This window comes from Malus sylvestris, chromosome 7 (assembly GCF_916048215.2).
Source record: "Malus sylvestris chromosome 7, drMalSylv7.2, whole genome shotgun sequence".
In the NCBI taxonomy this organism is placed as follows: domain Eukaryota; kingdom Viridiplantae; phylum Streptophyta; class Magnoliopsida; order Rosales; family Rosaceae; genus Malus; species Malus sylvestris.
Window position 1 is genome coordinate 13,185,109 of NC_062266.1, and position 72,089 is coordinate 13,257,197.

At 40.2% G+C, this 72,089-nt stretch overlaps 4 protein-coding genes and 1 pseudogene across 4 annotated transcripts; 1 reads left to right on the forward strand and 4 right to left on the reverse strand.

Annotated features, from left to right (window-relative positions):
• Positions 1–6,035: 6,035 nt before the first annotated feature.
• LOC126630009 (zinc finger protein ZAT9-like) lies at positions 6,036–7,582 on the forward strand. The gene has a single exon (XM_050300187.1). It carries the CDS (start codon positions 6,379–6,381, stop codon positions 7,537–7,539), a length of 1,161 nt encoding a protein of 386 aa, XP_050156144.1. The 5' UTR covers positions 6,036–6,378; the 3' UTR covers positions 7,540–7,582.
• Positions 7,583–19,544: 11,962 nt separating this feature from the next.
• On the reverse strand, positions 19,545–20,818 carry LOC126630102 (uncharacterized). Its single transcript, XM_050300254.1, has 2 exons — positions 20,746–20,818; positions 19,545–20,332 (listed from the first exon to the last, which is right to left on the reverse strand). The coding sequence occupies exons 1-2, from the start codon at positions 20,816–20,818 to the stop codon at positions 19,545–19,547; spliced, it is 861 nt and encodes a 286-aa protein (XP_050156211.1).
• Positions 20,819–28,775: 7,957 nt separating this feature from the next.
• Positions 28,776–29,370, reverse strand: LOC126630041 (non-specific lipid transfer protein GPI-anchored 31-like). The gene has a single exon (XM_050300213.1). It carries the CDS (start codon positions 29,122–29,124, stop codon positions 28,804–28,806), a length of 321 nt encoding a protein of 106 aa, XP_050156170.1. The 5' UTR covers positions 29,125–29,370; the 3' UTR covers positions 28,776–28,803.
• On the reverse strand, positions 29,178–29,828 carry LOC126630103 (uncharacterized; annotated as a pseudogene).
• Positions 29,829–46,957: 17,129 nt separating this feature from the next.
• Positions 46,958–47,587, reverse strand: LOC126630104 (uncharacterized). The gene is made up of 2 exons (XM_050300255.1): positions 47,341–47,587; positions 46,958–47,175 (listed from the first exon to the last, which is right to left on the reverse strand). Exons 1-2 carry the CDS (start codon positions 47,585–47,587, stop codon positions 46,958–46,960), a joined length of 465 nt encoding a protein of 154 aa, XP_050156212.1.
• Between the last annotated feature and the right edge of the window lie 24,502 nt (positions 47,588–72,089).

Consider the following 72,089-nt stretch of genomic DNA (forward strand, 5'->3'; position numbering starts at 1 on the left):
CAATCTGCAAATGTATAGTTTCCTTCTTGGTGTATGATATTTTTTCTACTTCTCCAAGCATTTTCCTCTTTTGCGTACTTTTGGCTATTATCGATATAACTTTGACACTAGTTCTTGTTGAGTTTGGCACTAGTATAGTTATCTTAAGTGAAGCCATCTGCTAATATAGTTTTATTAGAATGCAACTTGTACTTAAGGAAATATAAATCAATAGGAGTACACATTGTTTCTGAAAGTAACAAAAAAATGAAGCACTGTATTTGTAATTGTAAAACATTATATCACTGGATAAATGTTTATTTTTTTTTCTATAATTGAAATAGAGTACACATTATGCATAAATAATGTTAAAATCACTATATTTTTATACTAAACAACACAATGAAGCTATTTTTGTGAACAATTTCTGAAAGTGGAGTAGAATAATACAATGTTTCTGCAACTGAAAAATGCAAAAGTTGTAATTCATAATCACTGTCAAACATGCTCTAACTAGATTTTGGACATTTCTTTTCTCAATTCAACACTTTTTCAACCAAATGGAAAACATATTTTCTAGATCTTTAACATTTAATGTCAATTAAGAAAATTTTGGGGCATCAATTTTTCATGAGCATTGTATAAGTCTTTTTTTTTTTAATTACAGATGAATAATTTTGATTAATTCCATGCAAGTTATTTTGTATACACTTCATTCAAGTAGATCTAACTTATGTATACAATGAAATGATATTCTTAAATTATTTGAGAAAATTTGTAAGAATTTATTACCTCCGTTTGTTTCAACGTATTTTTCGAAGTGAAGTCCCTCACCAGAGTTGAAAATTGTACGATTTTCTGAAATCGAAGAATGAGAATGGATGACTTTTTCTCAAGGAAGTTGAAAAGTGTGGGGATTTTCAGGTTTTGCAAGCGTGAAAATGGTCCATTTTCATTCTTATGTTAGAATGATCTAAGTCGTGGCCTAATATTAGTGTTATACTTTTCATTTTTTTGGGTTTGTTAATGATAATTTGACCAATTTTTCTAGAAAACAAACACTTCTTCCAAAAACAGTGTATATTATTAGTGTTATAGTTTAAAAAAAAGTGAACTCTGTTCTAGAAATAGTGTATGTTTTTTATATAGGGTGTGATATCCACACACATCTTTTTACTTCTCACACACTCCTCATTAATTTCTATCCTTTGATCTTCTTCAATTCATTCGATCTAACGGCCAAAAATTAAAAGGGTGTGTGGATAGCACACCCCTTTTATATAAACGTAATTAAAACAAGTTTCAAAAATAGTGTTGGTTCCAGAAACAGTGTATGTTCCAAAAACAGTGAATTCTGGTTTTCTATGATCTTTATATTCTTTTTTGTAATAGATGTAGCAAAATTACAAGGAAATTGATTTTTGGGAGGTTTAGGAAATAAACTAGAATATATAACTTGGAATTTAATAAGTTCATATCACTCAGTCATTACAATGAAATATGGTCATCATCATCATCTCCTAAAAGTTCATCAATATAATCATATTTCCTAGCAACCCTTTTTCCTTCAAGCAACCTTTTCAGTTCATTTGGATAAATGTGTGGATGATTCACCAATATAGTTGCAAATGAAGCTCTCTTCATAAATACATCTTCCTTGTGAAAAGTGGATTCTATTGGTTTGCCCTCTTGAAGTTGGTTTGCAAAGTGAATGACAAATAAGCCGCAATCCAATCTACATTTTTTTACAAAACAAAGAAGTATGATAGATAAGGAGATAAATTTATAACATTAGATGATAGATAAGGAGTGAAAAAAATGGTCTACATTTCTGACACTGTTTCACGAAAAGAAAGCTAAAAAAAAAAAAAGGAACACATGTAGGGAATTGAAGAAACAATTAAAGGTCAAATATCACACTGTTTATGGATTAAAAAGAAAAATAAACACAATGTTTCTAATTTTTTAAGCAAAACAAGCAACACATATAATATTGTCTTTGGATCCAAAGCAAAATAGGCACACTTTTTATGAAAAAGAAAAACGATAAAGTGTTGTCTAGTTGTTTACACATAACTTACTGCCTCTGGATCCAAATCAAAATAGGCACAATGTTTATGAAAAAGAACCCAAATAATGACATGAAACTATTTTTTGTACTTACGAGTCTTCTCTTTGTTGTGCACAAGCATCTTTCAATCTCTATTTTGAGGGTTTGGTCAGCCTTGAAATCCTTGTACAATGCTTTTATTTTCTTTCAATGGAGGTTTTGGTAAGTTTTCACCACTTTTTCACTGGTTTCTGCCATTGAACTTCCTTGAACTTGTTTCAGCGGCTTTGTTCCGATGAATACTTCATTTTTTAACTTTGATTTGGTTGTTTTTGAAATAGGGGAATTCGATTTGATAGGAAGACAAAGAGTTATTATAGCGATTTCGTGCTGGGTTGAGGTTGGTGAAGAGTCAAGACAATATCGAATCATTTAGGGGTATTTACAGAAGTGTAGATTTGTAGCAGATTGGGCCCATGGACAATAGTTTTGGATGGGTTTGTATTAAACTTTGAGCCATTTTGAGATGGTTTTTGGTTAAATATTTTTTGGCCCAAGCTCTTTTCTTTAAAGCTCCCAAATTTAAAAGAAAAACTAGCGAAAAATTCTCAAAAACTTCAGTTTTAATGAAAATGACAAAATAAAGGTGAAGTGAATAGTACCAAGAGTAATTTTTCAAGGTAAAAATGTCATTTTCGTTAAAAGTGAACAGTACCGGGAGTGTTTCATTAAGATTCCCAAATTTAAACGGCAAGGGAAAATTTGGCCATAAATAAAAGTTTAGAGGGATAATTGACTGAAATTGAAGTTAAGGGGGTAAATTGGCACTAGGTTACAAGTTTAGGGGGGTTTCGACAAATACCTCTAACTTTTTTTTATAGCTATTCTTAGGTAAGGCCTCCATTTGTTGTCATTCCAAGCCACCAAATTGTTATTTTTTTAGGGGCTTTGAGATCCAGGTCCAAAAACATAGAGTGTTTTTAGGAGTGACTCCAATTATCTAATTATATGTTTTTATTTCTTTTATACTCCTTTTATATTTTCTAAAAATATTAAAAATGAATTAAAATCTTTTAATATTATGCATTTTTCAACTCCAAAATATCTAATTAATATCTTATAAACAAAAAAAAAATTAATATACTAACATAAATCTATCTGCAAAACATTCTACCTCCAACTCAAGTAGCAAATATATGAATGTATATTATACCTATAAGTGAGATATGAAACCTAACTAAAAGGTAGAAAAAAAAACATAATATACCTACAAGCAAGACACATTAATCTGTGACAGGTTGACTATGAAAAGAATCTGTCATATAGGTAGATAAATACAATTAACCTGTGATATAGGTTGATTATAAAAATTTAAAAAAATCTATAAATGGGTTAAAGTGGGAGGAAGAACAAGAAATAACAAAAATAAAAAATAAAAATAAATAATCAAAGAGATAATTAGGAAGAAATTTGATTTTTAATTTCTTTTAAGAGATAATTATTGATAATTAAATAATTAAATTTAAAGAATTGAACTTATTTTAATAAACTGGACTATTCCTACTATTGGCTCAAAAAATTGGAGTTATATCAAGTTTCCCTTTTGTTTTTTTCAAAATAGAAAACTTCATTTTAATTCTTGGCAAAGATGATTTTTAGATTAAAACCATGTGTAAGATTAAAATCTAATTTTAGTCCCTTAAAACATTAATAACTTCATTCCAAATTATTATTATTTTTAAATAGAAAACTTCATTTTAATTCTTGGCAAAGATGATTTTTAGATTAAAACCATGTGTAAGATTAAAATCTAATTTTAGTCCCTTAATATATTAATAACCTCATTTATTAATTATATTTTTATTTTTTAATTATTTCTCTTTTTTCTTCCTAATTTTTAATGTATTAATTTTATTTCATTATAATTATAATTTTCATTTCATTTATCGTAATATATTTTGTTGTAAACATTATGATAAATTAATTTTTGTCATACAATATATTTCGATGTACTTTGTCTTCTTCATTTAGGTACATTAAATTCATTATAATACATTTTAGTACATATTTTTAGGTACACACATTTCGGTACATACATTTTGATACAAACATTTAGGTACATTAATTCAATATAATATATTTCGGTGCATACATTTCGGTGCACACATTTAGGTATATTAATTTAATATAATACATTTCGGTGCATATATTTCGGTACATACATTTCGGTACTAACATTTAAATACATTACTTCAATATAATATATTTCGGTACTAACATTTAGGTACATTAATTGAGTCTTTCAAGTTTGAAGAATGTTAAATAAAATTAATAAATTAAATGGGACACATTTAATAAAATGCATATTAATTATTTTGAATTAAGGACACATCAAGGGATTATAATCAATATGTAATCTAACACCAAATTTATTTTAAATTTCAATCTTTTTAAAGGATTAAAGTTAAAAAAAAAAACCCATTTTTTAAATCTCATCGGAGGAATCGAATTATGAACCTACTCTACTTCTTATCCTAATCCTTGCATGATATGATAGCCAGAGTTACGCAATGAATTTTTGGTTATACCAGTTTCATTAGTTTTAACGCTAACCATAAAGTACTTGCCAAGTTCATAATGCTATCAGATTACCCTTAATTGGCCTTTGGACACTGTATACTTGTTTTAATAGTTTTATCGTCATTGTTTCCATCTAGAACATTTTCTTTACCACTTCATTGTTTTCCTCTAGTACTTGCCAAGTCTCCGCATGCATAATATAAGTATGAAAATCGACAACATTAAACTACGTCAATACTTCAACAAGTTACAAGAGAATTGCCCCTTGGAAATCTCTCAAATTATTACTTTTTGCAGTTGTCACAATGTCAATTCCAATTGCTTATCTTCCTTGCACGCGAGAATTGCTATCCAATTTCATGTTCCTTGCTCAACTTGTGTTATGTTATTATATGCCCTTGGAGAAAGACTTTGTTAGAACTCAAAATGTGGGGAGCACATAGGAGGACCGGGTCTACAAATCCCCCTAACAAAACGACATTTACTCACTCACTCCCCATACAAAACTCCCTTCTCAAAAGGAGGTTAGTTTCCTACTCATTTTCCCACCCTTCATTTTTCATCAGACATTTCAACTAAAGATCCAAATTTAAAGGAAATTAAACTAATACCAATTAACACTAACAAATTTTTTTTTTTTAAAAAAGAAAAACACCAACAAATTACTTTCTTTCTTTTTCGATAAACACCAACAAATTAGTTATGCTTCAATTCAATTTGTTTTTATTTTGTTTTCAATTTATTTCATTAATTTTATTTAAGGGGAAAACATGAGTAAATAAATAAATAAGGGACCAACCGGCATGCTAAGGGTTGGCCCAAACGTCACTGCCATTAAGTAAAAGGCTACAGAATCTTAAAATAAAATAAATCCTGTTCAGTTTTCTCCTTTCTAGTAACTGTACTTAAGATGATTAATGAAATAATTATCACATATTATTTTTCGCTTCCAACTCATTTCTCTTTAATTAAATACATTGTTTTCGATTAATCTATTTTAATCAACGGCAAGAAATAAAAACGAGTGTCGATATTAATTCGTGTAGGACCGATCATAAAAAGATCACGTCTGATGACGACATGTGGACGTTTTGCGTTTGTTATTGTTGCTTCATCACCGCTCGGTGAGTTAAACAAATGTGGTCGTTTTTTTTCCTTCGGAGGACACCACGGTGTTTTATTCAGCTTCGTCGTTACAACAAACCCAGCAGTTTCCTTGACTTGGACAAGGAAGCCACCGGTTTATTCTGGTACCTAGTACCCAAAATCCCAGAACTACCCTTCTGGAGCACAAAAATGAAAATCCAATTTCCTTGGCTCTTAAATGTTGGACTGAGAAGGGCATTTTGGGAAACAAAAAGAAGTTGTGTAAATAAAGGACAGAAGGTGCGGGGGAAAGAGGAATAAACACAGAAACGGGCAATCTTCGCATGTTACATGTCCCCTCCATCAAGTTTCAACCTTCATGGATACGCTTTCAATTAATTAAATTTTAATTTATTGTAAACTTTTGCAGTTTTTAATAGACCAAAAAAAATTAAAAACCCAAAAGAACCCATCTTTTTTTTTTCTGTTAATTATTTATTAAAAAATTAATTTTTTTTTTTGTAGGTTTGTATATATCTCTTTTGGAGGAATGCTTGTCACCTACTCTTTTTTTAGCTTCGTTCCACTATCCTCTTTCCAAGAAAGAAAGGAGAGCTCTGAATTTCTCCGTTTTTTTCTGTGTTTTGATTCATTAAAATTTTATGGTTTTTGAGTAAACTGCAATGGAGAAGCATGAGTGTAAGATTTGCATGAGGAGTTTCCCCAATGGCAGAGCCTTGGGGGGTCATATGAGGTCTCACGTGAGGAACCATCCTATTCCTCCGAAACCAGGAGAAGAAGAATCGAATCGAGAACAAACCCAGTTCACCATGGATGAGGTAGACAATTCAGCTTCAGCTTCGTCTTCGTCAGAGGATGATGGCGAAGAAGAAGACGATGATATGATTTATGGCCTTAGAGAGAATCCAAAGAGAAGCATAAAGCTAGTGGATCCTGAGGATTCTTTTGCCGCGCATGCTGGGTCTGTTGTTCTTCAAGATAGAGAGAGTGAGACAGAGTCGTCAAAGAACCCAACTCGGAGACGATCCAAAAGAACACGAAAATCCTCTGTGATGGAGCTTCATCATCATCACAATCATATTCAGTACCACCATCATCAAAAGCTCGAAGCTTTGAAGAAAATTAAGCTCAAGAACAAAGTGGTCAGCAGCAAGGATTCTTTCGAGCCTGAACCGGTTAGTTCAATTTCTGATGCCACTAGAGAGGAAGACGTCGCCTTCTGCCTCATGATGCTATCTAGAGACAAATGGAGAAAACAAGACCACAACCACCAACATGAGCAAGAACAGGAACAAGAACAAGCCGATGAAGCAGAAAGATCAATGGAGGACACGGAAGATTCTGAGGAGCATCTGATCAAGTTCCCCAGAATTAGAACTGCTCGAAGGAAATACAAATGTGAAACGTGCAACAAAGTTTTTAAATCTTATCAGGCTCTAGGTGGTCACAGAGCAAGCCATAAGAAGATTAAGGCTTCGAATCTGAACCCCATTTACGAGCCCGAATTGGAGCAAGAAAATCTCAATGCAGCAGGAAATTCTTCCTCTGTGGCTGAAAGAAAAATTCATGAATGCCCAGTTTGTTTTAGAGTTTTTTCATCTGGTCAAGCGCTTGGAGGGCACAAAAGATCTCATGTGATGACTGGTTCTGCAGCAGCAGCAGCAAGCAATAGCAGTCCTCCATTTCCATGGAAGAGTTTAAGTAGGCTTGGTGATAGTTTGATAGATCTTAATCTGCCTGCTCCTGTTGACGATGATGAAATCAGTCAAATCGAGCTCTCTGCAGTTTCTGATGCAGAGTTTGTGAACCACGTTAGAAGATGAAGTTATAAATTGCCATTGAAATTTTTATTTCTCTTCACACACAGATCAATGACATAGCTTTGAATCAAAGGTAACCACAAAAATACAACAGTTTTTTTTTTTTTTTTGTCAATTTTTGAGCATTTCTTGGATCTGTTGTTCTTCCAAACTTGTTATGCCAATTGGGTTTTTGTTATAATTCATAGAAATTGTTCATTCATAATTCTAACAATTCAAGAACTTCGTAGTTCAAATATTGACATGATTTTTCTGAGTTTTGTTGGTTTTTCGTAATTATAGAGTTCTGTAGCTGGAGAATTAAGTAGAATCATTCCGGTCATGTGTTCTGTTTCCAAGCAGAAGCTAACTGCTCCTGTTTTTTTATTTAATTTAAATTTTTAATTGGGAAGAAGTCGTTCTCAAAAGAGGTTGAGCAACCCATGTATGTTTTTTGTCAATAAAAAAAAAAAAAAAAAAAAAAAGCAACTCCACAACATCTTTTACTAGTGACATTTCACAGTTCATGAGGAGGAAGAGGAAGCTAATTCTTACTCACTGATCTGCCCCCCACTGTACACCTTTGTCTCAGATCTGCATAACCAGTAAAGATTTGAAACAGAGTTAGATTCCTTTTTCTTTCTTTCTTATTTTTTCAACAGCGTTATTGTACACTACTCTATTCTATTGGAATTAGGATTTGAACGTGAGTATATGAGGGCGACACATAGTTCCTTTGGCCAATTGACCTAATTACATTACAATGAGGGTATGAGGGCGACACACTGTTGTTCCAGCCAACTAACTTATTCACGTTTGCTGAGCTAGAGACTTTTTAATGACCATAATATTGGTGAAATGATGCTGAATTTTCATTAATTACCCACCAAAAAAGAAAAATTGTTTTCCATGTGTGGGTTGTCTTCAAAAGGTTGGATTGTGAGGAAATAAAAAAGGAAAAATGCAAAAATCTTTCGTCTTACTGAGAGAATATTATTAGCGTTGGCTTGGCGTGACTCAAAGTATCTGCTCAGAGCAGAGGCTCAAGTCAGTTGAAAGTTATGGAAAGTTTTGGTTTATATAATTTAATGGAAACTGTTATTAGCACTTAAAAAATTTTATTCTATACTCCTCACTAGTGTATTTTTCTTTCTAATTATAGAAAGTTTGGAGTGCAAAATGAGATTTTTGTAATACTAATAACAATTCCCAATTTAATTTGTATTTACGACATAAATGGCAGCTTCTTAACCCCCTTTTTCTTAATCTCTTAATCAATTCTGACTGACCCTATGTATTTAGTCATGTAATTGAGTTTTTAAGGATGCTAATCCTTTGAGATCAACTAATTTGTTTTGTTTCCGTTAAAGCTGTATATAATTGGCGAAAAAACAGAAATGTGGCCAAATTAAGGGTTTTGTTATTGTAATTTATTTTCTACTTTTTGGCTGGGGAATATCGATAATGGTGGCTTAGATCACCAACAAAATTTATTGAAAAAAATTCTACTAAATAAATTAATTGGCTAGCTATAGGTTGTGATAGAGCTTGCCTCAATGACTAATGCGTTCTTATGATATTCTTCTTCATTTTTAAGTTTAAAGTTTAATGTTGAATGGATAAATAACGAGTTCGATACTAAATTATTGTTAACTTATTGTGTGGCAATTGTTGTATCAACAAAATATATAGAAAATAATTGCTGGTTGCTATTTTCCCCCCTCCCTTTTTAGCTTTCAAGTGTTCAAGAAAATTTTTGTATGAGAGTTGAAGTAATTCCTTGGAGTTTGGATTACTCAGTAGCAGCTAAACCATAAATATCTGACAAGAGAAACAGAATATATTTTATAAGAAAGTGGGGGGAAATTACAAAGCCTAAAAAAAAGAATATTCAAAGAAGCTCCACAGTCCACACAATTTTGAGAACAATCAAATGGGATATTAATTTAGAGAATTATTATTAGCATTTTAAAAAATTTATTTTACACTCTGAACTTTCTATATTATGAAAGTAAAATACATTTATGGAGAACATAGAATGAAATTTTTGGAATGTCAATAACACTTCTCTTAATTTAAATAAGATTTGAGTACATGCTTGTTGTGGGACTGCATTATGTAATTAAATTTTTATATACTTCTGCAAAAAAGGGAAAAAGAGCCACCAGAGTCTCATGAATTTGATGCCCCTTATAATATTCTAGATTTTGTTCTTGACCTTTATTTTCTTGAACGAGGATCGAACCCACATCAAAGTATATAGATATAATTGATTTTCATCATTGTGGTAATAACCCATTTGCGAGATTCTAGTAATTAGAATTGATTGCCTCACTCTAGTACTTTTCTTCGCTTGTAAATGTGTTAAAAAATGATGTAGTTCGTCTCCAAAATATACTTGCACATATTCTAAATTGAAATTGTTTTCTTCTCCTTTATATCTTAGGGTTTTTGGCTGAAATGATTCACTTTTGACATTTGGTTGGTGAAATAATTTGTTTTAGCATGTCATCATTCTGTTGTTGATATATAATGAATATGTCGTCGATATTTTACTTCGATCATTTCAATAACCATATATTAAAAGAGGAACCTTTTAGCTAATTGCCGTTTATCTTATATCTTGAGCTAAAGTTCGCGCCCAACATGACATGGTTTTTATGTTTTGGATCGGTTGAGAGATATAAATTTATGGTTAGTATTTATTATTTATAGAAATGTTATATACATATAGACTTGCACCAAGATGTATAGGCATTGCTTAATTCCTACCAATGCAATAAAGTGTCGTCTATATATAACCAATAAAAAAATGAAATGATATATTTTGGTTATAAACACAATTTTAACATTAAAAGCAGATAATTCAGACTCTTCTAGTTATGCACATGCGAATAAATTACATTGTTTACTGTTTCAAATAATCTGTGTGCATGTATGATTTTAAAGTTGTAACGTACAAACTCATAAAATCCTTAAATACTCTTTAATTGATTTTTGTTTGTTGAGGAATTTAGTGGAGGTAATTAACACAAAGAAAACGTATTCATCCAAGATCTATACAACAACAACAACAACAACAACAACAACAAAGCCTTTTCCCACTAAGTGGGGTCGGCTATATGAATCCTAGAACGCCATTGCGCTCGGTTTTGTGTCATGCCCTCCGTTAGATCCAAGTACTCTAAGTCTTTTCTTAGAGTCTCTTCCAAAGTTTTCCTAGGTCTTCCTCTACCCCTTCGGCCCTGAACCTCTGTCCCGTAGTCACATCTTCGAACCGGAGCGTCAGTCGGCCTTCTTTGCACATGTCCAAATCACCAGAGCCGATTTTCTCTCATCTTTCCTACAATTTCGGCTACTCCTACTTTACCTCGGATATCCTCATTCCCAATCTTATCCTTTCTCGTGTGCCCACACATCCCACGAAGCATCCTCATCTCCGCTACACCCATTTTGTGTACGTGTTGATGCTTCACCACCCAACATTCTCTGCCATACAACATCGCTGGCCTTATTGCCGTCCTATAAAATTTTCCCTTGAGCTTCAGTGGCCTACGACGGTCACACAACACGCCGGATGCACTCTTTCCATCCAGCTCGTATTCTATGGTTGAGATCTCCATCTAATTCTCCGTTCTCTTGCAAGATAGATCCTAGGTAACGAAAACGGTCGCTTTTTGTGATCTTCGCTAGATTGCTCCGGTCATTAGTGTGGATAAGTATATAAATGGATAGAGATAGGAAAGCAAACACAAGATGTACGTGGTTCACCCAGATTGGCTACGTCCACGGAATAGAAGAGTTCTCATTAATTGTGAAGGGTTTACACAAGTACATAGGTTCAAGCTCTCCTTTAGTGAGTACGAGTGAATGATTTAGTACAAATGACATTAGGAAATATTGTGGGAGAATGATCTCGTAATCACGAAACTTCTAAGTATCGGAGTGTGGTGTCGTCTTGACTTGCCTTATCTGTCTCATAGGTAGATGTGGCATCTTCTCTGGAAGTACTCTTCCTCCATCCAGGGGTGGTATCTTTAACTGGTGGAGATGCACAAGGTAATGTATCAATTTCACTTGAAGCTTACTTGTAGTTTCAGGCTTGGTCAAGCGCGATACAAACCATGTAGTAGGAGTCCCCCAAGTCGCCGAGCTAGGGGGTCTGCTGAAAGAGGTGACAGACAAGGTAAGCAATCAGAGCTCCGACTGATTGTTCACCTTCTCCCCATCTTGCAGCAGCATGAAGGATAAAGAGAAGAAAGATGAGAAGAGATGATATGAGATACTTTTGCTTTTGAAGAAGTAACTTTCCACAGGCTTATTCTTGAACTGAGCTGGAGGGTTTTCTGGTTTCCTCCAGAGTATAAGGCCGACTGAAGAATTTGAGGGTCAAAACAAGTCCATCAAATCTAGAGTACGTTCCACCCTGCTGATATGGGATACTTTTGCTTTTGACAGAGTAATGGATGTATCGGCACGTGTGCTGTTACGCTTGTCTCCACATGCTTCCTTGTATCCTTCGCACTTGCCCTATCTGTTCCTCAAGCAGATGCGGAATCTTCCCTGGAAACATAAGATGATGAAGATGAGTACTCGAGAGCAATGCCAGGTAAGTAATCAGGTAAGGGGTTCCAGGCAGTCAGTTCCTGGCTGGAAGCTTGATTCCAAGTGCTGACTGATTGCTCTCTTTCTCCTTGTCTTGCAGGTAAAAACAAGGCCAAAAGAAAAAACAGGGAAAAAGCATGATATGGGATACTCTTGCTTTTAACCCTGATGATATGAGATATTCTTGCTCTAGTATAGCTTGTTTGCAGAGGTATTATCGGGGGGAAAGAAAGCTGAATATTTCGAAAGGCTTTGTTGGGAGTGCCCTCTCAGATATGATGAAGGGTTGAGCATTTTTGCAGGTCTGCCTGTCCGTTGGGGATGGAGGTCGACATATATAGGAGTCTCCCTAACAACAAGTAGTAATGCTATTCCTTTACCCTGCTTGGTCATAGCACGGTAGTGGGAGCTGCCAGTTTCACATGTTTTAACTCTGTCAGAGCACTTTGAAAAAGTGGTCTGTGGTATCTGGCTCTCGAGATTCGGAGAACGATGCCTCTTCGATTTTTGAGAAAGCAATCATGCTGGGGGTCTGACTCTCGAGATTCGGAGAGCAGTGTCTCTTCGATTTTTGAGGAAGTAATCATGTTGAGAGTCTGGCTCTCGAGATTCGGAAGGCGGTGCCTCTTCGATTTTGGAGCAAGCAATCTTGTTGGGAGTGTTGTCTCGAATGTGAGTAAAGGTTGGACATGTTTGCTAGTCTACCTTGCCACGAAGCACAAAGGTTGACACACAGGGACTTTCCAATTATCCAGCAATGGTACTGTTCCTTTACCCTCTCTTCGATTTTGAGAAAGTAGTCATGTTGGGAGTCTGGCTCTCGAGATTCGGAGGAAGGTGCCTCTTCGATTTTGGAGCAAGCAATCTTGTTGGGACTGTTTTCTCGACTGTGAGTAAAGGTTGGGCATGTTTGCTAGTCTACCTTGCCACGAAGCACAGAGGTTGACACACAGGGACTTTCCAATTATCCAGCAGTGGTACTGTTCCTTTACCCTTGTGGGTAATAATATGGTAGCTAGACCTTCAAAATTTATGTGTCTAAACTTTGTTAGTGCTGTTTCTTTGCTATTCTTTTACCTTTCTTGGTCAGAGCGATGTAGTGGGAGCTGCAAGCTTCACGTGCTCAACTTTGGCAGAGAAGTTTGGCAAAGTGATCTGTGGTACCCATGAGTTATTGTTGCGTGTGGGAAGTGGGTGATTGAACAGTAAGATTCATGTGCTTTCTACTTCACCAGAAGTCTTCGACAGAATGCCCATAATTTCTGCAAAGCTGAGTGTGCGTGTGACAGGTGCTGACAAGGCTAGAAAAGTAGGTGCCTCTTCGATTTCTGAGATCGGCCCTCGTGGTCTCTGAGCAGCCCAGCTTTTGAGAAAGCGAGCGCCTCTTCGATTGATTCGGAGAACGGTGCCTCACCGATTTTTGAGAAAGCAATCATGCTGGGGGTCTGGCTCTCGAGATTCGGGGAGCAGTGTCTCTTCGATTTTTGAGAAAGTAATCATGTTGGGAGAGTGGCTCTCGAGATTCGGAGGGCGGTGCCTCTTCGATTTTGGAGCAAGCAATCTTGTTGGGAGTGTTTTCTCGAATGTGAGTAAAGGTTGGGCATGTTTGCTAGTCTACCTTGCCACGAAGCACAGAGGTTGACACACAGGGACTTTCCAATTATCCAGCAATGGTACTGTTCCTTTACCCTCTCTTCGATTTTTAAGAAAGTAGTCATGTTGGGAGTCTGGCTCTTTAGATTCGGAGGACGGTGCCTCTCCGATTTTGGAGCAAGCAATCTTATTGGGAGTGTTTTCTCGAATGTGAGTAAAGGTTGGGCATGTTTGCTAGTCTACCTTACCACGAAGCACAGAGGTTGACATACATGGACTTTCCAATTATCCAGCAGTGGTACTGTTCCTTTACCCTTGTGGGTAATAATATGGTAGCTAGACCTTCAAAATTTATGGGTCTAAACTTTGTTAGTGCTGTTTCTTTGCTATTCTTTTACCCTTCTTGGTCAGAGCGATGTAGTGAGAGCTGCAAGCTTCACGTGCTCAACTTTGGCAGAGAACTTTGGCAAAGTTATCTGTGGTACCCATGAGCTATTGTTGCGTGTGGGAAGTGGGTGATTGAACAGTAAGATTCATGTGTTTTCTACTTCCCCAGAAGTCTTTGACAGAATGCCCATAATTTCCGCAAAGCTGAGTGTGCGTGTGACAGGTGCTGACAAGGCTGGAAAAGTAGGTGCCTCTTCGATTTCTGAGATCGGCCCTCGTGGTCTCTAGGTAGCCCAGCTTTTGAGAAAGCGAGCGCCTCTTCGATTTCTGAGATCGGCCTTCGTGGTCTTTGAGCAGCCCAACTTTTGAGAAAGCAAACGGCTCTTCGATTTCTGAGATCAACCCTCGTGATCTCTAAGCAGCCCAACTTTTGAGAAAGCAAACGCCTCTTCGATTTCTGAGCAGGCGCCTCTTTGATTTCTGAAGCTCCGTCGAGTGCAGATTTTTATAGAGGCTGGCATTAAGTTCCAAAGCACACTTGAATCTCCACCAGTAGAAGCTTCATTCTTGCACTTCTAAGATCTTGATTTGTCCGACCTCTTCTCTCTTCAACACCTTTGAAAATGTCTGGCCCCTCCGACCGTCGTTTTGACTTGAACCTTGTTGAAGAGGCAGCCCCGCCTTCTCCAGACAACATATGGCGCCCATCCTTCGTCTCCCCAACTGGTCCTCTTACCGTTGGGGATTCCGTGATGAAGAATGATATGACCGCTGCGGTGGTGGCCAGGAACCTTCTCACTCCCAAAGATAACAGACTACTTTCCAAACGGTCTGATGAGTTAGCTGTTAAGGATTCGCTGGCTCTCAGTGTTCAGTGTGCAGGTTCTGTGTCTAATATGGCCCAACGCCTATTTGCTCGAACCCGCCAAGTTGAATCATTGGCGGCTGAAGTGATGAGTCTCAAACAGGAGATTAGAGGGCTCAAGCATGAGAATAAACAGTTGCACCGGCTCGCACATGACTATGCTACAAACATGAAGAGGAAGCTTGACCAGATGAAGGAAACTGATGGTCAGGTTTTACTTGATCATCAGAGATTTGTGGGTTTGTTCCAAAGGCATTTATTGCCTTCGTCTTCTGGGGCTGTACCGCGTAATGAAGCTCCAAATGATCAACCTCTGATGCCTCCTCCTTCTAGGGTTCTGTCCAGTACTGAGGCTCCAAATGATCCCCCTCCGGTGCCTTCTCTTTCTGGGGCTCTACCGACTGCTGAGACTTCTCCTAAGCAACCTTTGTGAAGGCTCCCTCTTGTGTGTTTATTTTGACTCATGTATATGTACATATTTGTAGCTTATCGGGGATATCAATAAATAAGCTTTCCTTCATTTCAACGTATTGTGTTAAATACACCAAAGCCTTCTTCGCTAAGTTCTTTGAATTTTCTTTTGTTGAAGCTTGTATGTTGAAACTTTCTGAGTGGAGCATGTAGGTTGGGGTAGTGTTCCCTTAATTTCCCGAGTGAGGAAAACTTCTTGGTTGGAGACTTGGAAAATCCAAGTCACTGAGTGGGATCGGCTATATGAATCTTAGAACGCCATTGTGCTCGATCCTGTGTCATGTCCTTCGTTAGATCCAAGTACTCTAAGTCTTTTCTTAGAGTCTCTTCCAAAGTTTTCCTAGGTCTTCCTCTACCCCTTCGGCCCTGAACCTCTGTCCCATAGTCGCATCTTCTAATCGGAGCGTCAGTAGGCCTTCTTTGCACATGTCCAAACCACCGTAACCGATTTTCTCTCATCTTTCCTTCAATTTCGGCTACTCCTACTTTACCCCGGATATCCTCATTCCTAATCTTATCCTTTCTCGTGTGCCCACACATCCAACGAAGCATCCTCATCTCCGCTACACCCATTTTGTGTACGTGTTGATGTTTCACCGCCCAACATTCTGTGCCATACAGCATCGCCGGCCTTATTGCCGTCCTATAAAATTTTCCCTTGAGCTTCAGTGGCATACGGCGGTCACACAACACGCCGGATGCACTCTTCCACTTCATCCATCCAGCTTGTATTCTATGGTTGAGATCTCCATCTAATTCTCCGTTCTTTTGCAAGATAGATCCTAGGTAACGAAAACGGTCGCTCTTTGGTATTTCTTGATCTCCGATCCTCACCCCTAACTCGTTTTGGCCTCCATTTGCACTGAACTTGCACTCCATATATTCTGTCTTTGATCGGCTTAGGCGAAGACCTTTAGATTCCAACACTTCTCTCCAAAGGTTAAGCTTTGCATTTACCCCTTCCTGAGTTTCATCTATCAACACTATATCGTCTGCGAAAAGCATACACCAAGGAATATCATCTTGAATATGTCCTGTTAACTCATCCATTACCAACGCAAAAAGGTAAGGACTTAAGGATGAGCCTTGATGTAATCCTACAGTTATGGGAAAGCTTTCGGTTTGTCCTTCATGAGTTCTTACGGCAGTCTTTGCTCCTTCATACATATCCTTTATAGCTTGGATATATGCTACTCGTACTCCTTTCTTCTCTAAAATCCTCCAAAGAATGTCTCTTGGGACCCTATCATACGCTTTTTCCAAATCTATAAAGACCATGTGTAAATCCTTTTTCCCATCTCTATATCTTTCCATCAATCTTCGTAAGAGATAGATTGCCTCCATGGTTGAGCGCCCTGGCATGAACCCGAATTGGTTGTCCGAAACCCGTGTCTCTTGCCTAACAAAACAAAGACAAATTACAGTTGTCTATGTAGCTTCATTCCAATATTTTAGTCTACCCCGTCAAATGAGTCTAATCTGGATTTTTCATGCTAGACTCATGAAGTTCAATTTGACTCAAAATAACGTTTCAACGAAGTAATAGAGTTTCAATTATATATGGTTCTCAAATCATATAATTTTGTTTTATTATTTATAGAAACTATAGTGAGTGTCACTAAGGTACGAGAATAGTGATTATTAGGGGCAGTATATTAGGGGCGGATATAAGGATTTGTCCCTATTAATCTTTATTAAGGGTAGAAATATAAATTTGTCTCTATTAATTGTAATAGAGGCGAAACAATAAACACTATGTTGTAAGCATAATTTACTAAATAATTATTGACTTCATAAAGAGAGGGGTGCGGCACATAGAGAGAAGAAGAGAGAAGTGTAATTGTGAGGTGTGTTCTATTCCACCCCATTGTGCCCTTATTTAAAGTAGTAGGGAAGATTAATTCCTTACCCTAATAGAATATCCCTAGATACACTAGGATTTACACAATCACATTCCTAATTTAATAGCACTGCAACACGCCCCTATTAAAGTTACTACTTTTAGGGGCAAAAAAAACCCCATCTACAAAATTTAGTTATTAGGGGCGGATAAATGAGCCTCTAATATATATATTTTTAACTTATTTAGTTTTTTAATTTAATAATTTACATTAAGAGCATTTATCTTCTTATATTTAACTTTTTTCTTAATTATTAATCAAATAAATAAGACAGCTATCATAACCCTAATTCTAAGATAACTAAGTTATTCGTTCGCTTCACTCGTTTTTCAATGAGGAATTCAAAAGTAATTTACAACTTGGCTTGACTACATGTCTACAACAACTTATCTCTCCTGCACTTTAAAAGAAGATCGTGCCCTTCTTAGAGACTCATCATAGGAATTGCACCCCCCGAGGGACCAACCATGCTCTCCAATGCGAGAAGGTAAACTAATTGCTCGACACCCACATAGGACTCATTTCCAAAGCAGGAGGATAAACTCTACACTCCGAATATCTAGACGTGGATGAGCCTGGTTGCCTTAATATAACTAGATGCACGATGGCTTGCGCTGGGATTCCTAGGAGTAGCCACAATGGTCTTTTTCAAGGCTTAGCTAACTGAAGGATTTTGGGTCTCTTGGCCTAATCCATGGGGAACCAGGCCTTAGAGACGGAGGGGGCACGTTACGCAATATGCCCTATGGACGGCTGCCTTGGAAACGTAAAGTTGCTACCGAGTGCACTAAGGTAGCCTACGGTTTTTGGAAGACTGCCTACGACTTGCCCTTCAAGCAGTAAAGCCGCTCTAGACTTATACAACTGCACATTCTTATGAAAGGTTAAACAAGCTAGCGTGCATATACAAAGCCTTATCCACTACCAACGTGCTACGTAGTCGATAAGCTTCACCATTGCCAAGTGCAGAACAACCTACACCAAGTCCTAAAATGTTGTTGTACTTGCTACGCAACCTACAGAATTGGAGAAAGCCAAGGTTAGCAGCCTAATGGTTATGCAGATTTGTCTGCTTATGTAAGTAAGACATCTGGCAGCCAACCTTATGGCTAACAACTTTGCAAAAGTTCTACACCAACACCTACGACTACGTAGGCTACTCAGGCCTGTTTGCTTATAGAAAAGCAGCATGCCTGCCACTAGTCTATAAAGTCTAAAGGTTAGGGCATGAACAAAAGAAGTGAAGATGGAAAAAAAGGAAGGAACCAATTTTATTAAATTTTCTAGCAATGTTGATAAGCAACTAGCAAAGACCGAAGGAGTTCAAGGAAAAGCTAAGAAAATCCTAAAGGCTACCTAGAAGACTACTCTTAAGCAACTTGGACATCCCACAACTACTTGGTTGCCACACCTTCAGCAGTTGTGATGCCTTCAGCAATGGCACCATCTGGCACTCACCCTCAACTGCCCCAGCCTGGGCACCAACCTCTCCAACTACTTCACCAATAAAAAACTCAAAAGTAAAGGCGAGCAAGTCTTCCGAAGAAATAGAGAAGGTTTCGAAGTCTTTATCAGAAAACTCAAAGTCAGACGGTCGCCTAAAGAGATGATCTACATAACCCAGCTTGTAGAAATCGGCTTGACTTTGAGTAAGCGAAGCCTCAAACCCAGCTTTGTCACCCTTCAACTGCTCATTCTCCTCAAGCAGGTAGGCAAGAACCCGCTGCAGCTTTTCCATTTCCTTCTTCAAATTGTCGTTGATTTTCAAAGCACCTTGGAGTTCTAACACTTGAGGCTCAAGCCTATCAACAACCTTCTTGAAGTGGATCACTTGGTTGTAAGCAGCGATCGGTTCTTCATCCTTTACATAAGCAGCGAAACGAAATTCAGAGATGGCACGCTCAAGATCGGTTCTTCTATGCATTTTCTTACTTTACTTAGATCGCGTTAAGCCTAGTCTTTAAATCTAGTATCTTTTGGCGAGTGGTCTCAAGCTACAGAGAAGTGGGGGCAGAGATATTAGACCCCTTCAAAGCAGCAAGTTCAGATTTCAATTTCTTGATTTTCTCGGTCGAAGAGTAAACTTCGACTGCCATAGTTCTTGCCACCTTCTTAGTAGCCTTGATATCCTCTTGATTAAGAAGCATAGAATCGGCTACCATAATTATCGTTTTCTGCATCATGGTGAGCATAGCAATCCTTCTATACTAGGTCATATGCTTCACAAAAGAATTTGGGCCAACGACTCCTTTGACACTATCAACAAACTTGGTAAATACATCCATGTCCTCAAGCAGGTCTGGCTTCAAGAGCGAACAAATCTTAGTTGCTTCCCTAAAAACATACTTGGTGGATTTTTCACGACTGCCTGCACAAGCAGTATCTTTCTTCTTAGCAAACGAATCGACCTCAGCAGCAGAAGGAACATATTTTGGCGCCACTTTAGCAGGCATGGGCACCTTATTAATCTTTATGGTAGCAGGCCTTTCCAAAGGTGAACCATACTTAGCCCTAGACGAATGCTTTGGCACAAACTTCGACATCGAAGACACAGATGAACTTCTACGTTGGGTAATCCTTTCAACAATTGAGCTAGCAGACTTCGGAATGGCAGGCGCCACCGGCATAGATCTAGCAACCTCATCTTTCTCGCCCTTGGATGAAGTCAAGTTAATCACAAGCTTGGGAGCAGTTGGTGAACCCTCACAAGCAGCGAAAGAAATCTTCAGTTTTTTCTCAACAGGCGTCTTTTGGGTAGGCGAGGAAGGTCTTTTTTTCCCACCTTCATTTGTAGCAGGCTCCACCACAGTGATAGGATAAGCCAACACCTCAAACGTGATTCGTTTTATCTCCTCTATTGGGGGCATCCCACCTTTTTCCCTACTAAGAAGACTAAGCAACCAACGCCATTCACGATACTTAGAGGGGATACCTAGGGCAACATGCACTTTCTTCATGTCCGGAGAAGTCTTAGGAGTAGAGTCGAATTCCGAATCTACAAAAGCAGCAGAAGACAATCAGAAAATTGAAGAGCAGCTTAACACTAAAACAAAGCAGTCGAGAAGATTAAGCAGCCAACTTACCAAATATGAAGACCGTTGGTACATGCAGCTTGGAGGAAGAATTATACTCGCATTCTACACTTATCTCCAAAGTCGTCTTGGCCCAATCATGATCTCCCTTGCTCGATCAAAAAGCCTATGGCGAGATAGCAGCTGCCCAACTCCATTAATGTGACCTATGTCAAAGAAGTACCAAAATTCGTTGATGGTTAGATCTAAGTCAAAGAATTGGCTTAGATTGTGGAATCCAACCATTATACGGACCACGTTCGGAGAACATTAGGTGGGGGCACATCTCATGGAGCAGAGCACTTCTTGGAAGAAGCGCGACATAAGAAAAGTATACCCCAACACAAAATAGTAGGGGTGGAACTTGATGACTCTCCAAGCCCTATCACATAGCTCACGGCTGCTACCATCTTTAACACGCTTCACACGCAATCCCGATGGAATTGCATGCCAATATGCCTTGAGGAAATCTATGAACAAGTCATCGGAGCTAATCTTGAAGTGAGCAACCTTGAATTAGCCAACCTTGCTCAAAGATCCGCCTTGACGATACAACGGCGGTACACCATCATCGTTCTTATGACTTGAGGAGGACAATCTTGAAAAAAAAAATTCTACAAAGACACAAGAAGGAGTCGTTAGAGGGTTGTTTAAAAAAAAACAAAAAAACAAAAAAACAACAACAACAACTATAACAAAGGCCCAAGCCGCAGGAGCCCATCAAACTTGCCAGGCCCCACGGCCTGGCCTATCCTCCCTCGCACCAGCGCCCCAGTGCCCAAATTAGATTAAGCCACACACGGCACTACCTTGTCGTGGCTTCCCAAGCCATTTTTTCACACTTCCTCGACCCCCGTCGAGCCAATTTCAAGCCCCAAGATTCCCAAAAAAATTATGAAGACAAGAAAACAAATTTCTTAGCAAGAAGCAACAAGAAGGTGAAGCAAGCAACAAGAAGACGAAGCAAGCAACAAAAGACGATCCTTTGCATGGGCAAGATGTAGAAGATTGCTAGAGGAGGGGGAACAAATATCATCTAAGCTATCTCTCTCTTGTAGGGTAGAATAAATCGTTCTCCAAAGTTGATTTAATAATCCACTTAAGGTGGACTTAAATAGGCTTTGAGAGAAATTTATTTCTCTTTCCTAGAAGGATTTAATTTCCTATTGAAGAGGGAATCAACATCAAAATAGGAAACAATCCAAAGTTTCCTAAAGCAAGAAAATCTCTACACCTATTACCCTTTTTTGCGAGCAGCCCAACATGTGTGGGGGCATTTGTGGAGCCAAAAAATAATCAAGAGGTGACACGTGGATTTTTGGGCAAAAAGGACAAAGTTACCCTTGAGGAACACCGGAATTCCTACGTGCGAGCAGTGGACAAACATCCCACAATCAAGTGAAAAGTGCCTAAAATAGGTATTTATTCAAAACCTATTTCATCCATCTTCTCCACAAGGTAACCCCCAAAACATTCATTTTAAATTATGTTAATTGGCTACTTAATGGATTTATTACCTAATTAATCTATTAATGGCCAATTAAACTACCAATTACGCCCAAAAAACACACAAGAGGCCGATCACCTTCTCTCCCAAAGGGACCGGCCATGCCTTACATATTCTACCTCATTTTCTCTAAAAAGCTAAGTCTTCACTCTTGCTAAAATTCTCCAAACACTTTTCCCTCAAAATTCTAACTTTGGCATCAGAGGTTCTTCGGCCAAACCCCCCCCCCTCATTCATCATGGGTGTGTGAGGCTCTTTGCCTTGACCTAAGGTGTTATTTGTTTTGTAGGTGCAATTTTGTCCAAGATCAAGGAGGAAAAAATTTGCATCCACAATCTCCATTTTTCTTGTTCCTTCATATTCTTCTCCTCATCTCCATTGTCTTTGTTGATTCATAGCTCTCCATTTTTCTTGTTTCTTCTTATTCTTCTTCTCATCTCCATTTTTCTTGTTCCTTCATATTTTCATCCTTTTTCTTCACATTTTTTTTCCAGATCTGATATTGTTTTCTCTTCATCTCTAATTTTCTTAATTCTCTACGTTTCAATATTCCCTTTGATGAGTCTGAGATAGCGAAAGAGAGATTTAAAAAGGTTCGTAGTAGAGAAAAAAAACTAGCTTTATTTAGTTTGATTGAAGTTTTTTTTTTTATGTCAAACTGTTGTTTTGCAGGTAAATTTGATGATGGGGTGTGAAAAAATTGAAGTGAAATTCGTTAGGTGTGTTCTTCATACATTTTTTTTCCGTTTTATTTTTGTATAATATTAGTGTTATCAAAATGATGAATTACATCATAAACCCCGATTGGCGTAGTTTAGGTTTGATTTTTTGTGTATTTTGTAGGTTTTGTTTTCTCGATGTTTTGTGAAGGGTTTGTACATAATTTGATTGTTTTACGTAATTTGTTCCTTTCTTTTCATGGATGTGAGTTCTACATAATCTGATTGTTTTGTTTCTTATGTTTCTAAAAATAGTGTTACTCTAATTTGCTTTTACCTTATGTGGTGTATCTACAGGATGAATCATGGATGACACATGCTTTTAACTTTGCATCATTTTGGTTTTTGGGATGCAGAAGATTGATCAGACATAATTTTATTTTTTTAGACTACCATTTGATCTATGGTTTAAACTTCTTCATGATATGACACACCCCGTCCCGAAGGAGGACATGCTGGCCGTCACGTGAGAGTGACGTAACCATTTACACAGTTCAGAAGCTTTAAAAATACAATTACTAAGATGTAACACCCGAGGGTGAGTCCTACTTTTGTGAATTCTGTCAAAACACCGTTGGATTCCTCAAGGCCACCAAAGCTCTGTTATCTTGAACCTGGAGGGGCGCAAAACAAAGTTTTTCGAAAATCATCTCATTATCAAAACGCTAACCCCTCGTTGTAAAGCCTGTATACTTTCCCAGAAAATAACATAATATGCATATAAATCTTCATATATCTCAAATCACAAATCTTTATAAAAAACCAGAAAGTATGCCACGGTATAAGCATCAATAACAAAATAAGGATGCATCAATATAACAGGTGAAATAATGAATCAACCGGATAGGATCGGGGTGTGTCATGATACTTGTACTATTTGTATATAATCAATTGAAGTATGAATTATTTTAATATTATTTTTTCTGTTAACAATTTATTTTTTTGTCTAGGTTGGTGGTGGAAAATAAAAATAATCGTATATATTTGACCTTAAAATGTGAGAATACAATCAAATAATTAATGGGAGATTTAAAATCGTTTTCAATTAATACAATTCCCAAAATGCAATAATAACAAATATAAATGTCATTAAATATACATAATAAAGTAGGGGCCTTAATAATCATCCTAATATTTTAAACATCCGCACTTAATATTGTTTGCACGTCAGACTTGCCTACGTGGTAGCAAAACTATTAGGGGCATATATAATTACTTATTTGCCCCTATTTATAAATAACAACGCTCTTTTTAGATGCAATTCCAATATATGCCACTCCTAACTATTAGGTGCGGAAATCCTCAATTTTTGCCACTATTTCTAATTAATAGGTGCAAATCTATTGGCCTATACTTCTTCATAGTTTTGCAGTGCCAGTTTGTTGTTGCTTATTTTTTTAACAAAAAACTGCTTCATTTTAAAGTTAAACAATAAAAAGTGTTCGAAAAAAATAAAATATACTTCTTTCTTAAGAAGTGATGCTCCTAGACAACATCTTTAAGATGCTTTCATAAAAAGTCATGAAAAGTGTGGCTGAGCTCTTAATCAATAATTTTAATTTTTGTAATATCCTTATTAGTTATAAAAAAAAATAACATTAGTTATCCTTCTAAACCATTCAACTACAACCACCACTACAGTTGCCGCCACCGCCACCACTTTAACACTTCTACATTAAAGTTTATTGAACATTTTTACCTTTCATACCAACATCACTCTTAGAAATACAGTTCAACAAACGCTCAACTGCTTCATTTTACAGTTGATTTTTTTTTTTTAAACTACAACAATTCCAAACTGGCTTTGAGTACTACAGCCTACTGGTATTCTTCTTTAAATATAAATGAGAGTTTTTAGGTTTAAATCCCATGAACGACAAGTTCGATACTAATTTATTCACCTTATTCTTAATGTAAGTGTGAACACGGAAAAATCCTGAAACGAAAGAGACAAGAACAACGTGCACAAAATAATATTTTGTGTTTGATGATTTTGGGTTACAATCTCTCTCTATTTTGATCCTCTGATTCGATCTCCGTAAGGTATTGATTTGTGGATGTTTCCTTGATCCAAGGGCCGTCGAGGCTTGATCTTGGATGAACTGTTGGAAGTTTCTTCAAGGGGCCGTGGGCTTGATCTTTGAAGGTGGATTTGAGCGGATCTTCAAAGGGGCTTTTGGGCTTGATCTTTGAAGAACAGTGACGAACGGATCTCCAAGGGCTTTTGGGCTTGATCTTGAAGAACAGTGATGAACGGATCTTCAAGGGCTTTTGGGCTTGATCTTGAAGAACGGTTGGATGTGTGGATTTGTCGACGTTGTTGATCCAAAGGGCCGTTGGGGCTTGATCTTGGATGAACGGATGATGAACGATGGTGCTTTCTTCAAGGGCCGTCGGGGCTTGATCTTGAATTGGTAGATGGTTGATCCAAGGGGCTGTTGGGGGCTTGATCTTGGAAGAACGATGAACGAAGAACGAGGAACACTTTCTTCAAGGGCCGTCGGGGCTTGATCTTGAATTGGTGGATGATTGTTGATCCAAAGGGCCGTTGGGGCTTGATCTTGGAAGAACGATGAACGAAGAACACTTTCTTCAAGGGCCGTCGGGGCTTGATCTTGGAAGAACGATGAACGAAGAACGAAGAAGGCTTTCTTGATTCTTCGGGAACCTGGATGCTTGAGAGCTTCGGAGTTTCAGATCTTCAGAGCTTCAAGGTGTAATATGAATTCCTCCCCCAAATGAATGAAATGGGCTTGTATTTATAGAATTTTCCAAGGCCTAATTTTGAATATAATATCCCAGATGAAATAAGTCGTTTCTGCCAGGTGTTGACACGTGTCCTGTTTGATGACTTTTCCAACTTATTTTGATTTTTTGTTTAGACACACGCTACGTGTAAAATTTATGTAATACATGAGCGTTGAAACTTTGATTTATCGGTCAACATTTATTTACCGAAATTTCGATGTCTACAAATGCCCCCACTTCAAGGCGCGTCGTATACATGTGCTTGTCATGTGTAAGCGATGCGTTTTGAAGTCCCTTACTGTAGATGTCGATCCAAGGGCCGTCGAGGCTTGATCTTGAATTGGGCTGGATATTTCTTCAAGGGCCGTTTGAGGCTTGATCTTGAACTTTGTTTGAAATTTCTTCAAGGGCCGTCGAGGCTTGATCTTGAACTTTTGTTTGAAATTTCTTCAAGGGCCGTCGAGACTTGATCTTGAAGGTTGAAATTGGGCCACAAGGAGCTTCATGTGGTAGATGATCTTTGGCTTTGGTAGTGGATGAATCGGCACGTATTTTGTTGCGCTTGTTGACTTTCCACAGCTTTGATCTTGAACTGGGTTGGAGGATTTTCTGAATTCCTCCAATTGTTGATTTTCCACAGCTTATTCTTGAACTAGGTTTTGATTCAAGGGTGGTAGACACTTGATCTTGAATCAGACTTGTGATTTCTTCCAGGGCCGTCGAGGCTTGATTTTGAATTTGGCTGGAAGCTTCTTCAAGGGCCGTTGAGGCTTGATTCTTGAAGGTTGACTCGAACATATGGCAAGCAGGCACGAGGTAAAGGTGATAATCTGTTTCTTTGTTCAATCTTTCTAATTCACACCTGAGCAGTTTGGTCAACGGTATGATCTTCAAGGTTGATGAGCTCTTCTTCCCGTTGGTGACTTGATCTTTAAGGATTTGATTCAAGGGTGGTGAATCAGCATGTGCAGCCCACAATGCCTAGTAAGTCGACCCAAGAATTTGAGGGTCAAAACGAGTTCACCGTCCTCAGGCAGATGCGGCATCTTCTCGAGTTCTTCATCTCAGACTCTTTCTGCTGAGTTAACTGTGCATGCTGCATTCTTCTCTGCTTGTTTCTTTAGGCAGATGTGGCAGCTTCTCGAGTTCCTCAGTTCGGACTCCTTCTGCTGAGTTGATCGTGCAGACCGCATTCTTCTCTGCTTGTTCCTTCTGCACCTTGTCTCCACATGCTGCAAGGTATCATTTTCACTTGCCTTATCTGTCCTCCAAGCAGATGTGGCAGCTTCTTTGAAAGTACAGCAGCAGTGGAAGGCGAGTACTCGAGAGCAGTGCTAGGTAGGCAATCAGGGAAGGGTTCCAAGCGGTCGATTCCTTACCCGAGTTTGAGTGGAAGTTCCGGCATATTGTTTTCTTTATCCTTGTCTTTGTAGGTAAGAACAAGGACAAAGGAAAGGACAGGGAGAACACATGATATGAGATACTCTTGCCTTCTACCCTGGTGATATGAGATACTTTTGCTTTGGAGTCATTGGCTTGCAGAGGTACCCCAAGGAATAAGGAACACTGAATGACTCGAGAGGTTTCGTTGGGAAAGCATTTTTGGAGATGAAGAAAGGCTCTGTATGTTTGCCTTGCTATGGAAGGTGAAGGTGGACAGTTATAGGAGGTCCCTTAATACCTGTAGAGGTATTATTCTTTCACTCGTGTCGGCAACTAACGCGTGATTGAACAGTAAACTTCACGTGCTTTCTCCTTCACCAAAAATCTTCGACAAATTGCCCGTGATTTGCGCAAAGTTGAGTGTGCATATGACAGGTGATGACGCGGCTGAAAAAGACTGGCGCCTCTTCGATATCTGGGATCGGCGCTTCGACAAATTACCCGTGATTTCCGCAAAGCTGAGTTTGCGCGTGACGGGTGCTGACGAGGCTGAAAAAAGACTGGCGCCTCTTCGATATCTGGGATTGGCGCTTTAACAAATTGCCCGTGATTTCCGCAAAGCTGAGTTTGCATGTGACGGGTGCTAATGCGTCTGGAAAAGCAAGATGCTTCTTCGATTTCTGAGCTTGCCTCTTTGATTTTTGAATCGGCATTTTCGAACTCTGAGCTCACCTCTTCGATCTCTGAAATGCCGTCGAGTGTTGATTTTATAGAGGCACGCAGTTCGTTTCAAAGCACACTTCGCTTGTGAAAACTCCCCTCTTGTACTTCTAAGATCTTGATTTGTCCGATCTCTTCTTCCTTCAACACTTTGAAAATGTCTGGACCCTCCGACCGTCGTTTTGACTTGAATCTTGGTGAAGAGGCAGTCCCGCCTTCTCCAGACAACATATGGCGCCCATCCTTCATATCCCCTACTGGTCCTCTTACCGTTGGGGATTCGGTGATGAAAAATGATATGATCGCTGCGGTGGTGGCCCGGAACCTTGTCACTCCCAGAGATAACATACTACTTTCCAAACGGTCTGATGAGTTGGCTGTTAAGGATTCTCTGGCTCTCAGTGTGCAGTGTGCAGGTTCTGTGTCTAATATGGCCCAACGCCTATTTGCTCGAACCCGTCAAGTTGAATCATTGGCGGCTGAAGTGATGAGTCTCAAACAGGAGATTAGAGGGCTCAAGCAGGAGAATAAACAGTTGCACAAGCTTGCACACAACTATGCCACAAACATAAAGAGGAAAATTGACCAGATGCAGGAATCTGATGGTCAGATTTTACTTGATCATCGGAGGTTTGTGGGTTTGTTCCAGCAGCATTTACCTTCGTCTTCTGGGGCTGTACCGACTGCTGAGGCTTCAAACAGCCAACCTCCGACGCCTTCTCTTCCTGGAGCTCTGCCGAGTTGTGAGGCGCCACCTGATTGTCCTTGAATATCCCCTCTTGTAAATTTGATTTGATTTGATTTTTTATTTTTTTTTTAAGGTATGCATAATGCAAATTTGTGTAAAATTTCCAGAAAAAAAATAAATAAATAAAATGGACTTTATTTCTCTCGATGCATTTTTTTTTGTTGCTATATACATACATATATTATGTACATACACACCGCATTATCATAACTTCATTTTCTTTTCTTTTCTTTTCTCTTTTTTTTTTTTTTTTAAATAAATATATATATATATATATATATATTTTCTTTCTTTTTCTACACATGGTGCCAGACGCACCATGAAACCCCTTTTTTTTTATTTTATTTTTTTTATATTTTTTTTTTTATATTTTTTTTTTAATTCCTTCTTTCTTTTTTTTTTTTTCACGTGTAGCTGATCCACCACTTTTTTCTCTTTTCAGAATGGTGCTCATGCCATTCTCCTTTTTTCACGTGGTGCCAGCACCGTAAGATTCCATTCTCCTTTTTTTTTTTTTTTTTTTTTTGTATAAATTTCGGTGATCTTCACTGCACTACCGTAGCATGTTCACTAATGGTTGACTTTAGCGGCGGGGAGGGCGGTGCCCTTGGTGATGTTCAAGACGACGCCGAGTTGAGCACTGCTTTTGAAGGTCTCACAGAGGCAGGAAGCGTCGGCTTTGAGCACAGTCTTGAGGCCACTGCAGCAAGTCTCTGCCAGCTTCGTGTCCGTGTTCCCATTCGACACAAATGACAAGCAGTCCGCCATGTTCAAGATCAGGCTCGAGCAGTCCACCGCAGGAACCGGCGCCGCGCAGTCCCCAAGTCCAAACGACAGCACCGCCATCACCATCACCACAGTGCTCATCCAAACCCTCGTTGCTGCTCCCATTTTTTTGTTTTTTTGTTTTTTTGTTTTTTTTTTTTTTGTGGGATTGTGATAACTCAAGAAGGAATGATGGCACCAAGTAGGAAGTGGGTTGGTGAGACAACAGACTTCGCGGAGAGATTATTGCAGTCGTGTTCGCCATTGCAGATGACTCCAGGCCAGGTGCAGATCGAAACAGACTCATTCCATTGGACCCGGTTCGCGTGTGGGGTGTGGGTGTGCGGACGAGTCGGTCGAGCTCGCGGAGAGCAGAGATGTCGAGAATGAGGCGTCGGGTGAGGAGTTTGTTTGGTTTGCTCCGTGCACAAAAGCTGCTGCAAGGGATTCCTGCGCTTCGCCGCCTCGTCGCTGAAGTTCTCCGACGGAGGCAGGCCCAGCTCGTCGTCCGAAGCTTCTAGCAGGTATCCAAGGTCGGGATTTGACTCGCCGGACTCTGACGTCAGGTCAACCACCAGCACCGAAGCTGGATCGGTCTCCGACTCTTGCTCCGTATCCGATGCCGGACGTGGCGACGACTGACAAGAATTTGTTGTGGCAGCTATCTCTTCCTTGAAGCTCTCATGACGAAGTCGAGGTCCTGAGTCGTGGGATCGGCGTCCGAGTCGTCGAGAAAAACCCAGAAGGTCTTCCCTGAGCCGCTTCACCTCGGCCGAGTCGTCCGAGTTGTCTCGGACCCGCTTCTTGTTCTTTGAGGTGTGGTCCTCCATGTTTGAAATAATACCAATCGCAAGAGAGAGAGGAGAGTTTTTTTTTCAGATGAAGCGTGGGGATGTCGTGCTCTCTCTGGGAGAAACCATGGAGATTTGGGCATGGTCCTTGCTATTGCAGGCGGAAGGGAGGAAGAGACCCGTGCTTGATGGGCTTCAAGAGCCTGACGGCGATATCTAAACCATTGTTGGCCCAAAAAAAACATTGTTGTGGTGGATTGGGGCAGCAGAGGTATGGTGTAGGATCTCTTTGGGCTTCGATAAGGGCCTGGGCTGCACGGGCTTGGATCCACGCGCTGTGGGCTGAGAATGGAACTTATATATATATATATATATTTTTTTTTTTATTTATTATTTATTTTTTTATTTTTTTTTGTTGAAGAAACTGTTTCATTCATTTTTTTTAAATAGTACACATTATGACATATGTATTTACTTATTTAACATAACACATTCTAACATATGTATTTACTTATTTAACATAACACATTCTAACATATGTATTTACTTATTTAACATTTATTTATTTATTTTACTAACACATTATGACATATGTATTTACTTATTTAACATAACACATTCTAACATATGTATTTACTTATTTAACATAACACATTCTAACATATGTATTTACTTATTTAACATTTATTTATTTATTTTACTAACACATTATGACATATGTATTTACTTATATAACATAACACATTCTATCATATGTATTTACTTATCTAACATAACACACACATATATACATATATATATATATATATGCCTTTCAGCGCGTCACTTTTACCGTGTGGGGTTGTGCAAGAGACTGCAGCGGGGATTTGCTATGTAGCGCTCGAGGCAGAATGTAAGGTGGCAAGCTTCATGATCGGCTAGTCGTTTGACGGCGGTCATTGAAGTCTCTTTGTCGATTGGAGCATGGTGGCCAGAGTGACGAAGCTGGTGTTGACGGCCTTGCTACTTGCCCTTGCCGCTTGGAGCTTGAGGCAGAATGTAAAGCGTCGAGCTTCATGACCGGCTAGTCGTTTGACGGCGGTTATTGAAGTTTCTTCGTCATTTGAAGCATGGTGGCCAGAGTGACGAAGCTGGTGTTGACGGCCTTGCTACTTGCCCTTGCCCCTTGGAGCTTGAGGCAGAATGTAAAGCGTCGAGCTTCATGACCGGCTAGTCGTTTGACGGCGGTTATTGAAGTTTCTTCGTCATTTGAAGCATGGTGGCCAGAGTGACGAAGCTGGTGTTGACGGCCTTGCTACTTGCCCTTGCCGCTTGGAGCTTGAGGCAGAATGTAAAACGTCGAGCTTCATGACCGGCTAGTCGTTTGACGGCGGTCATTGAAGTTTCTTCGTCGTTTGAAGCATGGTGGCTAGAATGCACTGTTGTTGCTGCTTGGAGCTCGTTCCAGTACGTCACTTTTACCGTGTAGGGTTATGCAAAAGACTGCAGCGAGTTTATGCTGTGTAGTGCCTTTTGTTGCAACTTTCCTCGGAGGTGCCGTCGCCGTGCACACCGACCATGCCGCCTGCCATCTCATTCCTTTAAAGAAATAAAGTATCCGTATTTTGGATTTGCTCTTTATTCTTCAAAGTGTTTGTGTTTTTATTGATGATGTGACTGTACTTGAAGTTTTGAAGTTTCAAGTTGCCTACGTACCCTCGATTGAGGAGGGATCAAGTCATGACGTAGTTCAAATACATTTTTTTTTGTTTGCAGTTTCAGCTCGTGCAGACCAGGAGCGTTGTGCCATGCAGTTTAGGCTCGTGCAGGCGAGGAGCTTCGTGTCCTACAGTTTAGGCTCGTGCGGACAAGGAGCTTGGGTGTTGCCTTTCAGGGGTAGTAGCGCTTTAAGAATCTGCCGTTGATAGGGCCGATCTTCAAGCCGTCTTCCGCCATGATTAAGTAGGCGCCATTGGTGTAGACTTCTTGTACTACGTATGGTCCATCCCATTTTGACGTGAACTTGCTCTTTGTCTTGTGAGTTGTGATGATAGGCCTACGCAATGAAAGGACGAGATCTCCCATTTGAAAAGACCGAGGGAGAACTTTCTTGTTGAAGGCTTTAGACAGTCGCGCTTGATAACACTCCAGGTGTTGCTGGGCTTCGAGTCTTTTCTCATCCAACGCCTCCAGTTCTTGAAGACGCAACTTTGCATTCTCTTCGTCAGTCAAGCCTTCTTGTATAGCCATCCTTAGCGAGGGGATTTGACTTTCGAGTGGTAGAACAGCTTCTACGCCATATACAAGAGAATAAGGTGTGGCTTGGGTAGGCGTTCTATATGTTGTCCTGTATGCCCATAGGGCTTCGCCTATTCTTTCATGCCAATCTTTCTTTGTTCTACCGATTACCTTCTTCAGGAGGTTGCACAATGTCTTGTTGAATGCTTCTGCAAGACCGTTGGCCGGAGCATGATACATGGAGGATTTGTGCTGCTTGAACTTGTATTTCTCGCAGAGCTCGTCCATAAGTCAGTTTGAGAACTGCTTTCCGTTGTCGGTGACAATATAACGAGGCACCCCATATCGATGGATGATATGTCCCTTGATGAAACGGACGACAGTTTCCTTCTTGACTTCCTTCAGGGGTATGGCCTCAGCCCACTTAGAGAAGTAATCTGTTGCAGCAGGATGTAAGCCTCTCCTGTAGATGACTTTGGCGCAATTGGTCCTACGACGTCCAATCCTCATGCGTCGAACGGCCATGAAGTAGCTGTGGGGTGTAATGGTTCAGGCGGTTGATGTATGAAGTTGGCATGAAATTGGCAGGCTTGGCACCTTTTGGCGTATTCTAGGCAGTCCTTTACCATGCTTGGCCAGTAATAACCCATTCTCTTGAGCTGGAAATGAAGCTTCGGCCCGGACTGGTGCGCTCCACATATTCCTGAGTGTGCTTCTTCCATGGCTTGATTGGCTTCTTCCTCGCCTAGGCATCTCAGAAGTACCCCTTCAAACGATCGCCGGTAGAGTGTCCCTTTGTAATAGAGGAAGCGATGTGCTCGTCGACGTATTTCAGAGCGGTGTTTCGGATCATCTGGAAGCATTCCGTGCTCCAAGTAGTTGATCAGAGGCTGTCTCCATTCTTCAACGTTGACCGAAAGTATTGAAATAACGTTTCTATCACTTAATACCATTTCGGTGACAAGCGGGATTACCCACCTTTGGCAGACTGACACGTTTGTAGCTTCGTCTTCTCCTAATGTCATGCTCGAGGCTAGGTTGGCGAGAGCGTCTGCCATTTGATTCTCTTTTCTTGGCACGTGTTCTAGTGTTACGGTCTCAAACCTTTGTAGCAACTGCGTTGCCAGCCGGAAGTATGGGACAAAGTCATCTTTCCTCACCTCATATTCAGTCAGGAGTTGATTGATTATGAGCTTGGAGTCGCCGTATATCTCGAGGGCTGCGATTTCCATGTTGATTGCCATTTGGAGCCCGAGGATCAGTGCTTGGTACTCAGCGACATTGTTAGAGCATAATTCGCTTAGCTGGAATGAATAAGGTAGTACTTGCCTTTGTGGCGACATGAATACTACTCCTGCCCCCGCTCCGTCTGCTCGTGCAGATCCGTCGAAGAACATCGTCCATGTCGGGAATATGTCGATGCAGAACACCTCTTCGTCAGGCAAGTCGTCTGAGATTTTCCAATCGGCTAGGATTGGATGGTCGGCAAAGAAGTCTGCTAGCGCTTGTCCTTTGACGGCTTTAGCTGGGACGTAGATGATCTCGTATTGATTGAGAAGTAATGCCCATTTAGCTAGTCGCCCTGTCAAAACTGGCTTAGACATGACGTATTTGACCGGGTCAGCTTTAGCAACCAAGTGGATGGTGTAAGCATGCATGTAATGTCTGAGCTTCTGGATGGCAAACATCAAGGCCAGGCACATTTTTTCTATTGGGGAGTAGTTCAATTCAGCGCCGGTAAGCGTTCGACTGAGGTAGTATAGCGCTCCTTCTTTCTGGGCCTCGTTTTCCTGTGCCAAGAGTGCTCCAACTGAACTTTCCTGAGCAGCAATGTACAATATGAGCGGTTTCCCTGGTACAGGTGCCCCCAGGACAGGCGGACTTGATAAATACTTCTTTATGCTTTCAAAAGCATTGTTGCATGCTTTGTCCCATACGAACGAAACATCTTTCTTCATGAGTCGACTGAACGGTTGACAACGCCCTGCAAGGTTGGAGATGAAGCGTCTGATGAAGGCTAGCCGACCTTGTAGACTTTTCAACTCGTGCAGGTTTCTTGGCTCGGGCATGCTTTGAATGGCCTTGATCTTTGATTGGTCCACTTCAATGCCACGATGCTTGACAATGAAGCCAAGGAACTTTCCAGATGTGACGCCAAATGCACACTTTAATGGGTTCATCTTGAGGTTGTATTTTCGCAACCTTTCGAACACTACTCGCAAATCCTTCAAGTGATTTGATCTTTTCTTTGTCTTGACCACCACATCGTCTACATAGCATTCTACATTCTTGTGTAGCGTGTCATTGAAGATCTTCTGCATTGCGCGTTGATATGTAGCTCCAGCATTCTTCAGACCAAAGGGCATCACCTTGTAGCAGTAAATACCTTTCGGAGTGCGGAAGGCTGTTAGTTCCTCATCTTCAAGAGCCATGCGAATTTGATTGTATCCAGAAGAGCCGTCCATGAATGATAGTGCCTCATGGCCAGTGGTTGCGTCCACCATGATCTCAATGATTGGCAAGGGGAAGTCATCCTTTGGGCAAGCATTATTGAGGTCTCGAAAGTCCACGCAAACACGTATTTGTCCAGATTTCTTAAGGACTATGACGATGTTGGAGATCCACTTGGGGTATTGCACCTCTCGAATGAAGCCTGCTTCGATCAACTTGTCAATCTCGGCCTCGATTTGTGGGATGAGCTCGGATCGATAGCGTCTTTGAGTTTGCTTTACTGGTCGCGTTCCAGGCTTGACTGCAAGATGATGCACAGCAATGATTGGGTCGAGGCCGGGCATTTCCTTGTAGGTCCAAGCAAAGACGTCCTTGAACTCTAATAGCAGCTGGTAATACTTCTCTATCTCGCCTGCACTTAGTAATGCACTCACGAAGATAGGCTTCGGTTCCCTACTTGTGCCTAAGTTGAGTTCTTTGAGATCGTCAACTGTGGCTTGCCCCCCATCTTCGAGTTGTGACGGTGCTGCAATGACATCTTCTTCGAGGCTTTCATCTTCTTCACCTTCTTGGATTGTGATGTGGAAGACGTCTTGGGCTTCTTCTTCGGTGTTAACCTCTCGAGCTAGTTGGCGTGAAGATTGTCCAGTGTGAATGATGGTGCGCCTTTTCACTTTCAGCGATCCAACTGTGTTAACCTCCAAAATTGCGTGGCGCTTCATTCTTGAAGGAATGGAACTTCGAACGTCATCCTTTTCTGCTAGGCAATCGATCTCTTCTACTTCTGGTGTCGTCTTTCTCATTTTGGAAGGCTCTTTGGCTTCTCAAAGTCTTTCCATAACTGACTGTCGTGGAGGAAAGCTAGTCGTATTGCTTTGCTTTTTAGGTTTTGATAACCTTTTGAAAACAGAGCCTCGAGATACTGACGTGTTAAGCCTTTTGAAGACGGAAGTTTTGTTTTGACCGCCAATGAGTTTAGGTGCCGAAACTCTGGGCTTTGAACGATTCATTCTATCGAATACTGATGTCCGGGGGGCAGGTTGAGGCTCCTCTTTATTTTGTATAATGCTTACGCTGATGTGTTGAGCGCTAGCATTTTTTGCCTTGCTGGAGATCTTCACCGGTGCATTTGGTGTGAAGCCAAGCCCAGCTTTGTTGTTGCTAACCCCGTAACCATGCTTCTCCAATTTCTTCTGAGTTTTAGTGAGATCACGTTCGTTGTCTTTGACGGTGTTCAAATCATTCTTTCCCAAATTTGCAGAAGAGGTGAAGTTATACCCAGCTTTCGACATAAGTTTGTAGGCGTTTGGATCAAAACCTTCTTCGGTCCTTTTGGTTGGGAGAAAGCTTGGTTCTACCCCCTTTGGCAGGCCTTTTATGAAGCCCTGTGATGGTTTTGCAACCTTGGTGTCGCCTAGCTGGGTCAGAGGCAAAACTGCATTCGTTTTGAGCAACTTTACATTATCTACGTGCCGCTGTGCATCGGCTTTGCTCGCTGCAGTTTCAAACGGGGATTGACCATTCTTTCTTCTCGACGTCGGGATGTACCGGAAGACGGGTACGCTTGGTCCATTTGAGGTCGTCCTACTTCCTCTGGTTGTTGCAGGTTTAGAAAGTTCATCGTCATTTTTGCTTGAAGATGGCATAGCTTCTTCTTCTTGCTTCTTGGGCATAGCTTGCCACTCCTGTTTTTTAGGCGCTGCTTTGCTCATGGATTTAATCTCTTTTGGAAGAGTTTCGGGCACCGTGTCTTCATTCATGTAGAACTTGGCGTCTGCGAAATGTGATTCAGCTTCGGTGAATGGCTTGGTGTCGCCATAGATCACTTTCACTCGTTCTTGGTAAAATTTTAAACATTGGTGAAGGGTGGACGGTACCACTCCGTTCGCATGGATCCAAGGCCTTCCTAAGAGCAGACCGTAGGAAGTTCTTGCATCAATCACGTGGAACATCACGCTTGACTTGAGTTCACCAATGGTCATCTCCACTCGGATCATGCCTATCGCTCTTTGTCCTCCTTGGTTAAAACCTTGGATTAGTAGACGGCTTAAGGATAGTTCATCCACCTTGATGCCGATTGCGGTCATTGTTGACTTTGGCATGATATTTATGGTTGACCCGCCGTCCACAAGCATGCGGCTGACTTTATGCTCCCTTACGTACCCAGAGACGAAGAGAGGTCGGTTGTGAGGCTTGGATCCTAGCAACAAGTCTTCGTCGGCGAAGTGGATTGTGTCCTCGGTGGCACAGCATGTGGCACACTCGTGTGGCCGAGGCCTCAAGCCTTCGTTCTTGCTTTCTTGCACTTCGTGGTTGTTTGGACTCGCTAAAACCGTTGCCAATGCCCTTCGTATCTTCTTTGGCAATTGTAGCGCTTCCTCGATGCTAAAGTGTATTGGCAGACCTTCTTCAGGTGTCGGAGTATTTTCTCCCTCAGCGACGACAATTTTGCCCTTTGAGGGTTCTTCCATTTCTATTTCGACCACGTGACATGCGGTGATAGTGCAATGTTGGAAAAAGTCCTCCGGGAAGTACTCGTGCAATGAGAAGGGAATGCGTGGCTTTTGCTCCGCAGGTTCCCCAGCATATATTGGCTTAGCAGCTCTTATGTTTCTCTTAGGCTTCCTATTGCCGCGACGGCGGTGCTTTCTCCCTTGTTCCCCCTTTTGCTTTATAGCTTGCGGTTTTGGTTTCCTCGTCCTCTTATAGGTCACCAATGTCCATCCTTTGTCATCGTCAGTAGGTGCGTCCTGGTTGCTTGCCCCTAGTGACGGTGGTGCAGAATGTGCAGTGTGGTTTGAGTATTGCCGAGCATGGTCAGGCATTTCTTGAAGAAGCACGGGATCAAAGGATCCGAACACGACCGTAGTGGTGTGCGTCGCAGCTGTGTCTTCTAGGTCGAGCTCAATTCGTCTTTGTTGCGCCAACTTCATGATGAGTTCTTTTAGGATAAAACACTTGCCCACATGATGACCCACGATACGATGGTATTTGCAGTATTTGGGATCATTGATGCGATTCATTTCTTCAGGGCGTTTGCATTCGGGTAACTCAATCACCTTCTTCTCCAGCAGGTCGTCCAGCATTGCGTCCATGTCGGAGTCCGGAAAAGGGTATACCTTCTGCTCCAATTCCCTCAAGGTGTTTTTGTACCTATCTTGGGTGTGGGAAGGCTCACCTTTTTTTATCTCCCTTGCTTTATTGAAAGAGATTTTGACGGGCGCGGATGAGGTCTTGATAGGGGTGGTATTGGTGGTAAAAGCTTCCTTGGCGGGCTTTTTCCCATGATTGTCTGCTCTTGAAGTGAACACCTTATCCCTTTTGAAATCGGTGATTGGCTCCTTCTTTCCATGGTGGGCGATGCTCAACTCCATGTCGTGGGCACGGGTGGCTAATTCTTCAAAAGTTCGTGGTTTGATACCTTGAAGGATGTATTGTAAACCCCATTGCATGCCCTGGATGCACATCTCGATTGAAGAAATCTCGGAGAGTCTGTCCTTACAGTCGAGGCTTAGATTACGCCATCGGTTGATGTAGTCCATGACTGGCTCGTCCTTCCACTGCTTTGTGCTTGTTAGCTCTAGCATGCTCACAGTGCGGCGGGTGCTGTAGAAGCGATTGAGGAATTCCCGCTCCAATTGCTCCCAACTGTTGATGGACTCAGGCTCTAGATCCGTGTACCACTCAAAGGCGTTTCCTTTCAGCGAGCGCACAAACTGCTTGGCGAGGTAGTCCTCTTCGGTTCCTGCATTGTTGCAAGTTTCAACGAAGTGGGCAACGTGCTGTTTCGGGTTTCCCTTTCCATCAAATTGCATGAACTTTGGTGGTTGATAACCCCTCGGCATCCTTAAGGCGTCGATCTTCTTTGAATATGGCTTTGAGTACAACCCGGAGGTACATGAGCTCCCTTCGTACTGTGCCTTGATGGTGTTGGTGATCATCTCTTGCAGCTGCTGGATAGAAAGAGATCCCATGAGTGCCGCTGCTTGGTCTGGTTTTGGCTTCCTATCGATTTTCTTCACCGGGGGTTCTTCGTCTCCGCCAGCTCCTCCCTTTAGTGGATCATCCTCTGGGTCGGGTTTCTCGCTGTCCTGCGCCTCCAATCGGTTGACTAATGCCGCGATTTGCAAGTCTTTTTCTTCCACAGTTCGAGTTAGTCTTGCGATTGCTTCATTCATTTGAGCAAGCTTTTCCTCGACTGAAGTTGCTCCAGCGGTCATGACTTGCATGGCTGAACTGCCGCTTGAATCGTCATCGGAGAGCATGGATTCGGAGTATTCCCTTGGTCTTTCCCCCCTTGGTGCCCTTAGTGAGGCTAAGGTGATTACAGGCTCGCGCCTGGGGTACTCTCGTTCCCCTGGCAGAGTTGATGCAGAGGTGAAAGAGGTGGCAGAAGTAGCTTTTGCTTTGCTTCGAGTCGTGATACCCAACGTGACACCACTTGCGATGAGGGCGCCTTTGTTCTTTGCGCCGGTTATGGGAACAACTTGAGCCTTCCTTGACGTCATTGATTTTGGAAGTGTGCTTATATTCCTTGAACGGAGGAAGAGATGAGAGGTAGAGATGTCCCACTGGGCGTGCCAATTTGTGAACACGGAAAAATCCTGAAACGAAAGAGACAAGAACAACGTGCACAAAATAATATTTTGTGTTTGATGATTTTGGGTTACAATCTCTCTCTATTTTGATCCTCTGATTCGATCTCCGTAAGGTATTGATTTGTGGATGTTTCCTTGATCCAAGGGCCGTCGAGGCTTGATCTTGGATGAACTGTTGGAAGTTTCTTCAAGGGGCCGTGGGCTTGATCTTTGAAGGTGGATTTGAGCGGATCTTCAAAGGGGCTTTTGGGCTTGATCTTTGAAGAACAGTGACGAACGGATCTCCAAGGGCTTTTGGGCTTGATCTTGAAGAACAGTGATGAACGGATCTTCAAGGGCTTTTGGGCTTGATCTTGAAGAACGGTTGGATGTGTGGATTTGTCGACGTTGTTGATCCAAAGGGCCGTTGGGGCTTGATCTTGGATGAACGGATGATGAACGATGGTGCTTTCTTCAAGGGCCGTCGGGGCTTGATCTTGAATTGGTAGATGGTTGATCCAAGGGGCCGTTGGGGGCTTGATCTTGGAAGAACGATGAACGAAGAACGAGGAACACTTTCTTCAAGGGCCGTCGGGGCTTGATCTTGAATTGGTGGATGATTGTTGATCCAAAGGGCCGTTGGGGCTTGATCTTGGAAGAACGATGAACGAAGAACACTTTCTTCAAGGGCCGTCGGGGCTTGATCTTGGAAGAACGATGAACGAAGAACGAAGAAGGCTTTCTTGATTCTTCGGGAACCTGGATGCTTGAGAGCTTCGGAGTTTCAGAGCTTCAGAGCTTCAAGGTGTAATATGAATTCCTCCCCCAAATGAATGAAATGGGCTTGTATTTATAGAATTTTCCAAGGCCTAATTTTGAATATAATATCCCAGATGAAATAAGTCGTTTCTGCCAGGTGTTGACACGTGTCCTGTTTGATGACTTTTCCAACTTATTTTGATTTTTTGTTTAGACACACGCTACGTGTAAAATTTATGTAATACATGAGCGTTGAAACTTTGATTTATCGGTCAACATTTATTTACCGAAATTTCGATGTCTACAGTAAGTATATCATTGTATTTAAAGAATACAATATAAATAAAACTAAAGCTCAATTTGAACATAAAAAGTACGAAACGTATCTATTTAAAATTCTCAAGTCTATCAAATATCCATAAGTTTTCAATCACACAGTGCAAAAATAAATATAAGAGTCTTGGTTGATTTTTAAACTTTGAATAATACAATTCGAAATTACTTTGAAGATTTTGATACAACGATATAAAGCTTAACTAAATATAACTAGATCATAATAATACGTGACAAATTATTTTGAAAATTAAACCCTAAGAAACTTTAGAAACTCGATCACTACATTTTTTTTATACAACATACACTAAGTAGTAGTGTGAAAATAAATTGGTATTGAACTTATTATCCACGATATTCAAATCTAAAATCTCTTACTCATAGATAAAGAAAAATAGCCTTAGACTATAGTACTAAGTAGCAGATCTTGCTATTTTAATATGTCTATTTAATTTTCGCATTTATTTTCTAGTATAATTGATCATCGAAGATGGGGGAGATAGGGTAACATATAGGTGCATCAATTTTTTGTAAACCACTTTAGGAATTAGTCATGGAATGAGAAAATCTCCACTACGAGATGCAAGATTCTTTGGAATTAGCTTTTATATTTTTGTTGTTGGCTGGAAAGCACTTCAATGGGTAAGATATAAAATACTCATCTTGACCGGTAAGTGTAAATAAAAATATGAATTTACCACTTTTTTTACATATTTAGGAGGTGGATTCTGCTATTTAAAGAGGAAAAAGTAAATCAGCATGTAAAATGAGATGTCAATGTAGTTTTTACATCTCAATTTTGCATTTTTATTGAAGATGCTACGATGATATTCAATACTGTATTAATCAATTATCCCTTGTTGGAAATTATATATTATAATTAATATTATAATTTTTAATTTTTATTTGAATGAAAGATAAAAGTCATGTGTCATAATTGAATTCAAATTTATGAGTTGCGTCTGTTCGTTGGAACTTTAGGCAACGGTCACAATGTTTCAAAAGGGGGTGGCTTGAGTTCTATATAAAGTCTAACATCCCACATATCTAAGGGATCGAAGAGAAAAGTTTTTTCCAATGTCTTAGTCAAACTCCGAGCCGTGTCTTGAGAGTACAAAATATATGAAGTTCGCCAGAGTCCGAAGATTGAAGTTCTTTGACTTCGGATTATAGATTGTTGAATCCTGGGAGACGGATGCCTACCGAACCACAAGCACAAGAGTAGGGATGAAATTCTGTCTTTAGGATATTGCATTTATGCAAGTCTCAATCTCCAAGTTTGTCAGTTTTTCTAACTTTCTCTCTAGTTGTTTATATTAATCTCATATATAATTGATTTTGTGAATTTCTTTATGATTATTATGATTTGAATTATATTGTTATTTTTCATATTTTCTAATATTGCTCCAACATCCCTTTAGTATGATGATGATAATTCATGCAATAAACTTAACTTGGGAGAAGGGTTGGCGTTCCCAGATTGAGTGTTACTCATCCTGGGCTGTTCTTTTCATTTCAATTTCTCATAATTATGTTCCCTAGCGTTTGAGTGTTCGTTGGTTGAATTGGTGTGAGTTGCTCTTTTCTATGTGCAGAGTTACACATATTTTTTGCAAAGAGAATCATGTGGCTGAATGTTTGGTAAATTTTGGAGTGGACCATCCTGGGGTTTGTTAGTGTGACTCTTGTCCTTCTCTTGCTATTCCCGTGTATCATCATAATCTTTCTCTTTGCCCCAATTTTCGATTTTGTTAGGATGAGTTTTACCTTATTTTTTGTAATTGGGTTTTGTTGTTTCTAGTAGTTTTTTGCTTCGTATTTTTTCTTCTTCAATATATTCACAATACTACCTTTTTCTATAATAACAATACTGGAATGGAAGTGATATTGTTGTTTAAATTAAAAAAAAAAAAAAAAAATATATATATATATATGTTACTTCACTTCCTAATTTTAGAAAGATACATATTCATTGAAGAATTCAGCCTCAAAAAGGTTTTGAAGAACTCATCGTAAGTAACCCATTGAAGAATTCAGCCCCAACTTTTTTCTACGTAATATTGTGAACATGGAAATAAGAAAAAGTGCTTGCATGAGTAAAAACTAATACAACCGAAGATATTATGCAAGTTCGTAGAATCTACCGCACCTTTGCTTTAGTTATTTGTCTTCCTTCTTACCCTTCTTTCTTTTGCCATTAAGTAATTTACTGAATTATGTGCTTCCAATAGAGTTTAATTCTTTTGCTATTTCAGATAAATTGAAGAATTCAAGAGGAAAAAGCTCACTGAAAACATCCTTGGTAAAAGGTTCAAAAAAGAAATTCCACATTGTACCTCCCATATATTCACTATATATTTATATTGTTACTTCTTTTTATGGTTGCCTAATGACTAGCTACATTGCACAGGATAATGGCAATATTGGCAGGACAGCTTGGGTTGGCTTGTTGACCTTTATAGTTGATAATTTGAGAGGACCATAGAGTCGGTTCATGTTCCATTCAAAAATTGAAAACGAGAAGAGGATAAAAAAAAATTAAAAAGTACAAGGTCAAGGGCTAAAGAGTAGGGTTTTGTGATAGTGAGTGCGAATGCCACTTCATATTCTCACACCCAAGTGGTAGTGGTGGTGGTGATGGCGGGTTGTGCAAGTTTGAAGTGAAGATAGGACCAAACAAAACCATCCTTAATTAGCCGGCTTATGACCTCAAAAAGTCTCAGAAAAGAAGTAATAAGTCAACAATGCTGATTGATCCTTTTCCACTCCTTTTCCCATCAAAGTTTTCAACTGCACTAACATCCTCACATTCATCATTATCATCCTTTGAAAAGAACTCTCTCCCAAACTTCTAGTCTTCAATCTAACGTAATTCCATAAACATGATGTATGTACATTTTGGTAGCAACCACAAATTATATGTTGAAAGTTCTTGATGGCATATTGGCCACTACTACAAAAGCCATAAACTTCAGTAATGTCCTCCGCTGATTAAGGTACCAAGCCTGATATTATTCAAGATGTTTTGTTTGAGGTAGTTTGGTTTAAAATGTTAGATTTATTTCAATATAAATTAATTTTAAATGGTCTACAATGTAATATGAATGAAATAATAGAGATTAATAGATTGTGATTTGATTTTCCTCTTAATTAGTCTTAAATTTTCGTGTCTTAAAAACAAGTAAGAACGATTGAATTCTCAATAATCAAGTAATTGTGATAACTAACTCGTAGGCTAAGAAAGCAGAATTAGGCCTTTCTTTATGGACAAAACCCTAGTCTCTTAGCTAATATAAATATTGAGGTCTATGCAAATCCTAAAACACGCAATAAACACTTCCCATTAAGTAGTTGTATCCGGTTAAGAGTTTGTAGAAGATCTCAATATAACAGTTTCCAATGTCGGCCCATGCTAGGTGGATGAGTCATTGCATAGGATGTTACTTCTCTAACCAAGCTGACTTGCTTGTGGTTGATTGATGATATAGACTTGGATTAGTGAGGGCTAACTCAAGTCGAAGTGTTTTTTTTTTAAATATTATTAATAAGGGGAGGGGGAGGGTTCAAAACTACTACAACAATTTAAGGGAGAGGGAGTTTCAAACTAGGGAAGCATGAGTGGAAACCTAATACCTTATCCACTAAGATATTAAACCACGTACAGCTCAAGTCAAAGTGTAGCTCATGCGCATGGCTCATTATGTTTCCATGCCCCAATCTTGTTTGAGAATCTTTGAAGAATGTAAAATTTTGCATTTAATAATGTATACAATTAAATAATCAAAATTACTTATCTCTCAGAGCGCTATAATGGTTTGGACCAAAGTTGGTGACCCAATAGATGGGCCTTCAAGTTGTTTTCCTCATCGGAATTCGAACTTGAAAAAGGTGAATTGTGCAAACCCGCAGAAAATCACTGCTTGTGTTGCCCGTAGTAAAACGGTGATATTTTCCTCGTTAGGGCTGAAATTATAATTCGTAAAGTGGTGTGGAAAGCTAACATCCGTAGCTTTTCCAACAACATAAGTCGCACTGTCAATCATATCTAAGGAATTCTTGTTTAGTTCGCAAAGTGGACTGATATTTTAAGGCAGTTTGTCAATTGCCCTTAACTCCATTTCGGAGTTGGTTCACGCTCCATGTCGTCTAAGCTTAATTTCCCCACTCCTTCATTTTATGAAGCATTTGACATTTGTAGGGTTGGCCTGATATTAAAATTACTTATGGCACTTGCCAAATTCCTAGATTGTAAGAATCTCCAAGAGCATAGAAAACTTTTTGATCCCCAATCGGATCGGGTTTCCATGTCTATAACAAGTGAATTTGTTGGAGCCCAACAAACGATGGTGGCACTATGGGTCCATTTGTTAAGTTCATCGCGATCAGAATTGTTTAGTCCATGACCAGACTACAAAGGCGTACTTACCCTGATCTGCTTTACTCCGAATAATTTCATAGTAAATCGAAGTAATATGTCGTTCGAACTTTTTTATGCTTGAGAATTCGGGTCCATAACCGCCATGTTGTGTGGGAGTTCCAAAATCACGATTTTTTCTTTTTACTCTATATGGTATGATCCCTGCTTTTTCCATTACAAACTAGTAGTGGAGGACAAGTGTGGAGTTGTCAATCAGTGCTTTGTGAGTGACTTTATTTTTAGCTCATTCAAACAGTTTTGCATTAGTTGGAACCCCTAGGTTAATTGTTAAATTGATCATGAATATGTGCATCCTGAACTCGTAGATAGTTACAGCACGTTGTACATCATTTGATATGAGTTCAGAGGAAGAACTGGAGGAATTTCACAGAGAATTCCAGCCTGTGCTAAAACAGCGATCATGTTTTGCACGGAGCTCGGAATTCCGTTCCTCAAAATTCTACAGAACGCTGGCATGTGTATCATTGCGATAGTGTATGGATCAAAATCCAATTCTTTTTGGGAAAGTGTAGTTTAATCTATCGATCAGTGCTGTTGCGATGTACTGGTTGGGCTATCTTGCTATTCAGGTGCTTTGCGTGCCAGATTTGACGCTGATTTGCCTTCTATAAAATTCTGGAAAAATAATAATATTGTGCTTTACTTCTTTAGCTTTCTAGGCATATATGGGATGTCATTTGAAAAAATAAGGAAGGTTTCAAAATCTTTGTTTTCCCGCAGTTGTGTAGTTTTGATGGGAATACAACTTCAGTTGTCTTTGTGTAAAGAACTGTTGTGCAGAAAACTCTGACAACCTGACACAATGACCTTCACCGTCTTAGATTTCTTCTTCAACTGACCTTGTATTAAAATTTATCTAGAAAGTCAGGGCTCCATTAAGGATCACTTAATTGCACATAATGGGTTTCAGGTAGGAACTCCTTGCCCCTAGAGCTTTGCGAGCACTTTTCCAGTTGGAGTGTTAACTCGGGTTGAGTTACATGAAAAGTTGATTGTAGACTTCAAACGAGAGGTCTATGAGTCAAACTTGCGATCAGAACCAATCTTGGCTTGTGCAACTATGAAGTATTTTACTTTGCTGGAAGACCCACCTTGACAATACTTAAATGGAGGATGCTCGTCGCTCTTGCATTTGGAGAAAAACATTTTGAAAAATTCCTATACAAAAATATCGTGAAATATTCAGAAGATTGCTTGAAGAAAATAAGAATAATTGAAGAGGCAATACACCAAGCAGCAGCTCAGCATGCCAGCCTATTTGACATAAGAGCAATTCCACCCCTAAAGACTTTGTGCCAGCACCCAGCGTATTTATCCACTCAAGTGAACAATAATATATCACAATGAACAGTAAGATACCAAAGCATCTCCATCCCTAAAAAAATGTAAAGGCACAAACCATCTCTACCCCTACAAAATGCGCTAGCACCCAGCCCATTTAAAATATTTTATATTTTTTTAAAAGAATAAATAAAAAAATAGTTTTATTTTCGGATAAGATTTTTAACGAATTTTGGATAAAATTTCAAATAAACTTAAAAAAAAACACACTAAAATAAAATTACATACTCATCAAATAAACTTAAAAAAAAAACACACACTAAAATAAAATTACATAAACTCATCAAATACACCTTATTCTTCAACCACAAGCTTATTTTAATTATCTTCACCTTCTTGCAATCCCCACTGGTGCTCAATCAAGTCATTATGGAGGGTTACGTGCCAGTATAGCTCTTGCACATCAGTGTACCGCTGAACGATCAATTCATTGTAACGTCCATCCAGTTCCAACAGCTCGTGTTGCATTGGATCTTTGGTCCGGTCATGAGCACAGTAGATACGTGTTTTTGAGTTGTTCATCGGATCCGACTCATATTCATCGACGGCATCTTAATCATACTGATGGATCGAAGAGCCTCGACATCAAGCATTCTACCAGCAGACCTGACAATCACCCAACGAGCTTGCAGGATACCAAAACAACGCTTCACATCCTTTCTACACCCCTCTTGACATTTTTCGAAGTGTTTTTCTTTTTCAGTCTATGGATGTGGCACTGTTTTGACAAACGTAGACCACCTTGGGTAAATGTCGTCTGCAAGGAAGTATGGTCCGTTGTATTTAGTGTCATTAACCCAATATGTGTATCTCGGTGATTTTCCTTGCAGCAGATCGTCGAACACTGGAGATTGAGCAAGGACATTTAGGTCATTCTAAACTCCTGGAACACCAAAAAAAGCATGCCAAATCTATGTATCAAATGAAGTCACTGCTTCCAAAATGATACTTTTGCCCAATTTTCTGTCACCATAAGCTCTTTACTACGCACTTGGACAGTTTTTCCAAGTCCAATGCATGCAGTCAATGCTTCCAATCATGCCAGGGAAGCTTCACATCTCACCCTTCCTCAGAAGCCTTCGCATGTCCCTTGGTGTGGGTGTCCAAAAGTACTCATTGGTGTACAGGGCTTCAATTGCAGAGCAAAACCGTATCAGGGACTCTAGAACGGTTGTTTTTCCCATCCTCACAATCTCATCCACTTGATTTGCAGATGCACCATATGCAAGCATTCGTAAGGCAGCCGTAATTTTTTGCTCTAGAAGAAGACCTATAACACGAAAAGCATCTTTTTTTTGCACAAAATATGGATCATGGTTGCAAATAACACTCATGATTTTGTTGAACAAACTTCGTTGCATTCTAAAATGACGCCTAAAAACATGATCAGGGAATACGATGTTAGGAATAGAATAATCTTCCAAGAGATATTTACCTCGTCTTTCCCTTTTTCCATCGAAGTTTGCAGCACGTCTGGGTTTGGCTATCTGACCTACAGCTTTCATGACACGGCGGGAATGTGAAGCCCTCTGCCTTCTATGGTCATCATCTGAGTCCTCCTTTATTGCGAAAGCCCCATCTCCACCTCCACCATCCTCGAGATTGATCAATTCTTTTTGTTGTGCCAACAATCTTTTTTGTTGCTCCACAAATTGTTTATGCACTCTCCTTGAAGAAGACATTTTAAAAAAAAAAAACTCAAGATTTGAAAACAATGAAGATGGATGTAGGGATGTATGGTTTCTATGGACAAAAAAATTAAGGATGAGCTTTTTGGTATTTTTTTTTTCACACAAAAAGCATATGAAAGCTTTGGTAGAAAGTGTAGAACATATTGAAATGTGGTGTAAGGTGGAAGATGAGGGTTAGGTATTTATAGAAAAAAAAAATAACTTTTTAAAAAAATTTCTGTATTTTTTTCATAATTTTTATGTATTTTTTCATAATTTTTCATAAATTTTAATATAGTTAATTAATCTAGATAGTTTGATTTGAAAAATATTCAAATCCAAGAGCCAAGGCGCTGCCACATGGCCAACGGTCATAATTTTGACCGTTGGGCTTTTTTATTATTTTTATTTTTATTTTTGGTGGAAAAAACGTGGACCGTTGATCTGTGATCAGACGGTCCATTTTAAAAGTCAAATTTAAATTTTTTTTTACCGTTGAAAATCTAACTGCATTGAGAGGGCCACGTCACCTCCTTCTGGGTGAAGCACAAGTGGGCTGACAGCAGGCCCCACGACCTGCACCCTTGTCCCCTACTTGCGTCCACTCGCGAGTGAGCTGCATGTGCCAGGCAAATAGCCCGGCTTCTTGGTCAGTCAATTTTGGGCTGGCCTAGAGACCAGCTTGAGCTGTGTGCTAGGTAAATTGTTGGGCTGGAGTGAATTGACAAGGTGCCAACCTGGTTTTTTGACTAGATGTTGGGCTATTCCACGTTCAGTGGAACTGCTTTAAGGCCTAACCCGTGCCTCCTTTCTCCATTCCTATCAATGCACTAGGCCCAAGACTGGAGAAGCCCAGTGCCTTAGCACCAGGCCTACAACCCAAGATTGCAAAAGCCCGGCGCCCTAGTGGAAGGCCTTACGACCCACTCTCTTCTCCCCTGCGCAGCCCAACACCCTCTCTCATCCTCAAAAAATATCGAGCCTAGCACCCAAGAGCCAGGCCTAGTCCAACTCAGTATGGCATGCCTAACAATTCACCTATCTTCTTGCAACATAGCCCGTGTCGATCCACTTGCATCGTAGCTCCCTTCCTTGGCTCTAGCTGAGTTACTCCAATTTGTACCACGACTTCCTGCCACAATATTCTTCTACTTGCCCCTGCGGCTCCCAGCCGCACCGTGGCACATAAAAAAAAAAGGAAAAGAATAAATTTTCATACCTTTGTTGCTGCAACAACAACGAAAAGTACGACAATCAACTCTTCACGGGACAAGCAAAGAAGAAAACTAGGGAAGGGGAACAATTTCCTCTAGTTTTCTCTTTTACTTGTTTGGAAAATAATTGTTCTCTAGGTTTATTTACTCCTCTATTTAAGGTAGAGTTATAAGTTCTAAAAGCAGTTGGATTCCTTTTCCCAAAAGATTTTTACTTCAAGACAAAGCTCCCCCTTAGTGTAATTATTATCATTTGTTCAAAAAAAAAAAAAAAAAAAAAGAAGACAAAGCACAAAATCTATTGTAAAAGGAAATAAACAACTTGGGATTCTACACCTCCTTCACCATTTTACGCGCATCACAACAGGTGTGGTGGCATTTGTGGAGCACAAAATAATTTAGAAAATCATGGAACTAAAATGTGGACTTTTATCTACAATTGACGAGAATGCCCTTATTAAATTGACAAGGCCCACATTTATTCCATGTGCAGTTTGACTCTCTTCAAGACCTTAGTTACTGACTATAATTTCTCCAAACTCCGCTGCTCATGGCAAGAAGATAAGACAAAGTAGTTAAGGATAGGATTAATAACTAATCTCTATTTTAAGCTTTCTTTATTGAAGATCAACATAATCATGCAAGGAATCTCAATCATATCCAATCAACGATACTGTGTGATAGTCCCAAGATATTATTTAAGTAAGAATAGTTTTGGGATAATTTTCTCCTCCATCCAAGGAATGACAGACATTAGCCAACTGGACGTCGACACATGGCATGACAATCCCTACACATGTGACCCCTATCTCCATATAAATACTCAATTCTACACCAAATTTTGGTAAGCTTTTGCTACGCAATTAAGCTCTAAACTCTCTCTCTTCTTTGAAACTGACTTAGGCATAGAATATCAATTGGCCAAACCCCCTCCCCCAACTCTGTGGGCACGTGGCTTTGGTCTTTGATCAAAGTTGTTTAATTGTTTTTTTTTTTTTGTACAAATTCGTTAAGATTGAAGCCGACAAATTTTTGGTACCACAACCTCGACAGTACTAAGAAGAGTTCTATTGAATAAAATAGAACTGTTAAATTTATTGTCTCGTTTTAGAACAAAAAAATATGTTGAATAAAAGAATTGACTTGATCACAGTTTAGGATTACGCCGGACATAAGAGTTATACTCAATTAGTTCTTAGTCATAATATTTTTTTAATTACAAATGATATTTTACACTAATTTACATTAGGGGATAATTAAATTTAAACAGGTTCAAGAGAAAACCATAATACATACTCCAACCCTTAGAGTAAAACTCAAATTTTAGGTTCTAAACCTACTCCAACTTGCTCCGACCCTTGGTTCAAATATGAGTTTTAACCCAAAACTCATTTTTGGGGAAAAAAAATATAACGCTAAAGAAAAAGATCTAACGGTCCAAATGTAAATTTAACAGCTAAAATAATTAAAAAAAAAATTATTTCATGTGTTTCATATTCTTTCAAATATTTTTAGGTTAAAATATTCATAAAATTAAATCAGCATAGTCTACATAATTTCTTTTTTTTTTTTTTTTTTTTTTTTGTAAAGAGTTACTTTAAGAATCCTAAATTCATTCCTTAATGACATCGGACTCAAAATTTAATTAAGAAGGGTTGGAGTAGAAAACATGTTTTTGGATTAAAAAATTTAAATTTTAACCTAAGAGTCGGAGATGGTCCAACACCAAAACAATCCATCAATTGATAATAAGTTTTTAAATACTTGAAAACATTTTAAATAATTTTTTTTATAAAAAATAATAATTAAAGGGTTGTTTTATTAACACCCCATATATTTATGACTACACCCCACATACTTAATACACCTCAAATTTTGTTTTTCAATTAAAATTTATCTTAATACACTCCACATTACGTCAAATAATATTCTCACACACTACACTCTCAACATAAACTCCATATTTTATACAAACAATCCACACAGTTATGTGCATAATTCAAACATTTATCCTAGATATGGCGATCCTTTTGGGTCCCTCATGCACATTGGAGCTCCTCATCCCTTTCCCAGGCAATACAAGCAACCGTCGCTTCCATACTTTTCTGGACATTATGCTGAAAACAATCCTGATCCATATGGGCTTTACCCACATAATGGATTGTTTCACCATCCTACTTGCCCTTGCTTCTATTGCTATGACAAACACCTACGTGGTTCAGCGCAATACGAGATGGTCAAGTGACCTTAATCCCCAAATGGGAAGCTTTGTTCATTCCCATCCAAATAGGGTGGTGTTAACTGGTGGTGGCCGGCCATGTCTTCCATTTTCTGGTGGTGCTCCGTTTGTATATTTAATTAGGTCAAAATTGTCATTGCATATTAGGGCTTATAAGTTATTTAAAATATATGGTATTCAATATTGTTTGAGGTGCTAATAAAAATAGCCTAATTAAAACACCTAAAGTCATGCTCCTTTTTCTATGTGAAAAGAGGCCGAGTAGAGAAGGGCGTTTTTGTCTTCTGAGCTCCTATTTCTCTCTCTTATCTTTCACTGCTATTGACTTGGAAAACTGAAATAACCTGCCATGACCTTCGTCCATCTTCAGTCTCTTATTTTCTCTCAAACGAAACCCTTATTTTCAGCTAATATTTATTTGATCAGGACAGGTCGCGACGGGAGTTTTGGGTTATCCCGGGACGCTCTAGGGTTTGACTTTAGAGCAGGCCAGGGCTTACTTATGCATGAACAATCAATAGTGCTTGGTTTAGTCAAATTAAATTGCATGTTAATTAATTACCACACTTAATTAGCAAGTTCAACTCTTAACCAAAAGCTTGGTTTTAAACCCCATCGTAGGAACACTAGCACGAGCATTCTGAGAACCGGTGGACACGATTAGGCCTGCAAATAATGCTCAAGTGAAAATGCGCAAGTTTGTATCATAAAAGAAGAAATATAAAAATAAAATTAAAAAGTAATGTGTTGGTGTCAAAACTCAGACAAAGTCTGAACTGGATTCAGCGGGTATTTTTTTTTGAGTGTTGCTTTCGGTCTTATAGTGCCATGGAGATAACTTGAGAGAAAGAGAGAATAGGTGTGCCACTGTTGGATGCTGTTAACAGACAATATTTGTGTAAGAGTGTGTGGATGCAAATTTCTTCCTCCTTGATCTTGGACAATTTTGCACCAACAAAACAATTAACACCTTAGGTTAAGGCCAAGAGCCTCACGCGTTCACGATGAATGGGGGGACTTTGGCCGAAGAACCTCCGATGCCAAAGTTAGAATTTAGAGAGAAAGAGTGTTTAGAGAATTTTGGGATTTTTGCCAAAGTGTTGGAATCTAGCTTTTTGGTGAGAATGAGAGCCTATTTATAGAGATAGGGTTCTTGATTTAGGTTGAATTTAGGAGTTATGGGAAAAATGGACTAATTAATTTAGCAAATAAAATTATTACCAAATTAACTAGCTAATTAATGTGATAAAATAGGTGAATATGATGAGATCAACAAGGGTGGCCGGCCATTTGGGATTTTTGGGTAGTGGGTTATGTAATGGGGGATTAATGGCATAATGGGTCATTTAATTGGTGATTTAATGGATTAATTAGGAAATAAATCCATTAATTCACCAATTAATCTAATTTAAATGGAATGTTTGGAATGGTTACCTTGTGGAGTATATAAATAACTTTTATTTGTTACCTTCTTTAGGCATTTTTGACTTGGTTAACGGATGATTGCCCACTGCTCGTGCATAGGAATCCCGGTATGCCACAAGGGTACTTTTGTCCTCTTTTATCCAAATATCCACGTGTCACCTTGTGAATATTTTTTGCTCCACAAATGCCCTCACACCTGTTGGGCTGCTCGCAGAAAACGGCAGTAGGTGTAGAGATCATCTTGCTTTAGGAAATGTAGGACTACTTCCTATTTTGATGTAAATTCTCTCTTTAATAGGAAATTAGGTCCTTCTAGGAAAGGGAAATAAATTTATCTTAAATCCTAATTAAGTACACCTTAAGTGGGTTATTAAATCAACTTTGGAGAGTGATTTATTATACCCTACAAGAGAGAGAGAGCTCAGAGGATATTTGTTCCCCCTCCTATAGCAATCTTCTACATCTTGCCCATGCAAAAGACCGTCTTTCATTCATTTCTTCGTCTTTTCCGTGCCGCACCGATGTAAGAAAATTTTAATTTTTTTCTTGTCTTCTTCTTAGATAGTGCTATTGCGGGGCAGCCGTCGGGGTGGTGCGGCAAGTCGGCTGGTAGGGGTTAGGAGTCGGCTCAACATCGGCCAAGGAGGCATTATGGTATGTGCCACTGCTTGGGCTGTTTGGCTTGGCTAGAGCCAATGGCAGCTTGTGCGGTTGGGGTCGCGGATTGTGGCGTTAGGGCGCAATGCTAGGCGAGCCACATGACTTATGTCCTTTGGGCTCTTGGACCTTACTCAGGCCAAACTGGCAACTGAAAGAAATGAGGAGGTCATGGGCCTCATGTGTTGCTGGAATGCTGGGCATGCAGGTCTTCTGCCTGCTGGAATGCTAGGTTGAGCTCATCTGCTGAGTACCGTGAATGGCGTTAGATGCTTAATTCTTTTTGCCGAGAGAAAGGTGGGCTGCTTCCGAAAGAGGAGGTAAAAAGGATCAAGGCGGATGCATTGGCTCGTCTAATCGCTGTCGTGGAGTCTACTATGAATAAAGATGGAAAGAAGAGATCTTCCCCGCCTACTTAAGAGATGCCGATTGAGAAAAATTGAAGACTTTCTCCACTGCTGCTCATGATGATCTGTCTGCTGTCGAGAGGCCTGTGATTGGCATGACTTCTTCCAATGGGAACTAAAATGAGGCTGCTAGATCTGAGCATGTGGCACCTTCCATGTTGAGAATGGCTAGTACAATTGTTGATAAGATTGCTCAGCGTAAAGGTTTTATCATGCCCCCAGTGCTGAAGTCTGTACCAGGACGTTCGTTTGGAGCTAAGTCTGGTTCACCTTTGGAGAAACTTGCTATTATGAAGAGTGGTAAGGTGGACTTTGTTGCTAAAGTGGCGCCAAGGCCCACTCCCTTTGCTGCTGAGACTGATTCGCTTACTAGGAAGGAACATACTGCTTGTGTGGGCAACTGTGAGAATTCCTTAAGCCTGCTTCTAGGGAGGCTGCTGAGATCATTGTGCTTTTGAAACTAGATCTTCTTGAAGACATGGATGCTTGTGCCAAGTTTGTTAATGGTGGTAGAAAGGTTGTTTGCCCAAGTTCCTTTGCGAAACATACGACCCAATATAGAATGACTGCTCTGCTTGCTATGATACATATATAGCAAGGCTACCAAGGAGGTGGCAAATATTATGGCAGCTAAAGCTTATTCCTCAGCCGAGGAGATTAAGAGGTTGGATTATGAGCTTATTGTTTTGAAGATAGTGGATGAGCTGCAGCGCATCCGTGTTAGTCTGCTTGAGAAGAATGAGCAGTTGAAGGGTGAGAAGGATGGGCTTGAGGTTTCTCTATTTCTCTGGAAGACTTGCTTTCTTTTACTTTTGAGGCTTCCATTGGTGAAGTAGTTGAAGACATTAGTGCCTAAGCTTGGGCAGCCAGGGGTGAAGCGCCGGATGATACCGCTGCTAAGAGCGTTATGGCTGCTGAAGGTGTGGCGACCGAGTAGTCGTTAGATGTCCAAGCTGCTGTAGTGTAGTATTTTAGGTAGCCTTTAGGATTTTCTTTGTTTTTCCTTATAGCTCTTGTTGTGCTTGAACTCCTTCGGCATTTGCTAGTTGTTTATAAACATGTTTTCCTTCGCTTTTCTTCATCTTCACTTCTTTTGTTCATGCTTTAACCTTTAGACTTGATAGACTAGTGGCAGACATGCTACCTTTTTATAAGTAGACAAGCTCGCGTAGCTTATGCAGTTGTAGGTGTTGGTGTAGAACTTTGTAAAGTTGTTAGCCATTGGGTTGGTAGCTGGATGCCTTACTTACAGAAGCAGACAAGTCCGCGTAACCACTAGGATGTTAACCTTGACTTTCTCCAATTCCGTAGGTTGCATAACAAGTATCACAACACTTTAGGACTTGGTGTAGGTTGTTCCGCGCTTAGCAGGTGAAGCTTATCGACTACGTAACATGTCGGCAGTGGATAAAACTTCATATATGGGCGCTACCTTGTTTAACCTTTCACAAGAATGTGCGGTTGTATATGTCTAGTGCGGCTTTACTGTTCGAAGGGCAAGCCATAGGCAGTCTTCCGGAATCCGTAGGCTACCTTAGTGCACTCGGTAGCAGCTTTAGGGTTCCAGGGCAGCCGTCTGTAGGGCGTACTGCGTAATGTGCCCCCTTTGCCTCTAGGGCCCGGTTCCCCACGGATTAGGCCAAGAGACCCAAAATCCTTCAGTTAGCTAAGCCTTGAAAAAGACCATTGTGGCTACTTCTAGGAATCCTGGCGCAAGCCATCGTGCATCTAGTTATACTAGGGCAGCCAGGCTCATCCACGTTTGGATATTCGGAGTGTAAAGTTTATCTTCTCATCTTGGAGAGCTGACCCATATGGGTGTCGGGGAATTGGTTTACCCTCTTGCACGGGAATACAATTAGTTTACCCTCTTGTACTGGAGAGCATGGTTGGTCTCTCGGGGGTGCAATTCCTGCGATGGGTCCCTAAGAAGAGCGCAGTCTTCTTTTGAAGTGCCGGAGTGATCAGTTGTTGTAAGCATGCATTTGAGCCAAGTTGTGATTACTTCTGAATTTCTCATTGAAAAACGAGTGAAACAAACGAGAACTTAGCTGTAAGGTAGGTACTGCATAACAATTGGATAGTCGTCGACTTGTGAGGTGGTGCCCGTTGAGCTTCTTGAGTCTTCGGGCTTTGATGTAGTAGGAGGTCACACATGGTACTTCTTCATATTGTAAGTGCTTCACTACTTTTCAATCTTTTTATCGTTTAATGGTGGCGAGGGTGTAATTACTCTTGCCGCCTATTCTGCTGATCTTGTACGGACCTTCCTAGATGAGATCCATCTTTTTGGATCCTTCTTTGTGGGCAATGATAAAGGCTTTTCTTAGGACTTGATCTTTGGGCTGGAACTGCCAGATCTTGGCCCTTTTGTTGTAGCTGGAAAGGAACTACTGCTGGTAAGCTGCGATGCGGGTGATAGTCTGCTTGCACTTCTTCTCTTCCAGATTTAAGCTTATGGTCATCTCCTTTCGGTTGCTCGTCTTTTGGTGGTGCGATATGCCCATAGACATCTAGGGAGTTCGTTTGGCCGTTTTCTTTTCTTACTGCGGGCCATTGTTGGTGACGATGGATTAAGGGATGCCAAATCGGTAAATGATGTTCCTCCATATGAAGCGCTCTATATCCGTCTGAATTATGGTCGTTATGGGCTCTACTTTTACCTATTTGGTGAAGTAGTCGGTTGTTGATAGGAACATATTTATGCGACTTAGTTGGCTTGTTCTTGTGCATTTATGTCGTGTTTCCTTAGTTATTTTAATGTTTAAAGTCATTTTCTTGTGTTTTCAGATTTTATGGACAAAGTAGGCAAGAAGATGCATTTTGGAGCATTTTGGAGCAAAATGGAGCTTGGAATGCATGTCACATATTTGGGCCAAAGTGGATGGACGAATTTGAGAACTAAAGAGGTCAAGAATGTGAAGAATTATGGTCCAAAAGATGAAGAACTCAGCCCAAAAATTTGTCACCCCAACTTGCTTTCATTGCCATGCAAAACAACATAGAATTCCCTTTGGATTCCCATGCCATGCTTGATCACTCTTGTCCCCTACATAATTTCTGATTTCATGGTTCAATTCATTTAATTATTACACTTAATTGCTTGATACCTCTTGTTCCCCTCACCCACAAAATTTTATACAACTTTCACAACCATAACATGCACCAATTGATGCTCCTTCATTCACATTTGGAATCCCATGCCTTGTGTACCACATGTTGCTGCACCTTTGACCCATTTATTGACACATTTTCACCTCCCTTTCCATCTCTATGCAATGTACACAATCATTCATGCCCCCTAGCTACAAGACCACTCCATTTTACCCTTCACACTTTGCATCATCACTTCATTTTCACCCTTGGACCATTGCACACCACATACACTCTTTGCCGTGCATTCTCCCTAGCCTAACCTGATTCTCTAAGGTTTTTGGGGCCTATATATACATGTTTACACCCCTTGGCAAAGGGTTCACACTCTCATATTCACCATTCATCACAGAAATTCGTCCATACTCACCCTAGGTAGCAAAACACCCCAAAAACACCATTCTAGTGCCTAGAAAACATAACAGCCACTCCACCTTCTTCCACCCTCTTTGCCTAGCTCTCCACCACCCTCCAACCCTCAAACACTCCTCCACACTTACCCTAAACCTTTCCATACCATTCCCCATCCATTCTACATCATAAAACTACCCAAAAATCCGTCCACAAAGCAATCTGCCGCAAGCAAGCAAAGGAGAATTCCTGGATGCACTTGCTACCCAAGTTGGAGCATTTTAGGTGTTTTCTTTCCTTTGATTTTAATGTCTAATTTTATGTATCTTTGCTTTGTGAGTATGAGGAACTAAACCCCTCTTAGTTAGGGGGTGATTCGAAACCATGTTCATAATTGCAATATGATTTGATTACATCCAGTTGTGATTCATAAGTTGTGAATTCAATTTACTTATCCGATCGTATAAAAAATGATTTGTGTATGTTGGTTGAGAGTGCACGCTTAATTTTCATGCATGAATTTAACGCTAGAATATAAGGGAGTTTCACCCAATCGTTATGAACTTATATTCACAAGTAGTGAAGGTTGCTAGTCACAATCACGTTAAGTAAATTCTTGGCATAAGTTTCATGCAAATCATAGTAACGAGTGCTTCGTCAATGCTTATGTTTTTCATAGAACTTAATGATTCTTGCTTGTATCTCTATTATGCAATTCATGTAGGGAACTTGTAGGGAATGTTTTGGGTTGTCGTATGCAATCATCCAACCCAATAACTTGTGGAAAAACTGAGGGTTAATTAGTGCAATTCACGGTTAATTTGGGGCGTTGAGTATTCATAGCTTATCGAAAAGCAACTGGAAATCGTTTTGTATGCAAGTGTGACATGTGTGGAGAAGAACCTCCTAGCTAGCCTTCCATCCATAAGTTTCATTCAAATTCATTTTACAATCTGTTTTGATTCACTTAAATTTGTCTAAGAATTTGTTTACTTTGTTCTTGTCTTAATTTAATTATTTTCGTCCAAAATCAACCCCATCTTATTTCTTTGAGTCATATTAATTAGAACTTGTCTTAGATTATGTTTTTAAGTGTTTTAGTTCATTAGAAAACCAAAATTCGTCCAAGTTTGTGTTAGAGTCCCAAAACTGCCCAGATTGTGTGTTTAAGGTAGTTTTGAGTGTTTAGGGGCTGTTTTGAGTCTTTTGGTTTGTTTTAGTGTTTTAAAGTATAGTTTTGCATTCTTTGAGTCTAGTTAGTGTTTTAAACTTTGTTTTTACGTTTTCAAGTCAGTTTCCAAGTGATTTAGCAATCCCTCCTAATCCCCGGCCTAGAACGATCCCTACTTACATACTTTACTACAATTGATAAAAAGAGGGTTTAATTTGTGTGCTTATATATTTCGCATCAAATTTTTGGCGCCGTTGCCGGGGATTAGCAACTTTGCTAATCTCTTGGATTGTTTTCTTTCGAATTATTGTATTTTGTTTAAGTTTCTGTTTAAGTTGCTGATTTGTTTTGTTTTCTTTGTTTTTAGGTACTAGTTTATGACCTGTAGCTCACAACCTGTTCGTGAGCATATCTCCGACTTTGACGGTGATTTTGAGAGGACTTTGAGAAGGAAAAAGAAATTGCAAGAGTCTAATCCTCCTAGTCCCGAGCCTGAATTAGAAGAGCAAGAAGTTGAGGTTGAAGAGAAGGCCACGGCACAAGTGGGTGGAGAAGAGCAAGGTATAGCCATGGACAACCGTATTCTCAAGGAGCTTGCCGCCTCGGGTTTGGATAATGCCGCACCATTGTGTACCCAATATCCCATGGCTGCTCAAGGTAAAACTGAAGAGTTCGAGTTAAAGTCAAGTTTGCTCCACCACATTTCAAAGTTCCATGGGTTGTCCATGGAGGATCCGAACAAACATTTGAAAGAATTTGAAGTGGTGTGCTCAAGTATGACTCCGGTTACCGTTGACGGAAGTATTTTAAAGATGAAGACTTTTCCATTCTCTTTAATGGACAAAGCCAAGGATTGGTTATACGAGTTGGCTCCCGGTACAGTTACATCTTGGGAGAGTATGAAGAGGGCGTTTCTGGAGAAGTTTTTCCCAACTTCTCGCATCATTCTTCTTCGTAAAAAAATAAGTGGAATTCAACAAGATGAAGGTGAATCTTTTCCTACATATTATGAACGATTTAAATCACTTGTTGCTTCTTGTCCACAGCATCAGATGAAGGAGGAATTGCTTTTGCAATACTTCTACGAAGGGCTCCTACCACTAGAACGTCAAATGCTCGATGCCTCGGCGGGTGGAGCATTGGTAGACAAAACGCCCATGGCTGCAAAAATCTTGATTGCTAATCGAGCATTGAACGCTCAACAATACGAGGGTGTAGGCCAAAGAGGACCCCCACGGCAACAAGTGAATGAGGTAAGTTCCACTTCCAATATTCAATCTCAGTTAGCTAATCTTACTTCTCTTGTTTCACAGATGGCCGAGGGAATGAAGATTCAAGGACCCATGGTGTGTGGCGTATGTTCTATCCAAGGACATGCATCCGAAAAGTGTCCTCAACTCATTGAAAATGGTGGATGGGAGAGCGCTAATGCCATTGGGTTTCAAAGCCAAAATCAGCCAAGACATGATCCATATTCCAACACGTATAATCCAGGGTGGAGAGATCATCCAAACTTCAAATGGAGAGAGCCACAACAAGCCCAACCACAAGGAGGCTTTAGGTAACAACCCCCGGGCTTCTACAACAAACCATACGCACCCCCTCAAGTCCAACCACAATCTGCCCCAAATAATTCAGGTAATGCTTTGGATAATGATACACTTGTTAAGTTACTAACCACTTTGACTAATGGGCAGGAAAATCAAAACAAAAGAGTGGACCAACTAGAGAAACAAATAGGGCAGATTGCCGACATTGTTGGGCAAATTAGAGACCAAGGAAGGCTTCCTAGTTCTACCATTCCAAACCCGAAGGGAGGCTTTGAAAGTGCAAAGGCCATACTCTTGAGAAGTGGAAAAGAGATTGGGGCAGGTTCTTCATCAAAAACAGGTCACAAAGAGGATGAAAAACTTCAATTTGAGGAGGAGGAAGCATGCCCACCCACGGCAAAGGTGGACACACCTATGCCGCAAGCCCCCATGGCTCCAAATCTGTCCAATTCATCCAATAAGGGTAAGAATGTGTTAAATTCAATTCTGACTAATGTTTTTCCTTTGAATGTCCCCTTTCCTAGCAGATTTTTGCAATCAAAGAACGAAGAGGAGGAAAAAGATGTTCTAGAGACATTTAGAAAGGTGCATGTCAACATTCCCCTCCTTGATGCCATAAAGCAAATCCCGAAGTATGCCAAGTGTTTAAAGAAGCTTTGTACAACAAAGAAACGTGTCCGGGAGAAAGAGGTGGTACATGTAAGTGAGAATGTCTTCGCCATCTTGCAACATAAACTACCCCCCAAATGCAAAGATTCGGGGAGTTTTACAATTCCATGTGTCATTGGTAATACCCGTTTCAAATCTGCCATGCTTGATTTAGGTGCTTCTATAAATGTTATGCCATATTCCATTTATGCATCTATGAACTTAGGAGCATTGAAAAATGATGGTGTAATCATACAATTGGCCGATAGATCTAACGCTTATCCAAAGGGAGTTTTGGAAGACGTTTTAGTGCAGGTTGATCATTTAATCTTCCCGACGGATTTCTATGTCCTCGAAATGGATGAATCGGACCATGCCCCTTCATTGCCCATCCTCCTTGGAAGGCCATTCATGAAAACGGCTCAAACGAAGATTGATGTAGCCAAAGGATTAGTCACTATGGCATTTGGTGGTGACATGATTAGTTTTAAAATTTCTGAATCCATTGAGACTCCTAATGTTGTTCATTCTTGTTGTGCCATTGATAAAATTGAAAAGATAGGACTGGACCGTTCAGCACCAAGCACAAAGGATGCATCAACAACCATGCAAGACGAGGGAATTGGAGTGGAGTACAAGGATCATACGGCCACTGCCCTCACAGTGCTCAAATTGGCCGAAAGCACCATGGGGAAGAATGTTCACATTGCTACCACTTTATCACATCACATAGGTAAGCCACCTAATCCAAATCCAATTCCCATTAAAGTTGATAGGTGGTTCCCTTCTTTGGTGCAGATACCCAAGCAGATCCCCGACGGTGGGCACATGAACGTGAACCTTAGGCAACACAACGCACCCATCAACAAACATCACTATCCATTTCCGTTCAAGGATGCAATGTACGAGAGCTTTGTAGAACAAGATGTGGAGGAGACAACCCACTATGCCGTGGGTTCCCATGAAGGTTGATCAAGGTGTTCATCGTCCGGCTGGAAGACGTTAAAGCAAGCGCTTTAAGGGAGGCAACCCATTTATTCTGCTTGATTGTCAATTTTATTACTTGTTTAATTATTTTTGGTTATGACTTTCTATTTTGAAACATTAACAAATATGCAAAGGATTTTAACATTAAACTTCATGGAAATGAACAGGAAACTGGGAAATAAAGAAACATAGCATAATACAAGAGGGAGCCTTCACAAGGGCTGCGTGGGAGAGGTTGCAGTAGTCGGCGGAGTCTCAGCAGTCGGTGGGGCCACGGAAGGAGGAGGTATCGGAGGTTGATCAGTTAGAGCTTCACTACGCGGTGCTGCCCCAGAAGACGAAGGCAGATGCTGTTGGAACAAACCCACAAACCTCCGGTGATCAAGTAAAATCTGACCATCAGTTTCCTGCAGCTGGTCAATTTTCCTCTTCATGTTTGTGGCATAATTGTGTGCAAGCTTGTGCAATTGTTTATTTTCATGCTTGAGTCCTCTAATCTCCTATTTGAGACTCTGTATTTCAGCCGCCAACGATTCAACGTGACGGGTTCGAGCAAATAGGCGTTGGGCCATGTTGGACACAGAACCCGCACACTGCAGGCTAAGAGCCAGAGACTCCTTAACCGCCAATTCATCAGACCGTCTGGCGAACAGTTTGTTATCTCTGGGGGTGACAAGGTTCTGGGCCACCACCGCAGCGGTCATGTCATTTTTCATCACCGAATCCCCAACGGTAAGAGGACCAGTAGGGGATATGAGGGACGGGCGCCATATGTTGTCTGGAGAAGGAGGGGCTGCTCCTTCACCAAGGTTCAAGTCAAAACGACGGTCGGAAGGGCCAGACATTTTTCAGAGGTGTTAAAGAAAGAGGAGTCGGACAAGTCAAGATCGTAGAAGTGCAAAACGGGAGTTTTTACAGGCAGAAATTCAAGAGTGCTTTGAACGTCCTGCATACCTCTATAAAAATCAGCACGTGATGGGATTTCAGATATCGAAGAGGTGAGCTTAGAAATCGAAGAAACCATTCGGAGATCGAAGAGGCGCCAGCTTTCTCAAAAGTTGGGCTTGCTCACAAACCACCAATTCCAGATACCGAGGAGTGTCAACTGTCTCAGCCTCGTCAGCACCCATCACACGCAACTCAGCTTTGCGAAAATTACGGGCAGTCTGTCGAAGCACCGATTCCAACCATCTGTCTCTCTCAGCCTCGTCAGCACTTGTCACATGCAATCTCTGCTCTCAACGAAGCTCAGAACTCGAAGCATAAATTCCAGATATTAAAGAGGCCTCTGCTTTATCGAGACGTGTCAGCATCTGTCAATTTGCACATCTGCGTTGCGTAAATCACGCGCAATCTGTCGAAAATTTTTGGAGAAGCAGAATGCACGTGAAAACTACTGTTAAATTATCCCAGGCTTGCCGACACGAGTAATGAAACAATGCCTTCCCAGCCATTAAGAAAATTCTATAAATGTTGAACTTCAAAGTGAAGCAGTCTCACCCAACTTTCAGCCTCACTTAACTCTTCATCCTCTCTGAAATGGCTTTCCAACAAACCCTCTCGAGTCACTCTGTATTTTTCATCCCCTGGGATACCCCTGCAAACAACCCATCCAGAGCACAAGTATTTCATATCATAAAGGTTGGGAGCACGAGTATCTCATATCATGTTTTCTCCCTGTCCTTTCTCCAACCAGCACCTGCTCTCGAGTACTCATCATCTTATGTTTCCTCTTCGTCTCTCACTTATAAGGGAAATGAAGATGATACCTCGAAGCATGTGGAGACAACGTGCTGATTCATCCTCAACTAAGGACAAGGAGAAAGAGAGCAAGAGGTGGGCACTTGGAAAGATTGAAGAAAGAAACAGACCAACACCTTTACCTTGTGCCTGCCCGCCGTGCAGAAGAAACAAGCAGAGAAGAATGCAGACTGCACTCTGATATTCCCCGCTCAGAATTCCAAACCAGTTCAAGATCAAAGCTGTGGAAAGTCAACAAGATCAACTATCTCCAAAACCAGATTTGCGTTCTTAAACTCTACTCTGTCTGGTTTTTACTTTGCCATATTTGTCATGTTTATTTGTCGTTTGTTATTTGCTTGTTTTTGGTGTGAGTATATGCTTGAAACATTGAGGACAATGTTTGATTTAAGTGTGGGGGGGTAACCATTGTTTTGCATGAAATTCGTAGAAATTTATCACCCATTACTTCTAGTGTTGTTCCTTGTTGTTTTAAGTATTTTTAAGCTGTTTTGGAGTGTTTCAGTGTGTTTTGACATAAAAATCCGAAAATTCATAAAAATTTGAAAAATTGTTTTTGAAAATCCAAAAAAAAAAGAGTTGTTTTTGTGCGCTTATTTGTGTCTAAGGGTACCTTCCAACACAATGATGAGGATTCGGTTTGTAATTGCATGACTGTTAAAGAGAGTTATAAACATGGATGAAAGTTTGATTTACTCTTTATTTATGCGTGGTTGTGGTTATAACTTATGAAATCACATGTAATCATAAAAGAAAAAAATTAGTTTTTGTAACATGCTTGAAGGAAAGAACTCAAACTAACGCTACAACCTTGTGAGACTTGAGCTTAAACGTTTATTTGGAGAATTAAAATCTATGCATTCTTGTTTTCTAAAGTCGTTGCATGATCTCATTATTCTTTGCTTGGTTATTACTTAGAAGGTGTTTCATCATTTAGTTCCAAATGCTAGAACTCATGCCTATTTCATTCAAAGCATGCTATTGATTTCATAAAACATATTCAAGATGAAGTTGTGTAGTTACCACCACCAAAGCCAAACTACCATGTATCCCATATCGTTATATGTTTAAGTTAACCCCATTGAGCCTTGATAGCCTACATTCTTTGTTAAACCACATTATCCTTACCTAGCCTAGTTTAGGACCATCCATACCCTTGTTCTTGAAGCATAGTAAAGCATGATTCAAATTGAATTTCTTTTGATTAATGTATGGTAGAAAACAAGTGTGGGGGAAGTGTGAGTTATTATGCTTGTTGAAAAGAAAAGAAGAGTTGAAAAAAAAAAAAAAAAAAAAAGGAGTTGAAAAATATGCGAAAAAGAGTTTTAAAGTGCTACTTGTTGAAGAAAGGGTCCAAAACATAGAATTCGGCCCTAAATATTGCTTGAATTTTACCTTCGTGTCTAAAAGCTGATTTTTGCAATCTAAGTGAATTCTAAGTTTCAATTTCATTACTTTACTTGCTATTGCTTTAAGAACGATTGTTATCCTTATCCTTCATTTGTTAGCCATCACCCCAAGCCCCGTTACAACCCTTAACTTCATCTTGAGTGTCATGCATTTCAATATGTGGAGTTTGAAATTGATATGAGCATATGGTGTCACTGGTTCTCGCATCTAAATAGTAGCATTCCATTCATGAGATCATATCTAAACATGCTTATTAACTCCAGAAATTGCTTTCTTTGTGATACATATATGTGAGCGTTCGTTTTCATATCTACATCAATCTTCTCACATATAACTAGTATAGGGTGTGTAGTTAGAAAATCTGAGTGAAAATTGAGTGCATATCTTGTAAGGAATTGAGTGATTTCTCTAAGGCATGTTACTACATCAAAAACATTATTTTAATCGATTAATTGTGAACAAGTAAGTGGTGACTATGATTAAGTACGTGCTTAAGTGTAAAGATGACTCAAATCGGTGGGGATAATAATTTTTAACATGTCATGTGCATTGGAAATCCCTGAGGCAAATGTTGGAAGGTTTAGGTTGTGTTTTATTTACTTTGTTTCGTTTTATCTCTTTGTTTTGCTCGAGGACTAGCAAAAGCTAAGTGTGGAGGAATTTGATAGGAACATATTTATGCGACTTAGTTGGCTTGTTCTTGTGCATTTATGTCGTGTTTCCTTAGTTATTTTAATGTTTAAAGTCATTTTCGTGTGTTTTCAGATTTTATGGACAAAGTAGGCAAGAAGATGCATTTTGGAGCATTTTAGAGCAAAATGGAGCTTGGAATGCATGTCACATATTTGGGCCAAAGTGGATGGACGAATTTGAGAACTAAAGAGGCCAAGAATGTGAAGAATTATGGTCCAAAAGATGAAGAACTCAGCCCAAAAATTTGTCACCCCAACTTGCCTTCATTGCCATGCAAAACAACATAGAATTCCCTTTGGATTCCCATGCCATGCTTGATCACTCTTGTCCCCTACATAATTTCTGATTTCATGGTTCAATTCATTTAATTATTACACTTAATTGCTTGATACCTCTTGTTCCCCTCACCCACAAAATTTTATACAACTTTCACAACCATAACATGCACCAATTGATGCTCCTTCATTCACATTTGGAATCCCATGCCTTGTGTACCACATGTTGCTGCACCTTTGACCCATTTATTGACACATTTTCACATCCCTTTCCATCTCTATGCAATGTACACAATCATCCATGCCCCCTAGCTACAAGACCACTCCATTTTACCCTTCACACTTTGCATCATCACTTCATTATCACCCTTGGACCATTGCACACCACATACACTCTTTGCCGTGCATTCTCCCTAGCCTAACCTGATTCTCTAAGGTTTTTGGGGCCTATATATACATGTTTACACCCCTTGGCAAAGGGTTCACACTCTCATATTCACCATTCATCACAGAAATTCGTCCATACTCACCCTAGGTAGCAAAACACCCCAAAAACACCATTCTAGTGCCTAGAAAACATAACAGCCACTCCACCTTCTTCCACCCTCTTTGCCTAGCTCTCCACCACTCTCCAACCCTCAAACACTCCTCCACACTTACCCTAAACCTTTCCATACCATTCCCCATCCATTCTACATCATAAAACTACCCAAAAATCCGTCCACAAAGCAATCTGCCGCAAGCAAGCAAAGGAGAATTCTTGGATGCACTTGCTACCCAAGTTGGAGCATTTTAGGTGTTTTCTTTCCTTTGATTTTAATGTCTAATTTTATGTATCTTTGCTTTGTGAGTATGAGGAACTAAACCCCTCTTAGTTAGGGGCAATATGATTTGATTACATCCAGTTGTGATTCATAAGTTGTGAATTCAATTTACTTATCCGATCGTATAAAAAATGATTTGTGTATGTTGGTTGAGAGTGCACGCTTAATTTTCATGCATGAATTTAACGCTAGAATATAAGGGAGTTTCACCCAATCGTTATGAACTTGTATTCACAAGTAGTGAAGGTTGCTAGTCACAATCACGTTAAGTAAATTCTTGGCATAAGTTTCATGCAAATCATAGTAACGAGTGCTTCGTCAATGCTTATGTTTTTCATAGAACTTAATGATTCTTGCTTGTATCTCTATTATGCAATTCATGTAGGGAACTTGTAGGGAATGTTTTGGGTTGTCGTATGCAATCATCCAACCCAATAACTTGTGGAAAAACTGAGGGTTAATTAGTGCAATTCACGGTTAATTTGGGGCGTTGAGTATTCATAGCTTATCGAAAAGCAACTGGAAATCGTTTTGTATGCAAGTGTGACATGTGTGGAGAAGAACCTCCTAGCTAGCCTTCCATCCATAAGTTTCATTCAAATTCATTTTACAATCTGTTTTGATTCACTTAAATTTGTCTAAGAATTTGTTTACTTTGTTCTTGTCTTAATTTAATTATTTTCGTCCAAAATCAACCCCATCTTATTTCTTTGAGTCATATTAATTAGAACTTGTCTTAGATTATGTTTTTAAGTGTTTTAGTTCATTAGAAAACCAAAATTCGTCCAAGTTTGTGTTAGAGTCCCAAAACTGCCCAGATTGTGTGTTTAAGGTAGTTTTGAGTGTTTAGGGGCTGTTTTGAGTCTTTTGGTTTGTTTTAGTGTTTTAAAGTATAGTTTTGAATTCTTTTAGTCTAGTTAGTGTTTTAAACTTTGTTTTTACGTTTTCAAGTCAGTTTCCAAGTGATTTAGCAATCCCTCCTAATCCCCGGCCTAGAACGATCCCTACTTACATACTTTACTACAATTGATAAAAAGAGGGTTTAATTTGTGTGCTTATATATTTCTCATCAGTCGCCACGATCATCATGCCTTTGCCCTTAGTAGTATGGCTGGTGATTAGTTGGGAATTGGAATGAATTGAAAGCTTTTTCACCGCCAAGTCTTTTGTCATTTGAAGGCATGCTAGTGGGGCTTCGTACTCTGCTTCATTGTTAGATGCTTTGAAACCTAGAATGATCGCCTGCTAGGGCATAGAACCGCCTGGGGTGACAAAGACCACGTTTGCTCCTGAACCTTTGTAGTTGGATGCGCTGTTGACATGCAAATGCTAGAAGTCTCCATCGGGTGGAGCAAGCGCTGCTGAAGTGTGCTCAGCTACCTTCGGGGCGTCATTGGGCCGCTCTGTTACGTTGTCAAAGCTAGGCGTGAAAGCGCGGTAGAGAGCCATGGAACTAGGGCCATGTTACATGTGGCAGGAGATGCTCAACTACCGGTATTGGGCCACTTTGGAGCTGAATAATGGAGCAAGGGTCGGCTAGAGCCATATGACGCGCAGCAAGAGGTAGTGTTCAACTGCCGGTACATGTTTCTCTTATGTAGAATCTTCTAGGGCGACGAGGATAAAACTTGCTTATGAGTGTTCCTTCCAGTGTTCGTCTGCCCTTAGCGTGTCTTTTGGGCCGAGTTGTTGCGTTCATCAGAAAACTTTGCATCCGCCAAGGTCTACGCCTTTATTGTCGTGCGTCTGGATTCGGTGGAATAGTGCGTGATGATGATGACTGCGTGCGTTTGAAGGTAAAACTTGAGCTTTCAGGTTACAACAAATATTGCCAAAGTTAACTTTTGAATTTCTAATAGCATCGATGAGAGCTTTTAAACTGTAGAATATAGGTAGTCGGGCCCCCAGCTTTTCTCGCATGATGATAGAGCTTATTACTGGTCTAGATACCATCAAACACGTGAATAAGTCCTGCGCTGCTTCAATTTTAGATAGTAGGGATGTGACGTTGGGTACTTCTTCAAGTATTTGAATGTGCATTGGCAAGCCTCGTCCCAAAGTGCATACTTCTCTGCCAGAGCGAAAGAGTATGCCAGAGTTAGATCTTCTTTCATGATCAATTTTCTGAATAGCGGGTGGTTTGCTGGAAGTCCTTTTTGGAAGGCTACTCTAGCTATCGAGTCGTTGCATCCGACGATCCTTGCCTTCTCTACTTTGAACCTCATCACATAGTCGCGAAGCGACTTCTTTGGGTTCTTCTTGACGTCGAACAAATGGTTAGACTTCTTTTTGATCGAGCGATAGGATGAATATTCTTTGGTGAAAACTAAAGAAAGTTCGCAAATTCTGGATGGATTATGGTGGCAGGGTTTAGAACCAATCTTGCGCCTTGCCTTGTAGAGCGGTGGCGAATATCTTGCACATGAGATCATCGTTGTTTCGATAAAGGATCATTGCAATTTGGTAACGCTTTAAGTGTCTCTTCGGGTATTCATCCCATTTGAAAGATGTGAAATGTGGCATGCCGAACTCGCGTGGAAGCTCTGCCTGCTCAATCTCGTCCATGAAGGGTGACCTGCTTATGTTAGTCATGTTCCATCGTAATGCCTCGTCGGTGACCTCGTTGCGTTGGAAATCGTGCAATCGCTTGGTCAAGAGTCTCTCTACTTCTTCCTGAATTTGCCTTTGTTGGGGGTAGTGGAGCTCTCGGCTGCCCCCAGCCATGACTTGCTGGTCTAGGCTGCTCTTCCATGTGTTTGGCTCATCTATACCGTGGATGCAGTGCATGTGGTGCGTTCCTAGTAGGCGAGCGAATTATTCGCAGGCTGCTGGTTGAACTTGAGCTGGATTAAGTGACTGCTTCTCTCCGTCAGTCATGCTGCCTACTCCGATGTGAGGTGTAGGATGCTCCTTATGGGCCTAGCCACGAATGAACATTTTGCCCAAAAGGTTGCTCATGTTGACTATCGGAGTGTGACCCCAACCGTGAATGTATGCTCATTGGTGGGCCTAGTCGAGAGTGCACGCTCATCTGCACACTAAGACGAGAGTATACGCTATCTCGGGGGCCCAATCGAGAATGTACACTGCCCGAATGCTCGGCTCGTGGTTGGTCAAGTGGCTGCTCGTCGAGACGCTGCTGGAAAGGTTCATCTACCCTTGTCCTACTTCGGGATACCTCGTTCGGGGCACGTTGGATCCCGATGCGTTGCAAAAGTTGATTCACCACGGTTTTCTGTTGTGTAAGGGCGCTCGTCAACTCTATGACTTGTCGAGACAAGTGTTGTTCGCCATTTGGATTGGAAGAGCTTGGAAGGAATGCGCCTTCTTGGGCAGTGGAAAGGTGGTAGACTCTGTGCGTGAGATTTGAGTTAGGAAATGTCAAATTTGCGAAAAAATATGGTGAGAATGCCCTCGGCTCGATGGTAGGTCCATATGGTTGATATAGTCTTAGGTCGACTTGGGCTGCTTGGAAAACCACGGGAACAGGCTGGGCCACTAGAGCAGGCTGGGTTGTGATAGTGGGTTGCTCGACGGGAACAGGCTGGACCATGAGAGTGGGCTGCTCGTCAGGAGCAGGCTGGGCCACGAGAGCAGGCTGCTCGGCGGGAGCAGGCTGAACCATGGGAGTGGGCTGTTCGTCGGGAGCAGGCTGGGCCACAAGAGTAAGCTGCTTGGCGGGAGCAGGCTGGGCCACTAGAGTAGGCTGCTCGTCGGGAGCAGGCTGGACCACAGGAGTAGGCTGCTCGTCGGGAGTAGGCTGCTCAGCGCGTGATGCATATGAATGCGAGGCTTGGGCTCGGACGCGTGCAAGCCTGGATGGCATGGCTTGGGCTCGAACGCGTGCAAACTTGGATGGCACGGCTTGGGCCGTGAGCCTTGGATGGCACGGCTCGGGTCGTGGTAAAGACACCATGGACCTCGCCACGGTTGGCTACCGAGGTAGCCACCGTGGTGGTTCCCGTGGTGGAAACTCGTGGTGGTGGTGCTGCTCCACTTATTGTCACATTTAGCCTCACAGATCTCCGCAATCCCATTTCTTGAACATTAGAATTTTCACTTGTGGAATTTTCTAAATTTCTAGCTATTATATTTTGCTTATACGTTTTATCAAATAACCTTTGCAAGTAAAACATTCTAATAATAAGAACGTATGAAAAATATTCAAATGGACTAGAAAATAAAGAAAAAAACCTTTTTGTGCGAGAGTCTTCTACGAGTATGGATTTCAACTCTCAATGAAAGCACCAATTTGTGGATGCAAATTTCTTCCTCCTTGATCTTGGACAATTTTGCACCAACAAAACAATTAACACCTTAGGTTAAGGCCAAGAGCCTCACGCGCCCACGATGAATGGGGGGGCTTTGGCCGAAGAAACTCCGATGCCAAAGTTAGAATTTAGAGAGAAAGAGTGTTTAGAGAATTTTGGGATTTTTGCCAAAGTGTTGGAATCTAGCTTTTTGGTGAGAATGAGAGCCTATTTATAGGGATAGGGTTCTTGATTTAGGTTGAATTTAGGAGTTATGGGAATAATTGACTAATTAATTTAGCAAATAAAATTATTGTCAAATTAACTAGCTAATTAATGTGATAAAATAGGTGAATATGATAAGATCAACAAGGGTGGCCAGCCATTTGGGATTTTTGGGTAGTGGGTTATGTAATGAGGGATTAATTGGCATAATGGGTCATTTAATTGGTGATTTAATGGATTAATTAGGAAATAAATCCATTAATTCACCAATTAATCTAATTTAAATGGAATGTTTGGAATGGTTACCTTGTGGAGTATATGGATGAAATAACTTTTATTTGTTACCTTCTTTAGGCATTTTTGACTTGGTTAATGGATGATTGCCCGCTGCTCGTGCGTAGGAATCCCGGTATGCCTCAAGGGTACTTTTGTCCTCTTATATCCAAAAATCCACGTGTCGCCTTGTGAATATTTTTGGCTCCACATAGTGTGTGTTAAAGTTTCACCTACATCTGACTTTTTTATTTTTTTGAATAAACGATATTAATTACACTAAGGGGGAGGGGGAGGGCTTAGCCTCACAATAGGCTAGCAATAATGTGGTTCAAATTCACTTTTGACGAGAATCGAACCTAAGACTTCTCACTTGCAAGTGAAGAGGAATGTCATCAGGCTGTAGTACTAAGTGACCTAAATTTGACTCTTAGTCAAATGATTATGCACCAAAGCAATCCTTTCACCCACTGCGCCTGAGGTTAACCTCTCCATTTTATATAGATTTGTATAGAATATCGTTTGTCCATATTTTGTAAGGGTAATACAACACCTTAAGAAAAATACGTTACATATACAGATCTAATTATTTCAAGGCCAAAGTCAAAGCCATCGATGGATATGGCACCGCCAAACCTATCACTACATCAGCGATGTCCCCAAATCTAAAAGTGAGCCCAGTCAAGCCTCCATTTAAGATCTACCAAATGGGGCATGAAAACCCTAATCAAAGATAAGCATTTGTCTCCAACATCTCAACTGTCCTCTTCCTTTTAAAGGTCTAGATTCCACCACATTCGCTTTTTCGTAGCTAAAAAATTTGCTATACCACACTTGTCCTGTATAAATTCTTGATCGTTATTAATTAATAAGTTTTAATTACATTCCCTTATATGAGTTATGAAAAGCAGAATAAGTGGGCAGAAAGGACAAGGGCATTGGCCGTCAATCTCAAAAGCCCTAGACTCGAGAGTTTCCCATGGAAAATAAAAAACAATAAA

Excerpts from the sequence above, each read along its gene's own strand:
- LOC126630041 (XM_050300213.1), bottom strand. The coding sequence starts at position 29,124 with ATGGGAGCAGCAACGAGGGTTTGGATGAGCACTGTGGTGATGGTGATG.
- LOC126630104 (XM_050300255.1), bottom strand. The coding sequence starts at position 47,587 with ATGTCTTCTTCAAGGAGAGTGCATAAACAATTTGTGGAGCAACAAAAA. Across the intron at positions 47,176-47,340 it reads TGGAAAAAGGGAAAGACGAG|GTCTTCTTCTAGAGCAAAAA; the intron begins GTAAATATCTCT and ends TTCGTGTTATAG.
- LOC126630009 (XM_050300187.1), top strand. The coding sequence starts at position 6,379 with ATGGAGAAGCATGAGTGTAAGATTTGCATGAGGAGTTTCCCCAATGGC.
- LOC126630102 (XM_050300254.1), bottom strand. The coding sequence starts at position 20,818 with ATGGTAGCAGCCGTGAGCTATGTGATAGGGCTTGGAGAGTCATCAAGT. Across the intron at positions 20,333-20,745 it reads CCCTACTATTTTGTGTTGGG|ATTCGGAATTCGACTCTACT; the intron begins GTATACTTTTCT and ends CTGCTTTTGTAG.